This window comes from Apium graveolens, chromosome 11, assembly GCF_009905375.1.
Source record: "Apium graveolens cultivar Ventura chromosome 11, ASM990537v1, whole genome shotgun sequence".
Taxonomy (NCBI): domain Eukaryota; kingdom Viridiplantae; phylum Streptophyta; class Magnoliopsida; order Apiales; family Apiaceae; genus Apium; species Apium graveolens.
The window spans coordinates 199514125-199586213 of NC_133657.1; the positions used below are offsets into that span (position 1 = coordinate 199514125).

Sequence of the window (72089 nt, forward strand, 5' to 3'; positions counted from 1 at the left end):
CTCGGATTGATTATACCCTTAGTTGTTACACGAGTATAAAGTTAGTATCTCGAATCGAGTTAATTACCGGAGTCTTGATAATTAATAAATTATTATACGATAAGATATTATCAACAAGTTAATATGATAATATATTATCAACAAGAAATTATTTATTTGATTTATAAATTAAAAAAATAATTATAATCTCATTGTTGCACATGAGTATAAAGTTATTATATTGTAATCAGCTAATTACCCAAGTCTTAAAATAATTTTATCCTGTATAAATATTGAATTATATAGGTTTAGTCACCCAAAATAAAGAAAGAAGTATGTAACTCAATAATTGATGTTATCAAAATATAATCAAATGAGCCTCCAGCTTAGTTGGTTGAAGTCACATGTTTGTTATAAGTGTGTCATGGTTCAATTCTCCACGCCAACAATATTTTTTCATATTAATTCAAATACGAGAGCAAAATAATAATTTCGAATTAAATGTTTCCCCACGAAAGCAAAAAGTTATTTATTTATTGTATCAATTTAAAAAATAATTTATTTAATGTACCAATTTAAAAAAATAATTATAATACCGATGTTACACATGAATATAAAATTATTATATTGTAATTAACTAATTATCCAGTCTTAACTCAATAGTTAAAGTTAGCAAAATATAAACAAAAGAGTCTCTAGCTCATTTGGTTGATATCATATGTTTGTTATAAGTATGTCATTGGGTTCAATTCTCCATTTCAACAACATTTTTCCATACTTATTCAAGTACGAGGGCAAATTAGTAATTTCGAATTAAATATTTCCCCAAAAAAGTAATGTTGCAGTATTATATATATAACTAGCATAATAACCGTGCGAGACACGGGTCATTTTCTAGAGTTTTTATTTATTTATTGTTTTATTATTTGTAAATGTTTTATAATGTCTAACGTATATCAAATACAAGTTGATTGTTTATCAATGTGTATTGTTTTCATAGAAGACATAACAAATTACACAATATTTCTAATATAGCTCATTAAGCAAAATATATACTCTCTCTGTCCCTCTCATTTCTTTATATTTCTTTTTCAATGTTCGACACGCATTTTAAGGCTTCTATATACCATAGTTGCATAACTTATTTTTAAGATTTTCTTTTTCTGAATAAAAATTAAATATTTAAAGTTTAATTCGGAAAAAGAAAATTTTGAAAATAAGTTATGAAACTATACTATATCTAAGCCTTAAAATGCGTGCCGAGTAGTTGAAAAGAAATGTAAAGAAATGAGGGGGACGGAGGGAGTATATTCTTGTTTGTGTTATATAATTTGTATTTAATGTATAAATATAAACAGGATAATTAGTGTACGTTTAAAACAAAATGATTAAACTTAATTTGTACAATGTCGTTACTATATTTACAAAGAAAAAGTTAAAAATTAACGTATATGTTGAATACAGAGTTGACCAAAAATTTTGAATTTTATTTAAATACTATTGTAATTGTCTATATTATTATTGAGTTCGCTACTAACCTACAATTAACTTACTCAATTTAAAAAAATAAAAAATGCATAAGTCAAGTCAGAATGACTTGCAATAATTTATATATGATATTCACATTATCACTGACAAACCATCCAAGGGTTGGCTCAGTTGGTTAAAAATGGGATAACTATTCTCTCCTGAGTCATAGTCTATCGCTTAAATGTACCCAGTGCGCACCCGAATGGTAGCGGCTGCGGATTACCTACGATAAAAAACAAACTATATCTATTTTTACGCAACCGAGTATCAATCATGGTTGTAACATAAAATTAAATTATAAATTGTAAAGACTTATTATTGATATTCATGATTTTTTTTTCAAGAATTCGAAGGAGAAATTGTAATTATATCGTTATTTAAACCGTTTTTAAGTTTCTTTCATTAAGACTCTAATATTTCATCATATACTAATTTTATAACATTGTATACTATTCTCCTAAAATTAAATATTTTTCAATTCGATAAACTTTTATAAATATCAATTGAACTGGTTAATTCCTTCAAATTATTGAACAATATATATTTTTTTCTTTAAATAGTGTAAAATGCATTGAATCAAATGCTACAATATAGTATATATATAATTTTTATTTGAATAATTTAAAATATTAAAATAATTCAAAATATTTGTACAATATTATCTTGATCAATGCATATTGCTTATCAAAAAGAATTCTTCTTAAAAATCTAGTTTTTTAAAGTGAAAAATGAAAAATAAATCGATTTAATATATCGTCGTAGTTTTAACAAATATCGTGAGATCTCATATAAAATTTTGAATATTTTTAAAATCGGTTGAACTCCCAAAAATAATAATGTGCTGCCATTTAAGTTAGTAATTTTAATACAAATAATCAATTGACTTGATCCTATAAAGACCTTAACCACATTAATATGTATTAACATAAGATTTTAAAAATTAATTCACATTATTGGTAAGATATTCTCGTCGAGCTTGTAATTTAAATATACTAAACGTAGAATGTGACGATGTTTTTCGGCCGAGTCATGTAGTCAAATTTCGGGTATTTTTTTAACAATAGGCCAAGTTATGACTTTAAATTCAAAATAAACTAAAATGCATTGACTTATTATAATTCTAACTTATCTAAATATGCAATACCGATATAGATTATTTATATATATAAGCAATTCTATTTTCAATATTTTTAAAAAAAATTATATATGTACATTTTAATTACTTTTTATAATAAAAAATATGTTAAAAATATATGCGATATATTTTCAAACTAAAAAATGATCAATAAATAAGATAATAATCCATTTATGTACTATGCTTAACTTTATATTTGAAATTCATTTTTTTTTTATCGTAGGTAACCCGCAGCCGCTACCCTTTGGGTGCGCACTAGGTAAACCCTACGGGCTCACGCAATAGCCTGCAAACCACGTGAACCAAGGTAAACCGCATTTAAGCGACATGCTCTGACTCAAGAGGCATAATCATAAATTCTCCTCCCGTGGGATTCGAAACTGTGACCAAGAGGATTGTTTTCCTCCTTTAACCAGTTGAGCCAACCCTTGCGGGCTTTGAAATTCATTTTTTAAAAATTAGCTGTTCAAATATTCAAGTAATTATCTTCTTTTTTTTGCGGAATTCAAGTAACTACCTTTAAAGTTAAATAAAATATTTTTATTTAGCACACTTACATATTATGTGTATGATAAAAAACACATATGACAACATGGTGTAGTGGTATGAGGTTGTTTAGGTGAAAAAAATATCTTGAGTTCGATTCTTACATTAAAAACGACTTTTTAATCTCATGAATATTAACCCCGTCATCAATTGTCATTTTTTTATACAAAATTCTGTACATCTAGCGCTACTCTTTAATTAAGTACAATTAATTACGGGAAAAAACAAAATTAATTTACTTTCTTCCTTTTAAAAAAGGCGTTTATGACATAATCAACACTAATTTCAATGATAAATAATTTTAAAGCATTTTTATTGGTAACATTCTTTTGCATACAGGGAGGTCCCTCATATTTATGATTTGAATATTAATATATTTTTGAAATTCATGAAATTTCATAATAAAAAAAACCGTTTTAAAAAAAATCTTGGACACAGGTTAAAACACATGAAACAAAGACAAATGCTTCCTTCTTTGTAGACAAAGACCAATCAATAGTGTCATATGATCCCCTGTAAAAATGTTAACATATATATTTTCATTATTATAATAATTTCGAGAATGTTTTTTATTAATATTTACTTGTTAATATAAAGTCATATTAATATAAATCCTCGTATTTGATAACAAGTCATGTTATAATAAAAAATTACTTTTATCTTTTATCTCCATACTTTGTCATGATATTGAGAGTTGTGTTTCGATCTGTAATAATTTAATGGAGATTATATCGTTGTGCCTAACAGAAGTTGGGTTTAAAATATGTATTTCTATTATTATTTTTCTCATCATTTTCTCCAAATCATTTTTTGGATAGTTTTGAGTTTCAATTATGATTACTGTTTTTTTCGAATTGGTTCAATTTCTATAGGGTAAATAAAATTGATTTTGGTTGAGATTTTTTTCGCTGGTTTTGGTCATTACTCTCGTACACACTTTGTCTCTATTTGATGATATTGGATTATTGGTTCATTAATAATATTATTTATTTTTCATTTCTTTCCCACTTATCTTCCTTTTCGTTTCTCGTGTTAATGATGGGGTAGCCCTCGTGTAATAACCCGACTTTTCCTAACATTAACTCTAAATCAAAATCTAAAATAAAACAAATTCTTTATTATAAAAATCAAATATTACACAAAATTTAAAGGAGTGGTCAACTTATATATCATAATCGTATAACCGGAGACGTAGCTCCACAATACAATAATCAATATCTAATACATAGCAAACTTCATCCTAATCATCACAATAATTCTTAAACAATAATTTGTATCAAATCACGTAGCACGAAATTTACAAGTTCATAATCACATTCTTTCTAAATTTTCACAACGAATGAATATGAAATATTAGAAAATAGAGCCGAGTAACAAATTGGCTTAGCATAATTCAAATATTTAGCTTTTCTTTATAGTGTATATATATCTCATCAAATAAGTCTTTATATCATTTATGAAGATTACTCACACTACAATAAATCAGGCCATTTATGACGGTTTTTTTGAACTGGAATCGTCGTAATTGAGGCATTTATGATGGAAAAAATTCGTCGTTTTTGTTCGAGTAGTAAGTTCAATTTTTTGTCACAAAATAAAATTGCGTCGGAAGTTAGGAAGGAGGGGCCCACATTCTCAATAAAATAACAAATCTATTTATGACGAAATATTTCGTCGTAAGTTATCGACATACGACGAATAATAATGTCGTATGTTAGTTACTTACGACGGAGGAAACGTCGTATGTTTTCTTGTGAGACCCACCATTGATAAAATAAAACATAAATTTACGACGCAACTATACGTCATAAATTAGTAACTTACGACGGAATACTATCGTAAGTTTGTATTTCTAGAATAGCCAAATTCTGATTTTTCAGTTTTCAGCCATTTTTCGCTTCCAATTTAAATTCTATACGATGCTAAACAAAAAAACAATCAAAACTAGGGGAAGAACTCATATCAAAACATTAAAATATATATTACAATATGCTCAAATGACTACATGGATAACAAATCATACATTCCCACACAACACGGGACAAACAAAAAGATTTGTACAAATGCACCCTAGCAAGAAATGACAATAAATTCAAAACTAAATAGATATATATTAGTGATATCGCCAAAATTTCATATCATATATTTTTATTTGGTTTGCCATTTTAACAGTCAAACATGAGTTTGACTATTACATCTAACTAGTGTTTAATCCTGAATTGGTATTTCGATTATTTTAAAAATATTTTTCAACGATCCAACCGTATGAATGTAAATAGATATATATTAGTGATATCACCAAAATTTCATATCAAAATAATTTTATTTGTTTTGCCGTTTTAACAGTCAAACATGAGTTTTACTAGTACATCTAACTAGTGTTTAATCGTGAAATGGTGTTTCGAATATTTTAAAAATATTTTTCAACAATCCAACCGTATGGATATTAATAGATATATATATTAGTGATATCACCAAAATTTCATATCAAAATAATTTTATTTGGTTTGCCATTTTAATAGTCAAGTATGAGTTTGACTATTACATCTAACTAGTGTTTAATCCTGAATTGGTGTTTCGATTATTTTAAAAATATTTTTCAACGATCCAATCGTATGAATGTATATATATATATATATATATTATTGATATCGCCAAAATTTCATATCAAAATAATTTGATTTGCCATTTTAACAGTCAAACATGAGTGTAACTAGTATTTAATTTTTTTCTGAAATTTCTACAATGTCACTCAAACAAATAAATGTTGATATTAATATGGTTGGATCATGAAATAATATTTTTATTAAAAATTGAAAATATCAAAAATTATGTGTGCTAATTTACGACGGAATCCGTCATAAATTATTGGCTGCCAAAAATTTGAGAAAAGTCAAATTTACTACCAAAATTTTGGGGAAAAAGTTGAATTTCCCTCTTTGATAACTTACGAAGAATTCCAATTTCCGTCGTAATTTGGACGATCCAATCTTTTCCGTCACATATATTTCGTCGTAAATTTAGGCAAAATATTTTTTTATTTATTTTCAAGTTAAAATTTTAATAAAAATAATTAAATTATGACGAAATATCCAAATCGTCGGAAATTCAAATGATTTTCAATTTTTTTAATCGTATCGTGCAGAATTTTATTATTAAAATATTAAAATTGTGACGGTTTTGGGTTTCGTCGTAAATAATTACGGCGTTTTACTTTTTTCCGTCGTAAGGCGCACACTTTTTTCCGTAGCGTCATATATATTTATTAATTTGAAATACTTACTCTAATTGATATTCAAACATATATTATATCTATTATTCTAATTATATATTAAAATATAAAAAATAATAAATAATAAATAAGGTTAATTAAATTGATAATACATGGCTATTTAGATGGCTCAATGGAAACTTGATCGATAAACAACACGGATTTCAAATATTAAGCTTTTCTTTATGGTGTATATATATCTCATTAAATAAGTCTTTATATCATTTATGAAGATTACTCATATATATTTATTAATTTGAAATACCTCATATCACATAGTTGCTCTAATTGATATTCAAACATATATTATATCTAATATTCTTATTATATATAAGAGTATAAAAAGAAATAATAAATAAGATTAATTAGCTAAATTAAGCGTGTACCAAAAAACAGGTAACATACCAAAACTTCAATATTTTGTCTATTATAATACACTATAGTATATATAATAGTAATACGTCTAATAATTATTTTTAGAAAATTAAAGTATTAATTTGATTAAATGAAAATAAAAAGAAAATATTAATTTTTAGGTTAAAAAGCTAATTACTATGTCATTATACATTATAATTAAAAATGTTATAATTTTGTGTATGCCATGACCTAGATATTGATCAACCTAAACTTTGTACCAGTCGTCAGATTTGAGATGGGGTTGGTAGACTACATCTACCGGATAGGGAGATGATAAATATAGCCACACAATACAACAATTAATGTATATATCAATGGGGTTAGCTGGTAAGGAGCAAGTATGCATGTTCTTTGAAATTGTTTCATTACAAATGTCGTCATCAATTTTAAAATCAGACTGCAGACCCATCCCTAGTGCAAAGCTTATCTGGTTCTCCTTCACAGATTATTTCTTAGAGCAAGTCCAACAGTGTGCTAGTAGTTTCCTTATAAATATTATAAAATAATAACTCTTAGGAAGTTAGGACATTATTTTATATTTCAACTCCAACAATGATCTCTAAATTCATCCCTTATTATTATTATAATAATAAATTTGAAAAGTATGAACGAAAAGTAGAAGAAAGAGAGAGAAAAGAGTAGAAGAAAGAGTGAGAAATAAATATTCTATTAATAAAAATGATATAAGGGATGACTAGTTGTTCCTTAAAGATAAGGTATGAATGTGATGTATTAGTGATTTAAGGAACCACTAAGAGACTGTTGGAGTGTCAATTTAAGCCAAATTCCTTATATTTGAACTTAAGAGCCCATTTAAGGGAGCTACTGGACTTGCTCTTATGGCACAAAAAAGAAGGGGTATCTTATCTCTTATCATTGTGAGCTGCTGCAGTAATTGGTATGCAAGGCATGCCATTCACTATATAAGAGAGGGTGATATGATGAGCTTAAGCATCCCAACCTCAAACATTCCTACATTTATCTAAATATATAGGCAAGTGAGATAGAAGAAATGGCGAGCCAAATAGCTTCTGATGTATCTTTGGCAAAAGAAGAGATCAGCAGTGAAGTAAATGCTGCTGTATCTTTGGCAAATGAGGAGATAAGCAGTGAAGTTTCTGCTGCTGTATCTTTGGCAAATGAGGAGATAAGCAATGAAGTTTCTGCTGCTGTATCGTTGACACGGTTTATTTTGCTGAGGAATGCGCATAGCCCTATGTTATTGGGAATTGTAAAGGGAGATCCAACCTACCTGAAGAATTATGTCAAGTTTAATACGCCAACTGTAGGGATGTTGGAGGCAAGGTTTGAAGTCCATAAATCAACAACAGAAAATATGGTTCACATAAGAAGTTGTTACAACAACAGGTACCTGACGTTGGAAGATGATGAAGACTTTGTTGTTGCCAAGGCTGAAAATACCGAGGAAGACCAATCCAAGCGGTCATGTACGCTGTTCTATCCTACAAGGTCAACTGATAGTAGCAACCGACTTTTCAATGCACATCTTGGAAAAAGATTGTGCTTCTGGAGATCCGATAATGTCAATCGAGGACTCTTAACGGCATCACTCAGAGCAGATCAACCAGCTGGGGACTACGAGGATGTTTTTACATTCATCGATTGGGAGTCACTGGTGATACTTCCAAGATATGTGGCTTTCCATAATTCTAAATATCTCAAGGGCGCAAAATTGGGTGATCTTAATTATTACCTTCAGTTCAGCCAAGAATACGTGACCTCCGCTCCAAATGATGTAGGGAATGAGATCATCCAGACTGCTGACCGTTATATCCACATTCGTAACATGTACTGGAACAAACACTGGGCCAGTCGCGGACAAGCTGCCGGAGAAGCGATTAAGGCTGATTCAAATACGCTAAATAACTTGACTTTATTTGAGGCAGTGAACTTAGGCGACGATACCATTGGTCTGAAGAACGTAGCAGAAAACAAATTCTGCAAATCGTTATCATTTGGTAATTTTCTTGTTGCCGATATGGCCTCAATCAATGCGGAAGGCACGTTCAAGGTCAGAGAACTTGTCAAAGAAAGGAGGATAACTAATTACGATTTCCACCTCGACAATGCAAGAATTTATAATGAGACCATCCAAGAAATGGACACCAACATTTACATCAACAACACCAGTACTCCAGAGAAGCATATGTTCAACCTCGAAATTAAAGAGGTAAATACCACTACATGGAGCAATAGTATATCTTTGAAGTTCAGTTATACTTCTTCTGTTAGTGTGGGCATCCCAGGTATCGCGGAAGGTACAGTAACAATCGGGGCTGAGGTTTCCGATAATTATACGTGGGGAGCAACTCAGACAAAGGAAACTAAAACAACCAAAGGCTACGAGAAGGAAGTACTACCAGGGACAAGGGTGGTGATGCGAGTTATTTCAACCCGTGGTCTTTGTGATGTTCCCTTTTCTTACACTCTGCGTGATGTCCTTTATACCGGGGACACAATTGTCAAAGTGGTGGACGACGGCATTTTTACTGGTGGAAATAACTATTTTTACGAGGTTCAGAGCAGCGAGGGACCAGCGAATCCGAATCCAGCTGATAACATAAACGCTGAGCCAGAATGGAAGACGATTGGTAAACTGTCAGAGTCATGGGAGCTGATTCCTGTCGAATGAGAGTGGCAATTACAAGCATTGTTGATTTCAAGGACTGCTAGTAAACACGCATTGTCGACTCCAAGTCTAATTACTGTTTTGTTATGCATTCTAGGTAGCTAATAAATGGGCAGGTGTGAGAGACTCTGTCTCAGAGAGCGGTGGAGATAGTTACTATTTCCACTGGTATGTTCCATTTTCAGTGTTTTGCTGTGTCACCATGGTAATGTAATGCATGTATAACGGCAAGTCTGTTCATTTTCAGTTGTTTGCTTTTGCATTTCACATTAAAAAAAACTATCAAGTTCCTCGTAATATTATTTTTGTAATTGTTCTTCTTAATTATATCCGACTAACAACAACAATCTCCGGTTAAACAACGCATAATTTTCTGCAGGAGAGGTAGTCGCACGTAATGACAAACAATACAAGAAAAAAGGCTAAAAACGACCAACTATAAATTCCACCAATAACGATGGTTTTTAAGGTCAAACTCACTTGACTAAAACCAAGTATAAAAGCGATCGATATCGGTGGAATTTGTGAGCAGTTGCTTTTATTCAGTGAAACTTATAGGAGGTACCTTTTAGTCGGTGATTTTTATCAACAAAAGCAACCGCTAGTTTTTGGCGGTTGATTTTAAGATTTTAGGACTAGGCGGAAAACTGCCGACAAAATGATGTCTGAAATTAGAAAACAAAAGTGACTATCCGGTCGCTTTTAAATTAATTACAAAAAAAAATACTAAATATGAATACAACTGCCATTTTAATAAAAGCAACCGCTAATGGTTTGAACATATAAAAGCAACCGTGTTTGGTGGATTTAATAAAAACGACCGCTGGTGATGGAATTTAGTCTCCAAAAATTAACAGCTCATGCCTTATCCTCCCCTCTTCGTTTTGTCCACACCTTCGTCACTCCCATCTCCACTTACTTTTCTTCTAATTTTCTACCAATTTTTTTCCATTTCAAGCTCAAATTCAAGTAAATACCATTTTTTAACTACTTATACTTTGATTATCATAATTTTGTTTATTTTATTTTCTCGCATACATGTAATTTTAATTGATATAATTAAAATGAAATATTAAATTTTAATTGTTAGTAATATAAATGTAGTGTTCAAAATATGAAGTAGTTTAATATATTTGTTAACTTTCTCCGCTTGATAGAAAAATAACTTGAATTAAATCATTGAAATAATTTTAAAAGATACAATCATTATTGTTCATTTATTTTCACTATATATCTTGTACACATAGTGAGTTATTTAGGTATATTTTTGTTATTTAGTAATAGATTATTAATTATACTATTTATATATCTTGTAGATGATATCAGATTGTATTTGGATGAATCGTCGATTTGATGCAAGGAAAAATATAACGGAAAAGTACAAAATTGGTGTTGATAATTTCATTAAATTTTCCGTTACAAATACGGATGATTCAAAGCGGGGAACAAGATGTCCATGTAATAAATGTGAAAATTTTAATATAAAAAATATCGATGATATGATATTACATTTATATCGACATGGAATCATGCCCACATATACAATATGGTATTTTCATGAGAAGAGTGTTAGATCACGGGTTGATATTGGAACGAGTTCTATGATTATTGATAACACGCATGATGATTTTTATGATGCACGTGAAATACTTGGAGATTTTGCCGATGCAAATAATAATTTTGAAAAAATGCATGAAGAACCGAATGCAACATCAAAAAGTTTTTATAGGATGCTTGACGGTGCTTCTGAACCACTTTATCCTAATTGTACCAGTTTCATAACTTTATCATTTATGAGTAAGCTACTTAAGTTCAAATGAACATAAACGCTGAGCCATAATGGAAGACGATTGAAAAACTGTCAGAGTCATGGGAGCTGATTCCTGTCGAATGAAAGTGGCAATTACAAGCGTTGTTGATTTCAAGGAACTGCTAGTACACACACATTGTCGACTCCAAGTCTAATTACTATTTTGTTATGAATTCTAGGTAGCTAATAAATGGGCAGGTGTGAGAGACTCTGTCTCAGAGAGCAGTGAAGATAGTTACTTTAACAACTCAACTAATAAAATTTAAATAAATCTGAACTTTTTAAATAGAACTCCATTAAAAAACTGATTAAACTTTACGACTTCTCAAAAATCCAATAAACTTACAATTCTTTAAATAAAATACAACTAAATTACAACCACACCAACAAACTTTAAAGAAAATCTAAGAAAATACAAAACTCCTCAAAATTTTAGAACTCGCACTCTTTCCCTTAAACAACCCACCTAAAAGAGAGAGTACCTGTCGGAGGAAAACAAAGAGAACAAAGGACCGGCAGTGAGCGAAAGGCTCATATACGGATATCAACAACGTATAAGATGAATAAAAAAAGATCAACATGATGTCAATATGAATATAAACCAAATAACGATACAAGGAGTGATGCCAAGGCAAAGGAGATATGATGTAGTCATACTTAAATTCACATTATGAACACACATATATATACTAATCAAAATTACCTACTCTTCCAAAACATATTCTTACAACTTACAAATAAAACTAAAACTGATTACTCTTACAAATAGTCTTACACTTACAAATAATTCAAATAACTTACTTACGAACATGGGAGACGATCTTACACTTACAGGATGTCCTACATTTTCGGATTTTCAGAAATACGTAGTCATCAAAACATACAGGGACTTGCAAAGCACAAAGCAAATGCTACCCAATATCTTACAGGGGCTTGCACGACATTAAGCGCAATACTACCCAAAATCTTATAGGGGCTTGCACGAAATTAAGCACAATACTACCCAAAATCTTACAGGGGCTTGCACGACAATAAGCACTATGCTACCCAAATATCAAACATCACCTAAATCATATACAAATATATCAAAAATATCCTTAATACACACTAATCCAATATCACAAACTAAATATCGTACAAAACGGCTAATTATGATAAAATTGAATCTGATCAGTTATGAAGAATGCCAATTTACTCAATGAAGATGATTTTATCCGAAAAAGTACAAAACATGAAAAACGTAGGAAATCCCGAGACCTTTCCAGAATGGTAAGGCTCGTTAAAAAAGAACAAATAACGAATTTAGAAAGCAACTAATTGTGGATTGCAGAACAAATTCAGCCCCTGATTACAGAAGTATTATGATATTTGAGACATCGAAATCATAGAATATGATAACAGAATGTGAACAAAAAAGGCAGATATCGAAAAGAGCTTTTCAAAATGGTATTGCTCATCATATTTGAACAAATTTCCAATTTAATATGAATTTTAGAAGCACAACAAATAAACCTGGATCAAACAATCAGATTAAACAAAAGGTAGATTTTGGCATACTTACAAGCAGAATTTCAGAAAACTTAAAGAACGAGAAACGAAGATAATCAAATTATCTTTCCAACGAGTATTCCGATGAAGAACGAATCAAATATGAATTTAACAATAAATCAGATATGCAATACAATACATACAAAATTGGATCAATGATACGAAGACAAAGATGATAGCAAAGAATCCATACCTCTAAAGCTAAGTAATCAAGAATGCTACCAACAGATTCAGAATCCTCAAATCACAATAACCCTAATTCCTTAATTTCCAAATCCATACTCTCCAATAATTTTTATTTTCCAACTCTTTCTCCATATCTTCTTTCCTTGAACTCTCTTATTTTTTCTCCCTCTCTTTCTCTCCTCTCTTTCTTTCTCTCCTGTCTTCTCTGATAAAATTAACGCAAGCATTTTCATTTATAAACCCTAACCCTTTCTTTTGTTTTCTCTTTTCTTTTTCTAAAACCTTCTCTCTTTTTATCCTCTTCTTTTACAAGCCTCACTCTTTTTTTCTTTTTTTCATTCTCTTCTTTTAAAATCCTCACCTTTTTATTAAAATAATACTCTTAAATCAAAGTTCTTATTAATTTAAATATTCACTTAAAAAATATCGGGATGTTATATTTACTATTTCCACTAGTATATCCCATTTTCAGTTTTTTGATGTGTCACCATGGTAACGCATGTATAACGGCATCAAGTCTGTTCATTTTCAGTTGTTTGCTTTTTCATTTCACATTAATAAAAACTACCAAGTTCCTCATAATATTGTTTTTGTAATTGTTCTTCTTAATTATATCCAACTAACAACAAAAATTCCCAGTTAAAGAACACATAATTTTCTGCAGGGGAGGTAGTCGCACGTAATGACAAACACTACAACAAAAAAGGCTAAAAGCGACCAACTTTAAATTCCACCAATAACGGTGGTTTTTAAGGTCAAACACAGTTGGCTAAAAACCAAGTATAAAAGCGATCGATATCGGTGAAATTTGTGAGTAGTCGCTTTTATTCAAAGGAATTTATAGGCGGTGATTTTTATCAACAAAAGCAACCGCCAGTTTTTGGCGGTCGATTTTAAAGTTTTAGGACTAGGCGGGAAAACTGCCGCCAAAATGAAGTCTGAAATTAGAAAACAAAAGTGACCATCCGGCCTCTTTTAAATTAATTACCAAAAAAATATAAATACGAATACAACTGCCATTTTAATAAAAGCAACCGCTAATGGTTGAATATATAAAAGCAACCGTGTTTGGAGGATTTTATAAAATCGACCGCTGGTGATGGAATTTAATCTCCAAAAAATTAACAGCTCATGCCTTATCCTATCCTCTTCGTTTTTGTCCATACTTTCCTCACTCCCATCTCCACTTACTTTCATTCTAATTTTCTACCATTTTTCTTCCATTTCAAGCTAAAATTCAAGTCAAGTAAATACCATTTCTTAACTACTTATACATTGATTATCATGATTGTTGTTTATTTTTTTCTCACATACATGTAATATTAATTGATATAATTTAAATGAAATATTAAATTTTAATTGTTAGTAATTTAAATGTAGTGTTCAAAATATGAAGTAGTTTAATATATTTGTTAACTTTCTCCGCTTGATAGAAAAATACCTTGAATTAAATCATTGAAATAATTTTAAAAAATACAATGATTATTGTTCATTTGTTTTCACTAAATATCTTGTACACATAGTGAATTATTTAGGTATGTTTTTGTTAATTAGTAATAGATTATTAATTATACTATTTATACATCTTATAGATGACATCAGGTCGTAGTTTGATGAATCGTCGATTTGATGCAAGGAAAAATATAACGGAAGAGTATAAAATTGATGTTGATGATTTCATTAAATTTGCCTTTACAAATACAGATGATTCAAAGGGGAGAACAAGATGTCCATGTAATGAATGTGAAAATTTTTACATAAAAAATTCCGATGATGTGATATTACATTTATATCGACATGGAATCATGCCCGCATATACAACAAATAGTGTTAGATCGCGGGTTGATATTGGAACGAGTTCTATAAATATTGATAATACGCATGATGATTTTTATGATGCACGTGAAATATTGGAGATTTTACCGAGGCAAATAATAATTTTGAAAATATGGATGAAGAACCGAATGCAACATCAAAAAAAATTTATAGGATGCTTGACAGTGCTTCTGAACCACTTTATCCTAATTGTACACGTTTCACAACATTATTATTCGTGAGTAAGCTACTTAAGTTCAAACACAGACATGGTTGTAGTAATAAGAGATTTGATGGGCTACTTGAACTTATTAGATCGGTGTTTCCAGAAGATCACAAGTTTCCCTGGAGATATTATTACGTGAAAAAGTTAGTAAGTGGGTCGAGTATGGGATATGAAAAAATTGATATTTGCGTGAATGATTGCATGTTATTTTTCATCTTCTGTTTTCATTGTTAATTAGTTGTGATTCTTTGAGAAGTGACTAATGATATTTAGTTGCCTTTGGATTTTAAATTAAAAGCTCATATCTGGGTCTTTCAGACATGCTCATTTCAATCTAAAAGTTTTGCTGAATTATATCCGACATCTTAATCAAGTTTTTCATTGCATATTACTTTGAATATTAATGATTCGGAATTTTATCCAATTCCAAGGCATACCATATGTTCATGTTCTAATTAATTAAGAGATTCATTGTTCTCCATATAAATATTTATTTTTAATTTTATTGAAAATCTTATATAAATTTTTAGATTCTGAAGTTCATGTGATTATTGGATAGCGTTTACTATTTTTAATTTATAAGAAGTGAATTTGCATATCATCATCATTAACGATGGAGTTGTGTGCATCTTGAAACAGAAATATGAATTCTGGTATTCTTAGATAATTACTTAACATCATGTTATTCTTTGTTTATGTAGGCTGGTACGCCAGAAATGGTTCTAGGGGAGCATACCAGGCTTTTACTGAAGATGGACGACAAGTAGGACCTTGACCCGAATCTGTTTTACTGTCCTCTGTATTAGTAGTATTTAGTTAAACATTCAGTCACTCACTTTTGGTACTTGGTGCTTTTAAGCAAACTATGGATCATCTATCTTAAACTTGATGTAATATTTTGGTATTTGTGTGAGAGTTTCTAACAAATGTGTACGGAATGAATGTAATTAAGTTTTGACGAACAATTATCTTAGTTTTGTTTAAGCTTGTTCCCCATTTCTTGTGTTTAACATATGTTATTAAATCTGATTTGCTTTTAAGAATTCTAGAATATTAAGAGTAAATGGCTAGGCTCCTGGCCATTTTTGTTATAATATTTGACCGTATAAAAGCCACCGACTTCACCAACTTTAATCTACAAGCCGGAAGTTTAAATTGCAATAAAAATCAAGAGAGCGAGGTTCAAATTTATACCAAAATGTTGAAGGGAAAAACTATAAAGTTGACTTGGAATAAAAGCAACCGCAAACGTGATCATTTTTATATAATTTCACCGCTGAAAACAATTTCAATCAGCTTAAAAGCCACCGAAGGGGAGCGGTCGATTTTAAAGTAAAATCCACCATTTTCGTTCATTTATAGCTAAAAGCAACCAATTTTTAACCGGTGACTTTTAGCTTTTTTTTCTTGTAGTGAAATGACCACTCATATTATTAAAATCTTGTTGTAAAAACGGATTTCATTCGAGAGTTCGGGAATTATATTCCAGACCTCCCGTATGTCTTCTGTTCCTTGTATGAATAAGTCATATGTTAATTATAGAGTACATAACTTCAATAAAAAAAGTCAAATCTTCATTAAGAATAGCTAAAATTTCTAAAAGAAATAAAAATTGTATTACTAGAAAGATCGGGAGTAAAGAAAATCATACTCAAATGAATCAGAGAAGGACCACTTAGAATGCACAAGAAGCATTAACTCAAAACTGGAGATAGTCTAATCTTGTTTAGCCATGACCATTAGTGAACATACAGTTACCGTGGTGATAAAGCAAAGCAACCTTGCTTGATTTCAACCTTGTTGGTCAAGTTTCCCGTCTCAGGAGACATTGCAGCCTACCATAGTTTTACTCCCTCGGTCCCAGCCATTTCTTTACACTTTCGAGGAGACATTGGAGCCTAGTGTACTTTATATAAAGTGGTAAGAGCAATTAAGCTTGAATTTTCTACTACATATGGAGGATGTGCATTTAGAAGGTCACATCCACAAAAAAATTCATATTTTACACTTGGAAAGAGATTTCAAATTCATCAAGAAGGTCGTAGAGATATCACTTGTTGTTGATCAGCTGAGCCTAGAAGCAATTCTCAATGACATTTCTGATGAAAAGGAACTTTGCTTTTGCATCTTACCCAGTCTTCTACTTCAAATATACTTAAATATTGGTGGAAACTTTAGAAGGTTAGCATCCATCAAATGGATTGTTAGTTTCCTCTAATTAGCTTATTTGCGTGCAAATATTATTGATGTTTTTGCACTCATACTCACTGTCAGCAAGCAATGTTTGTATGTCAAATATTGCAATGCCTATGAAAGCTTTACGAAAAATCAACCGCCATCTCCGCAGAGAAGAAATCGGAAATGAAACGATCTTGTTATTTTCTGGGCTCCTTTTTTACTAATATACCTGGGTGGTCTATTTTAGGAGTTATCCCACATAATTTGTGGGAGGGGCAGTTTTCTAGAATATAAGCAACCAGATAACTTCATTAGTATGAGGTTTTTTGGGATGTGCCCAATACAAAATGGTGTGGGCTCAGTCCAAAGCGGACAATATCATACTGGTATGGAGTTAGGCCTGCTTAGCAAACTTAACAACTGGTATCAGAGCTTCGGATTGTAACGGTCCAAAAATAATCTTAGACGGGCACACAGAATGGACCTAGGAGGAGGCAGATGGGCTCAAGAAAAAGGAAGGTGGACCTTCCAATATGGACCTATAGGGAGTCAGAAAGCCAAAAGGATCGCATTATGGAAATAGTTGGAGCAGATCATACAATCAAGTGGCAGATTCGGCAGGTGTCGAGCCCGATGTGTGAAAGGAAGATTGTTAGGAGTTGCCTCACATTATTTGAGGGAGGGGCAGATTGCTAGAATCTAATAAGCCAGATAACTCCATTAGTATGAGGCCCTTTAGGATGTGCCCAAAAATAAACCCGTGCGGGCTCGGCCCAAAGCGGACAATATCATACTAATGTAGAGTTAGGACTGCTTAGCAAAACCCAACAAATGGTATCAGAGTGAGGTTATAAATGGTCCATAACAATCTCATATGGGATCCAGAAGTGACCTAAGAAGTGGCAGATGGGCTTACCTCAAGATGGGCTTAAGGCGAGGCAGGCGGCCTTCCAGCCTTCGAGTATAGGCCTGTGGGAGGCAGATAGCTAGATAAATTTCCAGTATGAGACTGAAGAAGGAGGAATCGACAAGTGTCGAGCCCGATATGCGAAAGATGATATTGTAAGCCAAAAGGATTCAAGTATCGGTCCTGAGCGGACAATATCATCCTATGTGGAGTTAAGACTGCTTAGCAATCCCAATAAGTGATATCAGAGTTTCAAGTTATAAACTGTCTATAACAATCTTAGATGGGCTCCAGAAGTGACCTAAGAAGAGGCAGATCTGCTTGCCCCAGGATGGCTTAAGGGGGAGGCAGACGGCCTTCCAGTATAGGCCTAGGGGAGGCAGATAGCCAGATGAATTTCCAGTATGGGACTAAAGGAGGCAGAGTTGACAAGTATCGAGCCAGATGTGTGAAAGAGGATATTGTAAGCCAACAAGATTCAAGTATCGGTCTAGAGCGGACAATATCATACTAATATGGAGGATATTGCTTAGCAAGCCCAACAGTCCAGACACCATCACTGCCTTTGCACCCGAGGACAATGAACTGTGGCTCAAACATTTAATTTATCTGGTTTCACAGTGCGTTGCTGTTACGTATATCTTCTACGAGTCTCTACAATTGGATAACAAATTACTAGCTCCAACGCTACTCATTTTTTGTGAAATTATCAATTGTGTCGAGCGTACAGTTGCTCTGTATTATGGAAGTGCAAAGAGCTTCCGCAATTCCATGCTTTTGAAATCTGATTTGGATGCCAATATTACAAAGAAAGAGCCCAAACTTCTGCTCATAAAAAATGGAAATATTTTATCCCATTTACAAGCATTGCAGATTTGCAATATGCTTTTGTGTACTTTACGGTGTTCAAAAAAACTTGTTGTGGATCTTATTCTCGGCATCCATGAACGGAACCAGAGCTGGTTATTTTTCCTTGAAACATCTTGTGAAACGGCTTTCATGTTAGTAGAGATAGAGTTGAATTACCTTGATGATGTTCTTCTCACTAAACTCCCTGTGCTGCATCAGAAGCTCGACTACTCCGGTCGAAGTATATCGTTCCTTGCAGTTGTTGTTGCATTAAAGTTCTTTTTTATGACTGGACAGTTCTAAATCTCAGACCTTTGTCTAGTCCAAACCCAAAAGGAAACTTCTGCACATATAATTTTCTTAATTTCTTACTGTTTATTATTAAGACTAGGAGTAGATTCCTATATTGGTTCTTACGATTTGTTGGACTTAAAAATATTCGTCAGGGGTCAAAATTTACTGATAGCAGGTGTGCCAATTCTTTGTCGATATTCAATTTGATATCTTATTAAGCACAAAGTCATTCAAAAAGGATAGAAAAATTTTATAGTTATTTTGGCCTTCTCATTTCTAAATAGGACCTGGTATGTAAAACCATAATAAGTCTCCCGTAATATTACTTGTTTCATTTTTAATGAACTGAAAATAAAAACCGAGATGGCTGTCAATTTAGCCATTGCTAAAGTAATATATTCTTCCAAAGGAGAGTGAGTACTAGAAAATAAAGGCCAAAGTACTTTTATTCCTTTTATTGCTAATTATAACTATTATGATATCATTCTTCTGTGGCACATTGTTACCGAATTCTTCTATAGTGACAGCCAAGATCAACTGACTGATAAAGAACAATGTGATACTGCAAAGAAGCTATCAGACTACATGCTCTATCTTATGGTCATGAAACCTGATATGATGTCGGGGATTTCTGGCATTGAAAAATAAAGTTCCGAGATACTTGCACTGAGGTTGGTGAATTACTTGGCACTAATTTACCAGAACTAAAGAAGAAAAATCCTGGCAAGGAAGAAACGAAAGCATTATAAAGAAAGAGTTGTAAAATAATTCTCAGCATCATCAGAGAAATTGAACAGACTGCTGTACCTAGGGATAGAAGTATACTTTTCACTGCATATGTATTGGCCAAATATCTAAATTTATTAACATCAGATAAAAAATAGTTGATTATTAGCAAATTATTGATAGAACTTCTATCATATGCAGCAAGTCATATCAAGTCAAGTGCTCATACCGAACAGCTAAGCAGAGGGGTGAGCTTATAACTCTTGTTTGGTTACTGATGGCTCATTTTGGCTTGGGAGATCGGTACGAGATTAACCCAGTAAGGCAAGCATAATTATTTGTTAAGTAAAAGTTGGTCATCTGTCAAATTAACATGATGTGATTCTACAAGTTATGATGTTTTCTATATGTGTATTGTTTTAATCAAGTTTCAATAATTCTTAATCTTCCATTATATTGAAATTTCATTCTTGAATTTTGAAACCTGACCACTTATTGTATTTGCTGGTTTTAGTACTATTTGAATTTTCATTCACATGCATTAGTCAAGGAATGATACAAATTATTTTGATTTCAGTCATTTTAGTTAGCAATTGAGACATGTATGGGGTTCCCGGGCTTGAACTTGTGTGGTGATCATGTAGGACTCCTACTTCATTTTAAACATTTCAGGGTCTTGTAATATGCAGCAGCAACAACAATAGTCGTTAGTTATTCTGTCCGTCTCATCCATTTGTCTTAATTTTTCTTTATTCAAGTGTCTCGTTTAATTGTTAATTGCTTGTTCACTTCACCTATTTTCCAGAAAAAATTTCTAAGAAAACTAGAAAAACATAAATTATGTTCAAGTTCTAAATTTTCTGGAATGAAAAGTGGAACCCCAGAAAACATGGTTTTTTAAATTATAACTTAGAAAACTCTAGAAAACATTTTGATGTTTTCTGAATCTAGAAGTTCTCTTAAAGACACACTTTCGACCCTTGACGAATACATTACACTCATTTTTATTCTTATATGTGCTTATACATGTAAAGTCATTAATTATGTATACATGTATAATAAAAACAAACCAGAAAGTATATATATAAACTGACATATACATGATAAACACATGTTTGCCATGATAAATGACTAGAGAGCTAGAAGCAAAGATGACGCAGCACAATGACAAGAATAAGATACAATAATATAATTATGTTAAAAAAACAAGAAAAATGATTATAAACCCTCGGGAGATTGAATCGCATCACAATATCTACCCCAAGCCATCCCCAAATGATACATCATCAAGATTCAGAGAAAATTTTATTATAATCAAAGTCTAACTTCATAAGAAATTGATACAGGGATATATATAAGCTATTTACAGACCCAAACAACTGGGTAAAATAATAGTTCAGCTCCAAACTACTTATTAAGGTTCTACCTGTAGCTACTAAGAAATAGATAATACAAATTTAAGTGCACAATTATAATAACACTACTGATAATAACTTTCCCAACTGTTAAGTCAAGATTAAACTGAAACTGATCCCTATCGACTCTTCCTAACTAAGAAAAGTTTGGCTCTATCAAACTGAATTGTGTGTAATGCTCAAAAAGGTTAGGAGCAAGAGGCTGAAACTCTGTAGCACTAATCCATGTACGCTCATCATCTGACATATTACTCAAGTGAACTAAGTACTGTCGAAAACCACCACACCGTGTTGGCATAAATCTCTCATCTAGAACATCAACAGGCACATCTACTGTTGGTCGTACCGAAATATAAGAGGGTGTGGGTGGTACAAGTAGTGGGGGATTAGATATAGGCTGACTGGGGCTAGAAGGAATAGGAACACTAACAGGTGAAGAAGGTGAAGGAATATCAGAGGTTCCCTGAAAATGAGTAAGATCTTCTACATTAAATACAAGGCCAATAGTCATATCATTAGGAAGATCTAACTCATAAGCATTAGTACAACCCTCTTTCGAATTCGAAATGGACCCATCCTCTTAGCATAAACTTTCTTCCAAGCACCAGGAGGTAGCCTCTCTATGCGATGTCGTAGCATAACATGATCACCTCCATTATACTTTCGAAACATGTGATGAACATCTGCAGCAGACTTATTATTTTCATTGCTTAAGTTAATTTTCTGTCGTTCCTCACCATGCAACTTATGAATGTCATGTGCAAACGACTCTGCATACTCTCTAGATCTATATACAGGGGGAAGGAGAACCAAATCTATGGGTTTCCAAGGCTGACGACCAATTGCAAGCCTGAAAAGGACTGACTCCTGTAGAGCTATTAACAGAGCTATTATACGTAAACTCGGATGTAGGTAAAACCCTATCCCATGAAGACACATGTTCACCTACAAGACACCTAATTAAATCACCTAGACTCCTATTAACGACCTCAGTTTGTCCATAGGTCTAGGAATGATAGGTTGTAGAGAACTTAAGACTAGTACCAAATAATTTCCATAGAGTCCTCCAGAAATAACTAACTTAACATCTATGTCAGATGCTATACTCAAGGGAATATCATGTACCCTCACTATCTCACTAAAGAAGATCGAGGAAATATAAGCAGCATTGTCAGTCTTGTTGCACGGAATAAAATGAGCCATCTTAGTGAAATGATCCACTACAACAAAGACTGAATCATGAGTCTTGGGCAACCCTAACATAAAGTCCATTCTAACATATTTCCAAGGAACATGGGCAACTGCAAGAGGAGGTGTATAAACTCGTACTTTATTTCATATCCTTGGCCGCTTGGCAAGTACGACACTCTGCGACTATACGAGCAACATCCCTCTTTAAACTAGGCCAAATGAACCTATCCTCAACAATAACAATGGTCTTATCTCGACCAAAGTGGCCAGCTAAACCTCCAACATGTAACTCTCTCACGAGATACTCTCTCAAAGATGTATAAGGAATATACAAATGGATCTCGCGATATAAGTATCCATCATGAATACAATAATCCTTGGAAGGTGGTGAACTAGGATCCGGTAAGCTAGCATAAATCTGTCCAAAATCGTGACACGAAGGATAGTTACGAGATACTCTCAAAGATGTATTAGGAATACACAAATGGATCTCGCGAAATAAGTTTCCATCGTGCTTGGAAGGTGGTGAACTAGGATCCTATAAGCTACCATAAATCTGTCCAAAATTGTGACACGAAGGATAGTCCTGAATCATATATGTGAACCCTACGACCTCGACACTCATAGTGTTAAAAATAAGGGTCACTATACTAAATGCGTCAACAACTTTGTTCTCGATACTTTTGCAATGTCTAAGTACAAAGGTGTACTCCTTAACAAACTCAAACCACTTGGCGTGTCTATGATTTAACTTTTTCTGGGAGATATATTGAAGCACCTGGTGATCAGAATAAAGAACAAACTCCTTGGGCAAAAGATAATGTCGTTAATACCTAAGCGCTTGAACTACAACATAAAACTTTCTATCATAGATGGTAGGGCTGTCAATGGATCAAATCTGGATCGGATCAGCCTTGATCCCTATCCTGATCTATTTAATTTTACCGGATTCGGATCCGGACCAGATTTTTGTCGGATTTTTTATAACCCGATCCATATCCGGATCCATTAGGATCACAGATCACGAACCGAAGCTCCGATCCGTTAAAATAGCAAATTTAGCAGAACCCAAGTATTTGTACATAATCCTAGAACAGTGACCTAAAATACAAAACATAATCCTAGAACAGTGACCTAAAATACAAGTGTTAAGAGTGAAATATCCAAGTACAATTATGGTAATTTATATGGTGGACATGAGCGAACAAGACCCAAAACCACTCCACCTATAGGATGGCTACCTTCTTCTTGGCGTCATTAAGCTTTTCACTGAAAAAGCTATAGAATAGCCACCTTGACTTAACACTCCACCTATTCCACTCCCACAACATCACATGTGACCTCAAACACTTTACCAAAATCCGGTAAAACGTGGACTGGAGCATGGACCAACCTCTCTTTAATCTCAGCAAAGGCTTTCACAGCCGATTTAGACCACACAAACTCCCATTTCTTCATACTATCAGTGATGGGAGCCATGATGGTACTGAAACCCCTAATGAACCGCCTATAGAATGTAGCTAATCCATGAAAATTTAACACGACATAATGACAACAATAAGATAACAATAATAAAATTATGATAAAGGAACAAGAACGGTGATTATAAATCCTCGGGAGATTGAACCGCAAGATAATCTCTACCCCAATCCATCCCCAAATTGATACATCATCAATATTCAAAGAAACGTTTTATTATAATCAAAGTCTAACTTCATAAGAAGCTGATACAAGAATATATATATATATATATATATATATATATATATGCTGTTTACAGACCTAAACAGCTGGGTAAAATAATAGTTCATCTCCCAACTACTTATTAAAGGTTCTAGCTATAACTACTAAGGAACTAGATAATACAAAGTCAAGTACACAATTGAAATAACACTAGTGATAATAACTTTCCCAACTGTTAAGTCAAGATTATACTTAAACAGGATACACACTACTACTAATCCCTATCAAAAGATAAATGCTTACTTCTTTGTAGACAAAGCCAATCATCAGTGTCAGATAGTTCACTGTAAAAGGAAAATGGCATATGATACTTTGATTTGTCTTTTTCTTTTCTCATAATATGGTCCTAATTTGTCCTTAATTTTATGAACATGATCATGATTGTGAAATATCAATGAATCTTCCATATCAATCCCCGTAACTGTTGGTTTAATTTAAAACATGGTTTACTTATATCATACAGGTGTCATCCTAGTTTGTAGGAATAAAAGACTATCTCGTACTGGTAGTTTCAGTTGTTTAGGAAAATAGGTGTAGCTGCAAGTTTTTAGGAGATGAAGTACTTATCTTAACATGTATTCAGTTTCCTTATATTCTGCTTTTGCTTATTGTAATCAATATCTCTTGTTTTAATAACAAAATACATTGCTATATCTCTCTGTCATTCATATACAAACTGGTATATAAACCCAGTATGTGTGCGTGAGTTGTGTAATCTGTTTAGATATTAACACGTGGTATCAGAGCCTCAAAGGGTGTATGCCAAAGTATATGCCCAAGGGTGCAACATCCATAGAAACGATATCCAAAACAAAGACGATGGAGACAGTTAAGAGAAAAGAGAACTCAATGGGACTGAATTACCCAATATTGACAAAGACCAACTACACTGCATGGTCCATGAAGATGAAAGTGTTCATACAAGCTCATGGCGTGTGGAAGGCTGTTGAACCAGCAAACGAGAAAGACAAGATTGTGGAGAAGACTGACAAAACAGCACTGGTAGCAATTTACCAGGGTATCACAGAGGATATGTTGCTATCAATAGCCGAAAAAGAAACATCCAAGGAAGCTTGGGAAATAGTGAAGAAGATGTGTCTGAGAGTAGATCGGGTGAAGAGAGCTAGGGTCCAAACACTGAAGGCTGAGTTTGAGTCCTTAAATATGAAGGACACGGAATTGATTGACGATTTTAGTATAAAACTTAATGGATTGGTGACACATATTCGTACGTTGGGGGAGAATATAGCAGAAGCATATGTTGTAAAGAAGCTACTCAGGGCTGTACCACCAAAGTTTCTGCAAATCACTTCTACCATTGAGCAGTTTGGAGATCTTGAGTCGATGACTGTTGAAGAAACAGTGGGGTCGCTTAAAGCACATGAAGAAAGACTCAAAGGACAGACAGAAAGTAGTGGGGGACAACTGTTGTTAACTGAGGAGGAATGGAGAAAGAGAGAGAATAGTAACGGGAAATTATTATTTACAAAAGAAGAATGGATGAAAAGGTCAGGAAAGGGAGGAACTGAGATTTCTTCAGGTCAAAAAAGCCAGAGCAGCCGTTGGGGACGTGATCGAAGCAAAGTCAGATGCTTCAACTGCAGTCTTATGGGACACTATACGGCCGAATGTCGTAAACCACGTCGTGATAAGGGGGAAAGAGATCGAGAACAAAAGATTGAAGCTAATCTACACATAACACAAGATGAAGAACTGGCTCTGTTATTTACAGAATGCAAGCCAGAAGAAATAAAGAAACAGTTATTGCTGAATGAAAAGGAACTGACACCAAAGCTGAGGAAAGGTAGTGATGGAAGGGTCGAGTCGAATATATGGTATCTTGATAATGGGGCTAGCAATCACATGACTGGTTATCGAGGAAAATTCAAGAATTTGGACGAAGGAGTAACAGGCCAGGTCAGATTTGGCGATGGATCTACTGTTGACATCAAAGGAAAAGGCACAGTTGGATTTATTTGTAAAAATGGAGAGGAATTGATGTTCAATGAGGTATATTATATTCCTGATCTTTGCAATAATATTATATCTCTTGGACAACTTTCAGAAACAGGAAAGGAAATAGTAATGAAAGGCGAGTTCATGTGGATTTATGATGAACTAAAGAGATTGATTATGAAGGTGAAAAGGTCGGGAAACCGACTGTACAAAATAATTCTAGAAACCAGTGTTCTTTCATGTATGATGTCAAAGGTGGAGGAATCGACTTGGCTTTGGCACACCAGATTTGGTCATGTCAATTTCCAGACCATGATGGTGATGTCCAAAGATAATATGGTTTACGGACTACCAAAGTTTGGGAAGCCTAAAGAAGTATGTGTTGGGTGTTTGATGTCAAAGCAAACACGGAAACCATTCCCTCAGCAATCTGTTTTTCACGCCAAACAAGCTCTGGAATTAATTCATGGTGATTTGTGTGGGTCAATCTCACCCAGTAGGCTTGGAAAGGAAAGAAGCCAAATGTGACACATATTCGTGTGTTTGGTTGTGTTGTATACATGAAGCTGCCCAGAGTGCACACCACTAAACTCGATAATCGAAGTCAGAAAATGGTACATCTTGGAATTGAACCTGGAACTAAGGCTTATAGGCTGGTTGATCCATTGACTGGGAAAATCTCAGTAAGTCGAGATGTAATCTTCGAGGAGCATAAAGGTTGGGAATGGAATGAAATGCAACGTCAAGAGGTGTCTGTTAACCAGGATATATTCACTATTCCAGCCACTCATTCGGTTAGTGAGAATGAAGATGTCACAGAGAATGAGGATATCACAGTGGTGGAGCCTGCCACACCAACACATAACTCCGGGGGAACCTCTATACCGAACTCGACGCCTGAATCTGCTGAAGGAATGAGTAGTCATACTGATATGCATGATGAAAGTACAGAGCCTAGGAAGTTTAGAATATTTAATGATGTTTATGCTGAGACAGAACAAATGGTACTAGAGGACGAGTTGTTATTTGTTGGCATTAATGAACTAACAAATTTTAAACAAGCGATTATGGAACCAGCATGGAAGCAGGCAATGGAGGTTGAAATCGAAGCTATAAGGAAGAATAATACTTGGAAGTTAACAGAACTACCATCTGGGCATAGAGAAGTGGGATTAAAATGGGTGTTTAAATTGAAGAGAGACAAGAATGGTGAAGTTATCAAGCATAAGGTGAGACTCGTGGCAAAGGGTTATGTACAAAAACAAGGCGTAGATTTTGATGAAGTGTTTGCCCCCGTTGCTCGGTTAGAAACAGTACGATTGTTGTTGGCTTTAGCGGCTAAAGATGGCTGGGAGGTACACCATTTGGACGTAAAGTCGGCCTTTTTGAATGGGGAACTACAAGAGACAGTATTTGTTTCACAGCCGGAAGGTTTTATCGAAGAAGGAAAAGAGCAGTTGATATATAGACTTATTAAGGCGCTGTATGGGCTGCGTCAGGCACCACGTGCGTGGTATGCGAGGTTGAACAAGTATCTCTTAAGCCTGGGTTTTAGTAAATGCCCATATGAGCATGCCGTTTATACAAAACAAGGAGGAGATGAAGCTTGGTCGTTGGTGTTTATGTAGATGATCTGTTAATAACGGGAACTAGTGTCTCAGGTATCAAGAACTTTAAAAAGCAAATGGCAGATGAGTTCGAGATGAGTGACCTAGGCAAGCTATCATATTACTTGGGCATCGAGGTAAGTCAACTGGAGGGAAGAATTGAACTCAAATAGACAGCGTATGCAACGAAATTACTTGAGAAAGCTGGAATGTCTGACTGCAAACCAGTTAAGTATCCCGTGGAGACAAAGATTCAGATTGACAAGGATGAGAAGGGGAAGGCTGTGAATCCCACCCAATTCAAAAGCATAGTAGGTGGGCTTAGATATTTGGTGCATACACGTCCTGATATAGCATACGATGTTGGTATAGTCAGTAGATACATGGAACGCCCTACTACATTGCACCAAACGACTGTGAAGCGAATCCTGAGGTATATAAAAGGGACGTTGGATCTTGGGTTAATCTATTCGAGAGGAGCTGGTAACTATATTCTATCTGGTTTTTCGGACAGCGACCTAGCTGGGAACGTGGAGGATCGTAGGAGTACAGGAAGGATGGCATTCTACTTAGATGAGAGCCTCATAACCTGGGTATCACAGAAGCAAAGATGCGTGACTTTGTCTTCGTGTGAAGCAGAGTTCATGGCGGCAACTGTTGCAGCTTGTCAAGGTGTATGGCTAAGAAACTTATTGAGTCAAATAACTGGGCGCAAGTTTGGTCCTGTGATTATATATATGGACAATAAATCTGCGATAGACTTGGCGAAAAACCCTGTTTTTCATGGAAGGAGTAAACACATAGACATCCGTTTTCACTTTATCCGCGAATGTGTTGAACGAAAGGAAATTGTTGTCAGGTACGTGAACACTGAGGAGTAACGCGCAGATGTGCTGACAAAGGGAATGAGTACTGTTAAGTTTGAAAAAATGCGTGCTTTGCTGGGCGTCAGGAGCTTACAGAAACATGTTTCAAATTAAGGGGGAATATGTTGGTTTAATTTAAAATATGGTTTACTTATATCATGCAGGTGTCATCCTAGTTTGTAGGAATAAAAGACTATCTCGTACTAGTAGTTTCAGTTGTTTAGAAAGATAGGTGTAGTTGCAAGTTTTTAGGAGATGAAGTAGTTATCTTACCATGTATTCAGTTTCCTTATATTCTGCTTTTGCTTATTGTAATCAATATCTCTTGTTTTAATAACAAAAGACATTGCTCTATCTCTCTGTCATTCATATACAAACTGGTATATAAACCCAGTATGTGTGCGTGAGTTGTGTAATCTGTTTAGATATTAACAGTAACGTCAGATGGTAGTTCAACAATCATGCCTATGCTTGTTGATCTGGAACAATGTCCGTCACCTACCCACAGTTCATAAAATTTGGATAAGAGTTGAACTCTGATCTTCTTGGTCCTTAATTTATGAGGAAGTTAAATGTGTGATGTTGGACTAGGAAACTTCTGTTATGTTTGTACTTTTGGAGACAGGAATGTATATTTTTGCATCAGGTCACTTGATTTTTAGTTTTACTTTCAACTAATTGTGTTTAAACAGATTCTTATGATCTACTTGTTCCTGACCATGAGTTAAAATCCCTGTAACAATCTTCATATGAGAAATAAGTGCAAGATTGCAGACAAGCCTGCATCACCAATACTAGTTTGTTCATTTGTCTTTCTAATTAGGTTTCTGTTAACTATACTTTTATGAAAGTTGGTATATAAAATTAATTTTTTTTGTAGTATATATATATATAAATTGTAACATATCCATAATGTTTTTTGTTCATTGTTAATACTTTCATCATTTGAAGTGAAGATATTTCAAATTTTCATTCTTAACCACCTACTTTCATTCCGTTTAACAACTGGAGAACACAATTATGAGTATAAGTGAAACAATTTACTTACCCTTCAGTTGATTTCCTCTTTTTTTAAAACTCCTGGACACAGGTTAGAAAAACACATACATGATAAACACATGTTGGCAGGATTATTGATAGGAGAATACATATAACCTCCCTAGAGGCGAAGAGCCGAAGACAAATGCTTACTTCTTTGTAGAAAAAAGACCAATCAATCAACGTACACTGTCAGATGATTCACTGTAAAAAGAAAATGGCATATGATACTTCGATAAAATTTAGCAATCTATTCTGGTTTGGATAACAAGATTGGTACATAACAACACTTTATTCCTATTTAACCATGCAATGTACAACTCCCACATACATACACATTTAGCAATTTTCATTCTCTTACAAGAATGGCAAGAAGTAACAATGTGATAGGAACCATAAATTCTGTAGCCCTACTCCTCTCTATTCCGGTGTTTATTTCTGGTCTATGGCTAGCAGCTGAGACTAACAATGCTGGTTTTAAGATCTCGCAAATGCCATTAATCATATTAGGAATTTTGATTTTCGTAGTAGCCCTTTCCGGTGTCGTCGGAGGCCTTAGAGGAATCCAAGCACTGGTTGTATTCTATTACTTTGCTATGATCATAGTTATAATGTTACTAACAAGCTTAGTGGTTTTTTTCTGCATATCTACAGCTGTATTCTCTAGGTATGCCGGGCAACACAGTCCCGATATCTCGTTTTACCCAAAGTTATTTCGTGGTGTTCCAGCCTTTGAGCATGATATAAGAGATTGTCTTGGGTCTCAAAGTATTTGTGCCGACTTGAATAAGACTTACCACACGGCTAAAGATTTCTCAAGTGCACGTCTCACAACTGTTCAGGTACACTATTCTCTGTTTCAAAATTGCGTTTCGTTTCGGTTATATTTGAATGAATAGTTTGAAACATTTTAAGATGTTAATAAATAACTTATTTACATTACTAGGCACAAAAAATTGTGTTTGAAACCAAATTATAAATCAAATATATAAAGCTGTGTGGGCGGAAGAATGGTCAGTGAAACCAAATTTGGCGGTATGATATCTTTATTTAAAGGTGATTTCCATCATCCATAAATAGTAGATAAATTATTAAAAATACTAACCTTTTTTAAAGTTTTTTTCAATTTATTCTCTTCTGAACTTTTTTTATAAAATTATGGAATTAATCAAATCAAAGAGATATGCAACTAGTTGTATCGAGTTTCTTTTTTGTTGCATTTGAGTTGTATGGGATTGCATTTAGTTGTAAAAACTCGTCGAAATTTGCATCTAATTGATACGAGTCGCAAAAAACAGCTTTTTTCACAAAAATAATAATTGAAAAGTAGTATTTTTGCATATAGAAAGGTATTTTTGCATTTTTTTTTTTTAAAAAAATGACAGTATTTTTGCAAAAATGTTTTTGAACTTTGGTATTTTTCAAAAAAACCCAAAATAGTATATTTATTTTAATGTTAATATCATTAAGATTTATATTAGTATCTTTAATTGAAAAAAAATATTATATTCCCTATTGTATAAAATACTTGTTATATATATATATATATTATTCTTAGCACCCCCGAGAACGCTCTTATATAGAGAACCGTTATTTAAAGAATATATAATATATAATTTATTTTATTTTTTATTATATATAGTTACAAATTTTAATTACCAAGTTAAAAGCGAAATTACATAATTCTTTTATTTAAAAAATTATTGGAATTTAATGAAAAAATTTAAACTGATTTTATAGTAGAATCACAGTAAAATAACACTTATTTAAAATTATTCCACACCGTATAACCAATTTTAAATTATGATTTTTCAAATTTTAATTAATAATTTTTCATTTTATTCAAATATAATTATTATTCTAGACTAGTACTGAATTTTATATTTTTTAAAACAAAATTTTACAATTTACGCTAATATTCTATATAATATAACTAAGTGTTCTTCAGGATTCTCCCCATAACAAGCAGTAAAAGGCTTGTAGTAAATCTTTTCTCTGACCTACTACTGAGTTACGATAATATATGTTCATATCACAAATGTATACTTATCTATACCATCTTATAATAATAGGAATTGGGTATAATTTGGTATACATTTTTTTGGTTGGTTTGGTTATCCCTTTTTATAAGCATCGGATCTTTTTAATCAAGTAATCACGACCATTAGATTGAAATACTAAAAGAATATACTTATTCAACTAAACTACGACCACATGTTATTCTATTATTTTTATTATAAATTTATAATTATTATATATTTATATAAATATTTTAAAATTATAAATAACCGGAAAAATAAGAAATTCAAAATGAAATTTTAATATTTTAAGCTAGTCCTTTTTAATTCAACATTAATCATTTTTCGGAACCACTGCTTATATTGAGGTCTGTTAATCAACCTTATGGATAAGGTTGATTCCATGAAGAACTTAAAGCACTTAATGACAATCACAGGTAAAAAAAAAAGAGAATTTACCAAAAATACTAATTTTTCTAAGTTTTTTTGCGATTTTACTATATTCTGATTTTTTTTGCAAAAATACGGAATAAACCAAAATCAATCAGATATGCAACTAGTAGAATAAAGTTTTTTTGGTTGATTTGAGTTTGCATGTATCTGCAGAAACTCGTCAAAAGTTGCATGATTCTGGTTGCCAAAAAACCGTATTTTTGCAAAAAAAAATTGAAAATAGTATATTTGAAAATTAAAACGTATTTTGCAAAATTTTAAAAAAATGACAATATTTTTACAAAAATATTTTTAGACTTGGGTATTTTTCAAAAAAGTCCTAAAAAAATTAATTAGGTCTAAATGAGTCTACAAGACAAAGTAAAACTCTGATACTTCACTTGAACATTCCAAAACTCATTTAGTACAAAACGAGTTCACACTACAACATGGAATCGATTTTGAGAAGACTTTTTCCGAAAAAAGGTTAAAAATAACAATTTTTTGGTGCAAATGGCTGAAAATATCCATTCTGGAAGTGGATGGCTGAAAATACCGTTTTGAATACGCATTTCTCATTTGGTATCGTGTTTTGTACTAGATACGCATTTGTCAAATGGGTATCCAATTTATTATTTTTTTTTATTTTTTTTAAGATACGCATTTGGCAAATGCGTATCTCAATGGTAATACCCAAACTACAAATGTGTATCTTTAGTAATTTTCTTAAATACCCAATTCTCAAATGCGTATTGCACTTACCCAATTACGAAATGCGTATCCAAAACGGTATTTTCAGCCATATGTTTTGAAATTGGGTATTTTCAGCCATTACACCCAAAAATGGGTATTTTTAAACATCACCCACTTTTTCCTGTCGTCAATTTGAGTTATGATCGTTTTTTAATAGCACTTGTGGAAAATTGTAATTGGCCGATCTTTTAGTTAGACCTTAATAACACCACTCCGTGACGGTTTTAGGCCAACTCTAACAGTTTTAATCCAAAAATTTAAATTTTTATCATATTCAAATATTAATCCAAATTTCTGAATAACTCCAATAGTGTGTTACAAATATTTGATCCAAATTAATTTTTACATATAAAAATATATAAACATTATATTAAGCAATTTTATCTTAAATTTATCGTTTAATCATTATTAATAATTTATATAACATTTCATTAATTAATTAAATAAAAAAAATAATACACATAAAAATATTAAAATTGTGCACTTAATTCACGAAAAACACATTTATTGCAATAATTAACATACAAAATATCATTAATACACACTAATTTTCCAAAGGATCTCAAAATAATATGAACATCCACAGACAATATTTTGATTATCTCGGAGGAAACATAAATAGTTTGTCCGACTAAATCAAAATTTTATGTTTTCTAGTATCGTCAAAAGTCATTTTGTGTGTAGTAATTTCTTTTATGCATTTTATGTACTTTTTTATTTTATGCAATGTACTTCTATTTAAATTTAAATGAAATTATGTTTTCTCATTATTTTTTAAAAATAAATTTTGTTAAAATATTAATTATATTATGTTATTAATTATACAATTAAAAAATTAAAAATCAATTTAAAATCTCATAAACTACAAATAATAAAATCATTATTTTATATTAAACCAAATTTGGATCAGTGAACAGTAGTGATCCAAATTTGGATCAGTACTGTTCACTGATCCAAATTTAGATCACCGTTTGGACCACTATTGGAGGATAATTTGGGATAATCTGCCCCAAATTTGGATATTTGGATCATCGTCGGAGATGCCAGGAAGTCTCGTAAGGTTAACCAAGTTTGTCGATTACTTAAATCGTTAAATGATTTAAAATAGGGCTGATTTAAAAAATTAGTCGGATAATTATTATCTCTCGGCTACACCCATTATTTTGAGTCAATATATACAAAAGCCTCGAGCATCATATTTTGATTCTTTATACTATAATAAGTATTAAGAGTAAATAACAGGAGTGTCTGTAGTATACATGCATTTTCGAAAAGTTGGCTGAATTTTCAAATTCACGTAAACGTGGCTGAATTTCATTCCCGACTTTTAAAAACGTGTATGTCGTCAAATAATCCTAACGGTTCTGACGGAGTGGAGGGTAAAATTGGATTTTTATATTTATAATAATTATTTTTTATATATTATAATTATCATCATCTTCGTCATACATTTTCTCTACTTTCCTTATTCTTTCTCCATTGTCATCTTCTACAACACCGAAAATCAAAACCCTCAGTTGAGCTAAACTAAATCAAAATATCACAAACTAGATAATCAAATCAACCCGCAGATACACAACACAAAACAATCCTTAACATCAATTCCATTTAAATAATTAAATGGGCGACTTCTTTGAAATCGGAATCACGGAATCGATCCAAAACTCGATTATACTTAACACATATTCATAATCAAGACCTTAAATACCGGTATACGAATTTAAATCGTCAAAAAAGCAGAGTTTTATCTGGAAAATTAAGAAAAAGAGCGGCGGTGCCTTTCTGGCAACCTCCAAATCGATTACTAAAAATCAACTTATGAAATACACCCACAGAACTACAATCAGCTCTCTATGGTACACTTTACTCTCGCCCATTTAATTAAGAATTAAACCCAACAAAAACACAACTTCTAAATCACAGTTTCTCATCAAAACCTACCAAAAATTTTAATATTTTTCATAAAAAACCACTCTAAATGGCAAAAACAAAGGCTTTAAAAATTGGAAGCACAACATGAACATAATTATATCAATCTCTCCCCTTCTCCGTCTCCAATCAGTAACCACCACCATCGTTGCCATTGTCGCCACGGCCGGTGGTGACCTCTACCGAGACCCGCCTTTCTCCCCAGTTCACAAATTACATAAACTTTCAATTCTCCCCCCTTATTTCACAAGGATATACCTAAATTCAGTGTTTGGGATTGATTTAGGAAATAGAAATGATTTTACCGTGTCTTTCTTATATGTTTAAGCTTTTAACCTAAGTAGAGGTGTATTTTATCTAAATACCCCTCCAATTTAAATATTTTAATTAAGTTAACAGAGCAAATTTAACGGAGTTGACGGTAGACACAATTTTGAAAGGCGGAAAAAAAATTCAACCATCTTTTGTTAATTTGAAAATTCGATCAATATTTTTAAAATGCGTGTATACTTTAGCCACGTCCCTGCTCAACTATTAATGATGTTATATAGCTCATATCGTTAGTTAAGAAGTACTTGAACTGCTGATATTTTCACACTCTAAGCATTCTCCAATTTTGACTGGGCCTACAGTCTTAAACCATGAAATTTATCATTGGCTATATCATGCTTTTTGGTAACTCTTTCTAAAAGCAACCCGTCATTTCAAATTCTTATTTGAAGAACTTGGTGTTACAAAGCTTATACCAATTACCCTTTATTACGACAATCAGTTTGCATTATACATTACCAAAAATCCAGTTTTTTACGACTGAACTAAACACATCGATCACGAGATTCACTTTACTCGTGACAAATTCTTAAATGATATATTATATCTATCATATTACCTGCTCTACAACAACTAGCTAACATTCTTACCAATTTCTTCATTTCTCCACAGTTTAAAGAACTCTATTATCAAAATTGGGTATGTCTCAGCCTTCCTCTCGTATTGGTATAAGGATCAAACCTACAAAGGGGCGGTGTTAATAAAGTAGGATGTACGCCATTTTAGCCTCTCTCGTGAAAGTTGAGCCACATGCCATTTTCTTGAGCTCATATTGGGTAGCCATCTGCCTCCTTCTAGATCCATTCTAGGAGCCCTTCTGAAATTTTTTTGGACCGTTATAACCCAGCTCTGATATCACTTGTTGGTCTTTCTGAGCAGACCTAACTCCAAATTAGTATAATATTGTCCGCTATAAGCTGAGCCCGCACGGATTTGTTTTTGGACACCTCCCAAAATGACTCATGCCAGTTTGAGTTATCTGGCTGCTTATATTCTAACAAAATGCCCCTCACACAAACAATGTAAATAATGTGGGACGACTCCCAACACTCTGGACTAACCGTAATAGTTATGATTTATATTATATTAGTATTTGTTTTGCTTATTTTCTTTTACATATTATATAATTACATAATTTTGCAAACTTTTATGTAATGAACTGTGCATAATGAAAGTATTACAATGTTTGATCTATTGCATAATGTATTTATCTCTCACTTAAAAATTATTATAAAAATAATAATTTTATTGATTACTTAATTTCAGTTAGTTATTGGTGAAGAGATTACTTTCGCAGATTTGGAAAACTAACTTCCAAATGTTATACTATATACAATAGTTTTTTGAGAAATGATCAAAAATACTAACTTTTCTAAGTTTTTTTGCAATTTTACTATTTTATGATTTTTTTTTGCAAAACTACGGAAATAACTAAAATCAAGTTGATATGCAACTGGTTGAATCGAGTTTTTTTTGTTACATTTGAGGTTGCATGAGGTTTTAGAAACTCGTCGAAAGTTGCATCAAATTGATTTCAATTGCAAAAAACCGTATTTTTTCAAAAAAATTGAAAATAGTATTTTTACAAATAAAAAAGTATTTTTGCAATTTTTTTAAAAACTGATAGTATTTTTGTAAAAATATTTTTAAATTTGAGTACTTTTCAAAAAATCCTTAGTTTTTTTCTTCACATAAAGCTCATTCAAAAACAATTATGTAAAGTAGATTTCAGCCGAAAAAACATTTTTACATGTTCGTCAACTATCAAGGAACACTATAATAAAATGGTCATTTCATTCCGTTCAAATCTTTTTAGTAAAAATTGATTGAATTGAGTTCCTCTTTTCTATTGAAGTAGAAAATGATAGGAAATGATGCATGTGGGATGCAAAATGTTGCCACTGAAGCACCAAATCCTATCGATGCTCGATAAGACAATTTGGACGTCCACGTCATTGGTCCCATAAATTTTTAAAGAAAATAAACATTACTTCATCCGTCCCAATTTATCTGTCTTGTTTACTTTTTAAGGTGAAATTGACCCAATTTTAACCAAAAATTTCACATAATGGATTATCGAAAATATTTATAAAAGTTATAGCATTAGAAGGTTGTTTATTGTACTTTAATATGTATTTTTCAGTTTTTCAAAATAATGAAAAAATAAGTTTTTATTTACAGTTAAAGTTCAGTCAATTTGACTATCAAAAATCAAATAAGACAGATAAATTGGGACGGAGGGAGTATTGTTCTGATTCAAATATTTTCAACCAACTTTCAGTATGAATCCAACTACACCAATATTAGTAGGTTCATTTGTAAAATGATCCCAACACTCTAGATCATCAACCCCGAAAATGATGTCAGTTTTCGAGACTTATTTTCCGTTGATTATTATGAGGATTATCTCTAATGGTGCCCGTAAAAGCACCTTTATCTTTCTTTGAAAGTTGAAATTATTAAAAATTATTTCTAGACTATTGTCTTTATATTTTTATCTTCATTTTTTTAGTAAATACAATTAACTTTATCTTTAATTATAAAAGAAATAATAATAAAAAACACATACATTCTTGGAAGATGGAAAAAAAAATCTTTAATAGTATTTACATGGTTTTTAAGTGGTTATATTTAATTCAATAATTCAAGTGTATGTGTGACTGTATGTATGTGTTTATTTACAGTTACATTTAAAGTAAACCTTAAAGACATAGTTATAGTTAAATTTTCATCTATAATATATTTGTATGTCACCTTTTATTTAATTTACAGTCAGGATGTTGTACACCACCAAGGCAATGTAATTTTACATTTGTGAACCCAACATATTGGAAAGATTACAACTCGCAAATAAGCTACGGGGATTATGATTGTTACCGATGGAACAATGACCAAGAAAAATTGTGCTACGATTGCCACTCTTGCAGAGTTGGATTAGTAATTTATGTCATTTCAAAATATTCAACGGCGAACATAATCCTGATTATTACTCTTGTAGCCTTAATTATTGTTTATTTATTGGGATGTTTTGCGCTGAAAAATGCTAAACTTGAAGACCTTTTTCACTAATGCAAAAGAGGTCACACTTCATCAACACGTGACTACGTTTTTAGCTTCTTTATTGATTTACATGGTCATTTTTAATTATAAACAGAGAAGATACGTCGTAATGTATTTCGGTGAGTTGTTCATTAATTTGTATTGTGTCATTTTTACGAAATTGTAAGTTGCTTATATAGTAAAAAGGAGATGATCTACGTTAATTTAGACCGAAAGGGGTCTATTTTAACAATGATGAAAATATTTATACAATTTAATAATATAGGAAAAAATTAGGAAACTATTTAGGGGGTGTTTGGTTCAACAAATCTGAGTATGAGGTATGGGGTTGAAATGCATAAAACCCATACTATGTGTTTGGTTAAAAAAATTTTGTTTTAAAACACATTCCTGAAACCATGAGGTATGGGGTGTAGAAACCCATGTGAATAGGTGGGTAGGAGCTAAATCAAATTTTGGGTATGATTTTCATAATTTTCTCTAGTCTTTCTTTTTAACTAAAGTATAATTCCTTTTTTAGCTCTAGTTTTAATATTGATGAATAAAAAATGTGAATGTATATTTTATTTTCTTAAATACTACGTAAAAATATTTTTAAACTCATATTTTAATAAGAAAAATTATCAAAAATACTAGCTTTTTTTATTTATTTCTTTTTGCGATTTTACTATCTTCTAATTTTTTTGGCAAAAATATAGAATCAACCAAAATCAAGCAGAAATACAATTTGTTGAATCACGTTTTTTTGTTGCATTTGAGGTTACGTGGAGTAACATAAATTTGTTGAAAATTGCATCTAATTGAATCAAGTTGCATTAAACAGTATTTTCATAAAAAATTTGGAAAATAGCATTTTTTTAAATAAAAAGGTATTTTTGCAATTTTTTTTTAAAATTATAGTATATTTGTAAAAATATCTTTAGCCTTAGGTATTTTTCAAAAAAATTATATTTTTAGCCTTATTAATTATGATTGTCAAGTGATCGTGTATAATTTTAGATTTTAATATTAAAATAATGAATTAACAAAAAATAATAATTAAATGTCTTTTGATTCTTGATATATCTCATCCTATTTTGAACCAAACAGGTGATATCAAGTATCAAGTTCCAAACTCATACCAGTTTAACCCGATTTCTGATTCCAACCCGATACCACCGAACAAACCAAACGACCCCTGATGGAGTTTCAGAAGGGTATTAAACAAGAATTTTTTACTTGAGTACGTTTTTACCCAGGAAAGTATTCACTCTATTTAAGAATTCCTATAATTCCTCTTCCATCCAACAATTATTTATATATATATATAGGCCTTTACTCCGTAAACAACCATCTTATATGGAGAACCGTGGAGAACCATTGTTTTTATCATAGAATCTCATCATAAATTGTAAATTTTTATTGTAAAAAATATAAAATTCGATGCTAATCTAGAATATAAATATAATAAAAAAATTTAACAATTAAAATTTGATAAAATTACTTGATTTTAAATTTGATTCTACAGTGGAATAATTTTTAATAAGTGTGATTCTATTGTGATTCTGCTATAGAACCAATTTAAACTTTTTCAATGATTTTTTAAATAAAAAATTGTGTAACTTCGATTTTTAACTTGATAATTAAAATTTTTAACTATATATTATGAAAAATAAAATAAATTATATATTTTATATTTTTTAAATAATGGTTCTCCACGATTCTGTACATAAAATGATACTCCATGGAGTGCTACACTATATATATATATATATATATATATATATATATATATATATATATATATATATATATATATATAGCGAGTTGTTCAAATGAGAACCCTCATTTTTATAAGAACTGAGATCTAATCTCAGCCACAAATTTTTATTCCTAAATTAAGAGGGGTGTATTCTATTCAACTTTGCATTCAAAAAAACTTTTAAAATATGATGGTATTCAATAGCAATTGAAAAAAATCTTTTAAAATCTGGGTTATTTAATTCGATTTTAAAAAGTCCATTAAAATCTGGTGGTATTCAATTTACATTTTATAAAATCCATCAAAATCTGGTGGTATTCAAAAGTCCTTGATTTTTTTTGTATTTTATAAAATTGTAGATTTTGATGGATTTGCTAGTGTATTTTATATTTTCAGAAATCTTAGCAAAATCCAAGAGATTTTGATGAATTTGTAGAAATCATTAATCAAATCAGCAAGACTCTACGAGATTTATTCAACAACCCCGCTAAAATTAGCGTACAATTAAAATCAGCCAAAATCAGCAACAATCATTCAAAATGAATGGATTGTTATAAATCCTCTAAAATCTGAATTGAATACACCCCTTAAATCGTAACCATCCATTATATATATATATATTAAATTTATTTACTCACCCCTCTTAATTTATTATCTCTCTCTCTCTCATACAACATACAGTTAAACCTCGATTAAGTAATATCCGATAAAGTAATAACCTCGCTTAAGTAATAATTTTCATCGGTCCCAACTTGGGCCAATGTTGTAAAGTAATATTCTCGCTAAAAGCATAAGATAATAAAAAATTCGAAAGTCATTAAGGGCCCAAGTAATATGTAAAGTAATAATTCCATAATTATATATATATATATATAATGTATATGATTACAAAATTTAATTCTTATTAAAATATGAATCTATTGTAGCTTGTTTCTTCTTTCCACCAAAGCCAAAATTAATCTCGTCCTTGACTTTATGTAAAGCAAAAATAACTCCTGGTATGTTTTGCTCGTGTTGTAACAAGTAATTGTTCAAAGTGGTGAGTGCTTGAAATGCTTCCTTTGATGACACGCTTGGGATGACATTGCTATCGTAGGGTTCAGGATCAGTCCCTTCATCAGTGCTCATTACCGACTCAATGATTTCTTCATCCGTAGGTGATTCCATAACCGCATCATTCTCGTTTGGATAGTTTAAGAGATGCTCGACATCCATCACATTCCTATATCGTAAATTAAAGATAACTTCATTTAATCCTTCGACACCTTCATTTATTTCTCCAAGTTCTTGTTCATCATTTTCTTCTGAACGAATCTTGCAATGCCGAAAACAATTTGCAATTGTGGTTGTTTTCACATCAATATTCCAAGCCATGTTAGTAAAACTAATAGCATTCAAGATATTAACTTTTTCAGGATTTGTTGCATTAACTTCAAGACTTTGCAACATGCTAGAATATAGACGACGCCGATAGTGAACTTTAAATGCTCGAATAATTCCAGCATCGCATGGTTGAATCTTAGATGTTGTGTTAGGAGGTAGAAAGAACAACTCTGTATTTCTCAAGCCTTCAACTATTTTTGGATGAGCAGGACAATTGTCAACAATCAAAAGTACCTTCCTGCCATTCATTTTACTATCAAACCAAGTAACAAATTCTTGAAAAAGCAAGCCAGTCATCCAAGCCTTCTTGTTAAAACGATACACACAATTAAGATTGTTTATATTCACATTTTTAAAGCACCTAGGATTGGCGTACTTACCAATGATCCAAAGTGGAACTTTGTCAGACCCATCACCGTTGCAACACACAACTACAGTGATTCTCTCTTTATCTTTTTTGCGGCCCTCTAGCTGTTTGGTAGCTAGTGAATGGTCAGCTTCAAGTCGATAGAATAATCCCGTTTCATCCATGTTATAAATATCTTTCAACTGAAATTGATCCAATTTTGATCGGATGCCTGGCAATGCATTTTCAATGTTCTCCATCATCACTGAACCACTTTCACCAAAACGCCGATAAGATTTGATTCCATATCTTTCCTTGAAACGTTCTAACCATCCACTGGAAAAGCTAAAATCGGAATTACTTTCCCCATACATTTTCTTCATTAGCTCCTTTCCTTTTTCTTGAATGATTTCTCCAGACATATTAACTTTATCTTGCCTTTGAAGAAACCACTCAAACAAAACTTTCTCTAACTCTGGATATTTTGCTGATTTGTGTTTTTTGACATCACTTTGTTTCCTCTCGTCGGACAAGTATTCCGAGGCTCTCTTGAGTGTGTTTGATATAGTTGATTGACTGATATCTAAGTCATATTTTTGATGTACCCATGCTTGTAAATCTTTCTGGCTTACACCTGGATTCTCCTTTTTATATTCACAAATAGCACTCCTTATCTTATCTGTGATTGCTGATTTTTTCACTCCTTTTAGATGATGCGAAGACATTGGTGTATACTGTAAAACAAAGTTGATATTGTATGTGTCTGTAGTGTACCATTCTATCATTTTATATAGTTAATCACAAAGTCTTATCATTAATATTATGGTGTCTCTTCATGTATTTTTATTTAAGAATTACAATAAATATTAGATGGTTGAGTTTCAATACAACGTACACAACACATGTTACCTTTATGTACTGATCTGGTGCAATTTTAATATGCATGCATCTAGTTTTTGGATATAAGTAATCATAATAAAAGTAATTTTAGATCAAATACATTGCATGTGATTAATTCTAGTTTTTATACGTACATTATATATTATACTGTACCACGTAAACATAAAAATTCGATAAAGTAATAAAATATTACTTTATCGATAAAGTAATAAAATATTATTATATCGATAAAGTAATAAATTCGGTAAAGTAATATTTTTTCCCGGTCCCAAGGGTATTACTTTAAAGAGGTTTAACTGTATACAGACACCCATCCTAATCATCCCCGCCACCTCTATCTTTCCCTATGACTCTATACAACCCAGCGCCTAGTTGTTTGATGCCGGAATCTGCAGTACCATAACGAGCCGAATTATGTTCAACTTTTTATTGATTTTCTGGCGATTGACATATATTTAGCTTCAGCGAATTTAGTTCCATTTTTTATCGATCGATGAAAATTGATAAATCTACTTTAGCTTTCGGGGAGTTCATTTCTGGCTTCTATCCCTGATATTTTCTTTTATAAAATTTGGTGTTTTTCTCAATTTTTATTATTTAGATTCAATTCCCGATGATTTTGAGTTGTAGTAGTTAAATATCGTGGATTTGTATGATGTATAGTTTTATAATTGAATCAGGTGATTATTGTTACGATTTTGGTGATCGTAGTTGATAAATTGAGCTGGTGGGCTGAAATAGTGGCTGAATGTGGTGATTTTTATTTTCTTGTGGTGATTTTTTCAGTTTTCGGTAATGATTTTTGCTTTTCCGGTGGTGACTTTTGATTTGACGATGGTGATTTTCTGGTTGTCAACGGAGGTGGCGGTGGTCGCCGGAGGTGGTGATGGCCGGAAATGGTGGTCGTCGAAGGTGGTGGTTGTTGAACCAAAAATAAGATAGTGAAGTATTAAAAATAATAAATGAATGGAGAGAGATGAATAAGATATATTTAAATGAGTGGATATAATTAAATCTCATATCTCAAAACAGTGGGTTTCTTATTGGAGTAAGACCCTCTCTCTCTATATATATACATGTAGTTGGGCTTACTAAGCAAGCTCGAACTCTACATTAGTATGATATTGTCTGCTTTGGTCCGAGCCCACACAGGTTTATTTTTGGGTCATTCCCAAAAGGTCACATACTAATGGAGTTATTCCGCTTTGGGTCGAGCCCGCACAGGTTTATTTTTGGGTCACTCCCAAAAGGCCACATACTAATGGAGTTATTTGGCTTCTTATATTCTAGCAATCTTCCCTCCCACGAACAATGTGTGACGACTCCCAACAATCTCCCCCTTCATGCATCAGGCTCGACACCTGCCGAATCTTCCTCTTTCAGTGTGATCAGACTCCCCCTTGACCCATTGTAGCGACTGGGATTTTTGCGAGGTATTTATATGAATAAAGTATGGTTCTTATGCTGCTACATGAAATTATATGAATAAAATAAAAGGATAAATGATTTTTGTGATTTATGTATAATTTCTGTGAAATAGTAATAAGGAAAGGACAAAGTCTCGTTTCAGTTTGATGAGTTAGCTAAGGGTTTAAGCTGTGATTGTCGGGCCGTCAAAAAGAACGAGACCCGTTATTCAAAAGAGGGATCTAATGAGAAGGATTCAGATAATAGAGAATGAGTATTATGATAAGTTATGGTAAATGTGGGGACCTCTGTGTGCATCTGTGATTTAAGTGATAATGGAAAAGTATTATGTTATTTAATATCGAGTAATTGTTACTCGCGTAATCAACAGTTAAAAATGGAATTGTAGTTAAGGCGTATAAATATAATTTTTGGTGACTAACGTTACGTGAATACGTGTAATTTGTAATTACGTGAATGAATTCGTGAATTCGTGAGCATTTTCAATGTTTAATAAGATTTATTTGGATTAAGTAAGGGTTTAATGATCCTTATTTATTTTATATAAAATTATAGAAATGTGATCAAGGTGCGAGATTTTTTTATTGTCTTTAATATAGTCCAAGGGACTTTTTAAAAATAGAAATTGGATTTATGTTGATGTTTTGATGTTTCAAAATGATTTTATGTAATTCATTTCCATTATTTTGGGATTATATTGTAAAATCCGTAATAAATAATCTGTTTACTCAAAAATTTATTTTAAAATATGGGAGAAGAGATAATTTCATGATCTTTGTTTTAAAAATGGGATTTATAATATTTTCTATAATTATAAAGATGTTTTATAATTTATAAAAGAGTTTATGAGGAGTATTAGAGAAAAGAAATTAGAATAAGGAAAGTGGATTTTGCAAATAACCAAAATGCCCCTGTCAATTGTGGCTATATAAAGCCACTTCCTCTCTCTCTCTCTCTCTCTCTCTCTCTCTCTCTCTCTCTCTCTCTCTCTCTCTCTCTCTCTCTCTCTCTCTCTCTCTCTCTCTCTCTCTCTCTCTCTCTCTCTCTCTCTCTCTTCTTTCTCCACCCGACCACTCTTTCTTTATTCTTCCTTCTTTTTCTTTCTTTCCTTTCTCTCTCTCGGCTTTTCTGTCTCTCGGTACAAACTCTCTCTCTCTCTCTCTCTCTCTCTCTCTCTCTCTCTCTCTCTCTCTCTCTCTCTCTCTCTCTCTCTCTCTCTCTCTCTCGTTTCCTTCCAAATCCTCCAATAAAACTCAATATTATCCTAAGATTTCAGTTCCTTGTATTCTAAATATGCATATACATACTTGCATGTGTGTGTTGTGTGTGTGTTGTTCGGTTTATATCAAGAACTATTCGGTTCTTAAGTTTTAATTAGTTTTTGAGTTTGATTTTTTTCAAGGAAGTGATGAAATGATGTGCATGTTAGTTATCTTGTGTTATTGATGGAGAATCAGTGGTTTTTGGTTGGATACCCTCGAGTGAGAGCACCACCGAGAAGCCACCGCCACCGGCGATGAACTCCGGTGAGTCGGTGGTGAGCTATGATGCCTTGATGAGCTCTAACAATTGAAAATGATTAGTTCGATAGATGCATGTCGTGTTTTTGAAAGAAACCGAATGCTAATTTGGTTTAAAAAGAATTAGGTTGAATTATTTTTTAAGATGGATGATCATTTATGTTTAGATTCTAATTAAGTGTTTAAATGGATTATAAAGTTGATTTGAGTTAGTTTTTAGGTTAAATGTCACATGCATGTCAAGATTGAGATTTGCATGTAACTAATTTAGGCTTAAAAGGATTAAAAAGATTGGTTGTAATCTATAATAATGGATTAGTATGTTTAAGATGAGTTTGGTTATTGATTTTGAGTTTTCAAAGGATTTTTTGTTCGAAATTTTGATCGTGGGGTTCGGTTTTTTTGAAAAATGGTTCGAATAGGTGGTTTTTTGGCTTGGGTTAAAGTTTGTATATGATTCTTGAACTTGCATATTGATTGTTGTAATTGATTGATGATTTTTGGACTTGCATGTTGATTTTGTTACTTGCATGTCATTATTTTGATTGAAGATTTGGATGAGTCATAGCTTAAGCGAAGTATTGATTTGAATAACTTGATTAAATCGAAGTGATTTGTGATATAGGTTAAGATAGGTTTGGTTTCTATATAAAAAGCATACATGTTTGGCATTATTGAATGCATGTGGATTAATCAAAAGAGTTGATTTGTTATACTCTATTTTTTATTCGAATTTTGATAAAAAAAAGAAAGGGGAATAGTATTTTTTGTATAATATTCAAGTCGATGATTATTTGCTAAATGATAAGTATAGTTACGATATTAAGAGTATAAGAGTATATCATTATTATGTGTTATGTGATTATACTCGAGTGTATAAGCTAAAATGTTTATTGCGAATGGTGTAGACATTAGACGATTTGAGAAACGTCGGGAATCGATCAAGTATCTAATTATGAATCTGTTTGTATTGTAGATTCAGATAGAAGAGACATTCAGGCTAGTTATGGGAAGGATATTTTAGGTGGCAATAGCTCAGGTTCAATTAAGCAGGAAAGCTATTTAAGGCAAGTAACTCTGCCTTCTCTTATAAGTTGATTACAGAATGATTATTGTTGATGCCATAATAGAGTAAAGAGGCTTGTGAACCTTGCTATTGATTCTTATGAAACCCTGTTATCGTTTCTTGCAATAAACCTGTTATCAATCCTTAAAGGATGTTTGAAGGATAGGTGTTACATATTGAATTCTCAATGATCAGAAGAAGCCCAGGATCTGGTTGTTCGGGTGTCATCAGTATTTGATGTGTCATCAGGATTTGACACATCATCAGCATTTGGATGTCATCAGTATTTGAAGATAATCAGCTTAGAAGATTTGTTCTATTCTTTGTATTGTGGAGTAGATATCTTTTACGTCTGAGTTATAGGACTTTATCTATTCAGTTGAAGATATGTATCAGTTTCAGTTAGTTTTTTAATAATGCATATCTTAGATTGTTTAATTGTATCTGTGTAGTATATAAACACAGTTTAGGTCATCACATAGTATATCGATCTCGAGTATCATTCGACCTAGTAGCTCTCAAGAACATCAGCATTTCTTGAGAGAGTTTTGTAACAGTTTTTATCAGAAATATAAAAAGTTGTTATATTTTATTACTTGTTCGAAACATTTATACAATTGTATCCAACCCCCCCTTAAACAATTGTATCTTTACTGGGAAACAATTGGTATCAGAGCTCACTGATAAACTTACAATCAGAAACGATCTAAACATGTCTCTGAACAAGTATGAAAGTATTAAAATTCCCATTCTGAAAAAGACTGAATATCCTACATGGAAGGTGAAGATGCTCATGCATCTCGAAGCTACAGATCCAGATTATCTCGACGTGATTAATGATGGACCCTACATGCCAACAAAACTGGTGTCTGCAACTCCTACTGTTGCTGAACACTATCAGCTAAAGGAGAAGAGTGAGTGGACACCAGAAGAGAAAGTAGTTGTGCTGAAAGATGCAAAGGTAAGAAACATTTTGCATAACAGTCTTGATTTTGTGATGTCAAACAGGGTTATAGCCTACAAGACTGTCAAAGAGATCTGGGATGCTCTTGAAACTCAATGTCAAGGAACCATGGCCATCAAGAAGAACAGAAGGGCTGTTCTGATTCAAGAATATGAACACTTTGAGGCCAGGCCTGATGAAAGTCTCACTGACATCTATGACAAATTTCTGACCCTGCTCAACAATCTGTCTTTGGTGGGAAAGGTGTATGATCAAGAGGATTCAAACACCAAGTTTATGAGAGCCTTGAGTGAAGAATGGGAGTCTCGGACTTCAATCATATGACATCAGTATGATTTGGAAATAATTACTCTGGATGAAGTCTATGGCATGCTGAGAACTCATGATTTGGAAGTCCAGCAAAGAAAAGAGAGGAAAAGCAGCAAAGGGAAATCAGTTGCTTTGAAATTAAATGGTAAAGCTTTAAAAAAATAGTCTGTTGGAGTTGTAAGAAAGAAGAACAATTTTCCAGAATCAGATATCGATGATTCATCATCAAATCCTGATGATGATACTGATTCTGAAACTGATGAGAACATGACATATTCTGATGTCATGCAAATGGATGCATTGTTGGTTAAGGGCTTCAGGAGCAACATTTACAAAACTTATAAATGAACTTGGTATGGTTAGTTGGGACAAATAAATTCATTTCAATTCATATTTGATTAAATCCTGATGTATATTGATCAAATCATGATATGTCCTAAATGCTGTTTTAGATATTAAGCCAGGAATATTTAATGTATTTTATTATATGCATGATAAATTAAGTAAATTTATTTGCTAATTGTGCATGTATGAATAAATATATCATTATCATCATTACAAGTCAGTCTAGGGAGACGCGCCTTAACAAGACATCTTTTGGATAATTCATTAAGTTAACTCTTCAGTTAATTATTAATCAAATCCCTGGTCTCTTGATATTCCTTCTCTCTCTCTCTCTCTCTCTCTCTCTCTCTCTCTCTCTCTATCGGTTATTTAAATGGCCACTCATCCTTCAGTCAAATCACATCTTCTCAAACTCAAACACATCTTTTCATTTTCATTTCTCCCAAACAATGGGAACTCCAGCTGGTTCTACTGCTATGGCACAAATATTGTGACAATTTTTTGAAATGAAATCCCAACTCCATATCCCATCAACGACATTCCACACGACATCTGGATTCAACTTCTAGACGTCATCAAAAATGATCTTCTATTTTTCCAAAGAGAATTTCGCCTATACACACTTCAACAGCAGGAGAAAATTATTGGGCTTGCTGTTCTCTTTGTTAAAAATAGGAAGAAGCATTGAACATCCTTCATCTGTTTCTCTTCACCATCAGCTTTGTGAGGATCTTCTTAGACTAGGACTATCTTGTAACTTCTTTTGCATGTAATTCATAAATTTCATGAAATGTACTCTTCTGATATATTAATGAAATTTCTTTTGATTGCAAGATTTAGTCTATGCTTATTTCGCTATGTATGCATGTGAATGTTCTAATTGAAGCTTGTTAATCTTTACATCATCCACTTAAAATGTATATCTTGATGATTGTTTTGATTAAAATTGTGGTTTGCTAATAATTTGTGATGCTTTGACAAACAACTGTTAAATTCGAATAGACATATCCTGAGTTTGTCAACTCCTGACAGAAAAGAGGTCTCAAATACTGACGACGGGTCAACATGTTCTAATTCAGATTATTATTAATAATTAATTTCTGAGTAGTTTTATTGCTGCAATTAAATGTTTCACTTAATTAATGGTTAATGGTGGATTATCTGATAAACAAATTTCTACAATTGTGTCTTGACATATCTGTATGTATTATGTCCTTACTTCCGCAATTTACTCCACCATCAAATTCTATTACTCAGTAATTGTTACCCGTCCGAAGTCAAATTCACTAAATTACCTTCTTCATATGAATGTGTTATACATACTCTAGAGTAGTAAAGTTATATAACCAGAAGAAATTCTGTGACATAATTCATCATACACATAGTTTCATTGTGCATATCTCACTTATACTCTCTCTCACAAGCTATACACATCATGACACCGTCTGAAGTTTCACCACTCTTCAGCCAAACCACAATCATACATGGAAATACATTTGGCACTAATAATTACTTAGCTCTGCTTACACATCAGCAGCTACCATCATCTTTTCATGATATTCAGGATTTTCTACTTCAATGTCCAATTGGGTATGCTCTTACGAATCTTGTCAAGGTGTCATACAGGGCTGTCATGCAGGTATGGAATACAGCTTTGGTTAATTCAACAAACACTGGTTTTTCCTTTGAGTATAAGGGCCAAAGATATGAAGTTGATGCTGATATTCTGCTTCAAGCCTTGAGATTGCCTGCCCTTGATGGTGCTCCTAATACTCATACCACTGAGCAGTTGTTTGATATGCTAAGGACTTTAGGCTATCAAGGAGAAATCACAACCATTGGAAAACTGGCAAGGACTAAACTGAAAAGAGAATGGAACTTTTTCTTTGATTACATCAGCAGGTGTTTCTTGAACAAAACAACAAATTTTGATGCTCTTCCATCCACTTCTCTGAAAATTGGATACTCTTTTCTTCACTCTGGTAATTTTGATTATGGTAATACAATACTATAATTCATAATTTCTAGGAGAGCAGATGCTTCAGGAGTGATAGGGTATACTAGATTTCTACAACTGATATTCAATTTTTTATGCCCTAATGTTATTTTTGATGATGATGAATTACTTCATGTTTTTCAAATTTCTAAAAAAGCTATCACTGATCATATTAAAAGGGATGAAAAGAATAAATTTTAAGGACCTCCCTTTCTGCCTAGAGAGGTCAGGCAATTTCTGTCAAGAGATAGACCTAATCCTACACAAGTGCCTACAAATCCTGATGCTGGCACCTCTGTCACAGTTCCTGATGCTGAGAATCAAGAAGCCACCCATCTTGTTTCTAACCCAAGCATTTCTTCTTCCAAACAGCAAACACACCCAGCTTCTAAATTAGCTCCTCTGCTATCTCTCAAAAGACATCAGTTGTAACAAAGAAAAGGTTGTTTAAGAAATCTGTCACATCTGGACAGAAAGCTAAAGAAGCCTCACTGAGTGAGAGTGAGAAGAAAGATGACTGTTTTCCAGTCAGGAAAAGAAGACTGATCATACAAAATGATTCTGACTCAGATGATCAGATGCCAATAGGGTCTTTGTCAAAAATCAAGAAATTCATTGATCAACATCCTGATGACCTTGTTGACACTACTAGAACCAAGGAGCCAACTACTGATTCTAGTGCTCTGCTCGACAAGCTTCCAGTAATTGAAGCAACTGCTGAACTCAAGACAACTGCAAATAGCCAGTTGAAAAGAAAAAGTGAAGAAGTAGTTGGATACATCAGAAAGAAGAAAAAGACTCAGCCTCTTGCCAAGGATGTCAGTACACAAGAACCTAAGTCTCAAAGGGATTTAGCACCTGCAACACATCCAATCACACTGTTAGTCGCTAAATACGCGCTAATAATATACGCAATTATACGCGTTCGCAAGTAATATGGAATTCTTTCTAGTTTATTCCCACAGAGACTGGCTTTGGATAACTAATTAATTTATGCACTTAAGCAACAACGTATGGTTATTATTTAATGCTAAGACGATAACAAATTGAGGTTATTTATAACTAAGAATTAGACTAACAATTATAGCTACGAGAATAAGATTGACTGAATTAATATATATGACAAACATGGGATTCTAACTTCATTAAATACTTCATTCAATAGCCTTATTGTTCTTAACCTTAGCATGCAATGGTGATGACACTAATCAGATAACACGAAACTGATAACCGCCAACTTTCGTTGCACGATTACCATACTACCAGACATCCACAAAAGAGATAGAAGCTGAATAGACACCAATTATATTGAGACCCTATATGTCTATAGAATTTGACAATATAACGGTTTAAGCACAAGTCATCTATCTTGATTACATAGGGCAAGTAAGATGGTTAAAATTATCTACGAATCATGCATAACAATACATGAACCTATGCTAGCATGGCAAGTTTTAAATCCTTAAATTCACTTTCGCTTCATTAAGAATTAACACACTATCTTATAAGTTCGCGACGCTCATAAGACGAATACGCACAACCAATACTAGGCTATCATACAATCACCACATACTAAGGCATCAAAACAATTTAACTAAAGAAATCCATAAATAAATCCGCTAGAGCCCCACGATAACGATTAGCCCATGATCGGACTCATCATCAACGTGGGTTCCGATGAAAGCATGATATAACAAACGTAGTCTTTATAACGAATAAATAAACCAAGTATGAAACAAGAGTAAGGTTCATAAAATAAGAAAACTAGCATCCAAGTTACAACTTAAAACAAAGATTCACAAGTAAAAACAAGATCTTCTTCGTCTTCGTTGAATTCTGTTAAACGGTCTTCTTACGGCTCTCCTTGCTATGTCTCTAGCTTGATATGTCTCTTGCTTGATATATCTCTTGTTTAATATATTATTAAAAACAACCTAAAGTGCTTATATAGCAGCCCCATGCAGTGTAGAATTCTTTCTCTCAGAAACCAAGTAGAAACAGGATTCTGCCATCCTGACACGGCGCGGCCGCGCGCTGGATTTCTGTACTTTGGGCGCGGCCGCGTGCTTGATCAGCGCAGGCGCGCTGGGCTTCTGCCAGAAATCAACTTCTTCATTTTTCTTGCAGATTTGAGCTGGCTTCAACGAGCTTTTATTCCAACACCACCTTGACATCAAATTAGCACCAAAACAATGCTAATTCACCTGATTACCTAAATAATACATGAAATGTAAAAACACTTGAAAACACATTAAAACACTTAACAACTTGAGTACAAATGCATCAATTCAAAGCTTATTAGAGCATTATAAAGTGTCATAAATGCCATTCAACATACCCCCAAAATTGAATCGATGTTTATCCTCAGGCATAAACAAACTCAAAGAACAAGAAAATAAAAATGCATGAATGCAACTACATGAATGCAATGATCCCCATAGAATAACTAAACCAATCAACAAGCAACACCTCAGCAAATGCAGTTACTCGCATAAAGTTCAGTTAAACCACACAAATCAAATTACAAACTAGAGATGTGCGTGTGTGCAACTGCTTACATATATAATATCGTAACTAGATCAACAATCATGACTCACTACTCACCAAGACAATCGCAAGTTTATATACAGAATAAAAGCTAGACTCAAAATAACTTATAACACTTCAATTCTTATATCGGAGTATTATATGGAATCATGCTTTTATTCAAAACAACACAAACACACATATGCTTATTTGATCGTGCAATGAGTGAGGTCCACAAAAGACTTATACAATAGTACCTATGTAGCGAGCGTTAGGTTAGTGGATCCCAGATTATACAAGCTGTTAGGAATATATGTGCATTAGTTTGATGATATGTTTAACAAAACACTTAAGTAGAAATTCAGTGTCTGTAGCCTCAACGGATAAGACCACTTTGGCTATCCGTTGATGGTGTAGCTTTACTTAGAAATAAGTCTAGTGTTGTAGCATATTTCAGTCTCTGTATTTAAGATGTAATTCTTAGAAGTTGAGAGAAACTATGAGTCATGTTGACTACTAGAAGATATGCAGATAGGAAGGCCAATTGTAAATATTTCATGCCTTGTAATTTTGTATAAATGAAGTGGTATCAACGGATGACTTAAAGACCTTCAACGGATGAGAAGCTAAGCTTCAACGGATGTCTCTAAAGCTTCAACGGATAACATCCTTCAACGGATGAGAAGCTAAGCTTCAACGGATGTCTCTAAAGCTTCAACGGATAACATCCTTCAACGGATGAGAGCATCAATGGATGAAAGCTTCAACGGATAACATCCTTCAACCGATGAGTGTATCAACGGATGAAAGCTTCAACGGATGTTCTGATTAACCGTTGATAAGTGGTAGTTGTACCTACAAACAGAGGCACGTGGGTGAACAGAGATAACTGAAATGTGGAAGCCTAATTTCAGGAACATCAGAAAAAGCAGCCGTTCTACTCTAGTATAAAGAGACATTAAGTCAACAAAGTACTGGAGTGAACTGGAGAAGAAACAAGTGGAGATCTTACTTTATTATTTTATTATATCATTGTCTTCACTTGTAAACTTGGTAATATATAAACCAAGTAGTAGCTAGTAATTAGATAAGAATTTTTCCAGAGCTGTTTAGAAAAATCTTGAGAGAAAAATTATCTAGTTTGTACTAGGATGCAGCTGTGATCAAATTCTTAGATCACAGAATTTCTGAAATACCATCTCTGGTGGAACAACAAATCCACCAGAAAAGTTTTTAAAGGTTTATTGTGTTCTTTACATTTGTGGTTGAATACATATCTGTCTGTATCAGCTTAAAGCAATTCACACACTTGTTCATCTTGAACACACAGTCTTTATAAACTGCTCAAAACTTGAAAAAGTTTTGAGATTTACATTCAACCCCCCTTCTGTAAATCTCATTGTTAGTTCACTAGAAATAACAATTGGTATCAGAGCAGGCTCTTGACAAACAAAGAGTTTAAAGATCTTGGAAACTAACAAAGATGAGTAAGAAGGATATTGGAGTAAAGATCCCAGTTCTTGACAAAGACAGTTATCACCATTGGAAGGTGAAAATGCACCTTCATCTACTCTCCCAAGATGAAGGTTATGTAAACTGCATTGAGAATGGTCCTCACATTCCCCAAAAAGTAGCCACAGTTGCTACGGCCACAATTGCTGTTGGTCAATCCATTCCAAAACCTAGAGCAGAATGGACAATGGAAGACACAGAAGAAGTCCACAAGGATAAGAAGGCTATGAACATTTTGTTTAATGGTCTTGACAAGGATATGTTTGATAATGTGATAAATTGCTCAACTGCCAAAGAGGTTTGGGACACAGTTCAGCTGCTGTGTGAAGGTACAGAACAAGTAAAAGAGAACAAGATGCAGCTTCTCATTCAACAGTATGAGTATTTTCATTTTGAAGAAAATGAATCTTTAAATGACACATTTAACAGATTCCAAAAGCTGTTGAATGGATTGAAGCTGTATGGTAGAGTGTACCAAGTGAAGGATTCAAATCTTAAATTCTTAAGATCCTTGCCAAAGGAATGGAAACCCATGACTGTCTCCTTAAGAAACTCTCAGGATTATAAGGACTTCACTCTTGAAAGATTATATGGAATCTTGAAGACTTATGAACTAGAGTTGGAACAGGATGAGGTATTGGAGAAGGGGAGAAAGAAAGGAAGTTCAGTTGCATTGGTAGCTGAAAATGAGAGGGAATGCAGACAAGAAACTGTGAGATCTACATCAAACTCCAAAGATGGTACAAGATATCAGGAATCAAGCAAAGGAAAAGAGCAAGTTGCTGAGAATGAAGACAACTCCAGTCAAGATGACTCTGATAGTGTTGATGAGCATCTTGCATTTCTGTCCAGGAGATTTGCAAAGATGAAGTTTAAGAAAAACACTAGAGCCACTAAACCTCATAAGAACATGGTGGACAAATCAAAGTTCAAGTGTTTCAATTGTGGTATAAGTGGACACTTTGCAAGTGAGTGCAGAAAGCCAACTTCTGAAAAGAAGAAATTTGACCAAGTAGATTACAAGAAGAAATATTTTGATCTGCTCAAGCAAAAGGAAAGGGCTTTCATTACTCAAGAAAAAGATTGGGCAGCTGATGGAGAGGAAGAGAATGAAGATGTGGAGTATGTCAACTTAGCTCTCATGGCTGATTCTGAGGAAAATGAAGTTAGTTCATCAAGCAATCAGGTAACAACTCAGGTAATCACTACTGATGTAACACAGCTTACTAAAGAAGAGTGCAATGATGCTTTTAATGACATGTCTACTGAATTGTATCATTTGCGTGTGTCTCTTAAATCTCTTGCTAAAGAAAATAGTAGGATTAAAGAGAACAATCTGTTTTTAAGTAATAGAAATGCTATGTTAGAAGATAAGTTGATTGACCTAGAGAAAACCAAGCTGCATTGTATATCTGTTGAGAATGAACTAGCTGAATCTATTAAGAAAGTAGAAATACTTTCTAATCAATTAGAGAGAGAGCAAGAGGTGATTAAAGCCTGGAAAACATCTAGGGATGTTAGTGCTCAAATTGCCAAGGTCCAAGGAATTGAATCATTCTGTGAAACTGCCTGGGATAAAAACAAAAAGAAACTGGAATTAATTGATGGGCTGTCAACGGATGTGGAATCAACGGATGATGAAGGTTATCCGTTGAAGGAAGAAAATGAGCATCCGTTGAAGGTTCCTCAATTAAGACAGGCAGATGTTTCTAATAGTGAAAATCTAAAGAAACTCAACAAAAAGTTTGGTTCAACTTCCAAGAACTTTGTTAAAGAAGAAGCAAGCACATCCAAAGATGTCAGTAAGGTGAATATAGGGCACATGACCTTAGAACAGTTAAATAATAGGCTCAAGATGGTTGAGGATAAAAAGGAAACTAAAAGAAAATCTAACAGAAATGGGAAGGTAGGTGTTAACAAACATAACAATTCCACACCTGATAGGTATGCTCCTAGAAAAAGCTGTGTGCATTGTAGTAGTGTTAATCATCTATCTGCTAATTGCAAATCTATTAAGAAAACCCCCATAACTGTACCCTCTTCCATGCCTAACATGTCTGCATCACCTCTACATGCTATGCCTACTATGTCTCAACAGAATCCTTATGCACATTTTGCAAACATGCCATATTTTAACAATCCTTATCTTGCTGCATTTAGTATGCCTCAAATGCCATACAATATGCCTATGTGGAATAACATGTATGCACAATCCATGCCTTATCATATTCCAAATGTGCTAAATGATTCTGTGACTAACCCTACACCTCAACCAACTACATCCAAGACCAAGGTTGACTCAAAGTTACCTAAGTCTAGAGATGCAGGAGGAATGAAGTCTAGGAGAAAGGCTAACAAGAATGGACCCAAGGAAACTTGGGTACCAAAATCAAATTGATTGATTTTATGGTGTGCAGGGAAATAGAAGAAATCTATGGTACTTGGACAATGGCTGTTCAAGACACATGACAGGAGATTTCTCCCTGCTCACAGAGTTTAAGGAAAGAGCTGGCCCTAGCACAACCTTTGGAGATGACAGCAAAGGGTTTACTATGGGATATGGCTTGATTTCAACAAGGAATGTCATCATTGATGAAGTTGCATTAGTTGATGGTCTCAAACATAACTTACTGAGCATCAGTCAACTATGTGATAAAGGGAATACAGTTTCCTTCAATTCTGAAGCCTGTGTTGTCACTAGTAAGAAAGACAACAAAGTGGTTCTAATTGGAGTTAGAAAAGGAAATGTGTACATAGCTGACTTCAACTCTACAGATGCAGAATCTATTACTTGTCTCTTCAGCAAGGCAAGTACAGTTGAAAGTTGGCTATGGCACAAGAAGCTATCCCATTTGAATTTCAAGACAATGAATGATCTAGTCAAAAAGGACTTAGTAAGAGGAATTCCTCTTGTTGAATTCTCAAGGGATGGTCTGTGTGATGCTTGTCAGAAAGGCAAACAAAGGAAAGCATCATTCAAGAAGAAGCTTGAAACAACAATTGATGAACCATTACAGCTGCTACATATGGATTTGTTTGGACCAGTCAATGTATTGTCAATTGCAAGAAAAAGATATTGCTTAGTGATTGTAGATGATTTCTCAAAGTTTTCATGGGTCTATTTTCTTGGATCAAAGGATGAAGCAAGTGAAATCATTATCAATCACATCAGGCAAATCAATAATCATCCTGACTTGAAGGTTAGGAATATCAGGAGTGACAATGGAACTGAGTTCAAGAATTTATCAATGAGGCTGTTCTGTGAAGAAAATGGAATCATGCATGAGTTCTCAGCTCCAAGAACACCTCAGCAAAATGGGGTAGTTGAAAGAAAGAACAGATCTTTAATTGAGGCTACCAGAACAATGCTTGAAGAATCAAAGTTACCAACATATTTCTGGGCTGAAGCTGTTAATTGTGCCTGTTTCACTCAAAATATCTCTTTGATCAATCAAGCTAAAGGCATGACTCCTTATCAGTTGTTCAAGAGAAGAAAACCAACTCTAAACTTTCTTCATGTCTTTGGATGTAAATGCTTTATACTAAGGAATCAATCTGACCATAAAGGGAAGTTTGATGCAAAGGCTGATGAAGGGATATTTGTTGGTTATTCAGCTGGAAAATCTTATAGGGTCTACAATCTAAGAACCAACATTGTTATGGAATCTGTGCATGTTGTGTTTGATGACAAAAAGATTGATGGACTAACAGATGAGGGACAATATGAGAGACTCAAATTTGACAACATTGAGATATATTGTGATGATAGTGAAGAGGAGATTGATGGAGATGACACTTCAAAAGGGATTCAAAACATGCCCTTGGATAATGCACAAAATACTGCATCCGTTGATAGAGGCAATGCAGTATCCGTTGAAAGACATAGTGCATCATCCGTTGAAGTACAAAATGAAACATCCGTTGATCATATCTCATCAACGGATAATCGATTTACATCATCAGTTGATAGAACTCCAAGTACCCTGCAAAGGACCAACAACTCAGGGGGAGTTTCAACTAGTCAACACTCTGTCTCACATCATGACAATACTGAGGCCACCTCATCTAGAGCTCATCTTCCACTTCAAAGGAAATGGACCAAGAATCATCCCTTTGAACTGATCATTGGTGATGCATCATCTAAAGTGCAAACAAGAAGAGCTACTCAAGATGAATGTATGTATAGTAGTTTTCTATCTCAGGAGGAACCTAAGAAAGTGGAAGAAGCCTTATTGGATCCAGATTGGATATTAGCTATGCAGGAAGAGCTAAACCAATTTGAGAGAAACCAAGTTTGGAAGCTAGTACCCAAACCAAAGAACAAGAGTCCTATTGACACAAAATGGGTATTCAGAAACAAGATGGATGAAAATGGCATTATCATAAGGAATAAAGCCAGATTGGTTGCTAAAGGCTATTCTCAGCAAGAGGGAATAGATTTTGATGAGACATATGCTCCTGTTGCAAGACTTGAAGCCATCAGAATTTTTCTAGCCTATGCAGCCCATGCCAATTTCAAAGTCTATCAAATGGATGTCAAGAGTGCATTTCTAAATGGGAAATTAGAGGAAGAAGTCTATGTAAGTCAACCTCCAGGATTTGAAGATCCAAATTTTCCAGACTATGTGTATTATCTGTTGAAAGCACTCTATGGACTGAAGCAAGCACCTAGAGCCTGGTATGAAACCTTATCAAAATTTCTTTTGGAGAATCACTTCACTAGAGGTACTGTTGATAAGACTCTCTTCTTTAGAAATGTTAATGGCTCTAGTATAATTGTTCAAATTTATGTAGATGACATAATATTTGGTTCTAAAGATGATAAACTTTGTAAAAAGTTTGCTAAGCTAATGCAAAGTAATTATGAAATGAGCCTTATGGGAGAACTAACCTATTTTCTTGGTTTACAAATTAAACAAGTTAGTAATGGAATTTTCATTAGTCAAACTAAATATATTCATGATCTTTTAAAGAAGTTTGACTTAATGGAATGTTCATCTGCAAAAACTCCCATGGCCACTGCCACCAAACTTGAATTAAATAAGACTGAAAGGTCTGTGGACATTACAAGTTATAGAGGCATGATTGGTTCACTTTTATATTTAACTGCTAGCAGACCAGATATAATGTTTGCTACATGTCTGTGTGCTAGATTTCAAGCTGATCCTAGGGAGTCTCACTTAATAGCTATCAAAAGGATTTTCAGATATCTCAAGGGTACACAAAATTTAGGTATTTGGTATCCTAGAGAATCTGGCTTTGATCTAATTGGTTATTCAGATGCAGACTATGCAGGTTGCAAAATAGACAGGAAAAGTACAACAGGCTCCTGCCAATTCCTGGGAAACAAGCTTGTATCATGGTTTAGCAAAAAGCAAAATTCAGTCTCTACTTCTACAGCTGAGGCTGAATATATTGCTGCTGGAAGTTGCTGCTCTCAAGTGTTATGGATGAGAAATCAACTCCTTGACTATGGACTTCATGTTGATAAAATTCCTATCTTTTGTGACAACACAAGTGCCATAGCCATAACAGAGAATCCTGTACAGCACTCAAGAACCAAGCACATTGATATCAAGTACCACTTCATTAGGGAGCATGTCATGAATGGTACAGTGGAACTACATTTTGTTCCAAGTGAACAACAAATTGCTGATATATTTACCAAGCCACTTGATGAATCAACATTCACAAGATTGGTAAGTGAGCTAGGTATGCTTAATTACTCTTAAAATTCATGTCTTTATTGCAATTTGATTTGAAGCCTGAAATGTATTAGCCACTAGAACAAATTTGACTTCTAACACAGATTATTCCATCAACGGATGTTCCCTATCCGTTGAAAGTCAAAATTGTTCTGTCAACGGATGTTCATTATCCGTTGAAAGACAAATATAGTTCTGGAATTTTTATCCGTCAATGGATAAAGCTGAAGTGCTTTTCAACGGATAATAGTTTACCTTATCCGTTGAAATGTCACATCAGTCGTTTCAGGTGTTTCACAGCCGTTGATTCTTTTACTCAACCGTTGATACAAATATACAGTGTTGTATATATGTGTATTTACGGTAGTTTTCAGAATTTCTACAGTTTTATTTATTCCTGAACGGCTATCACTTACTTAAAAGTATCTTTTAATAATATTATTTACGTTTTAATTCAAGAAAGTATATAAGCCCAATTGAATTCTTATTCTCACTTTACGCTTTCTTGCAATTATCATTCTCTCTCTCTTATTTCTCAAGTTCTTCTCTGCAACCTCTACTCACAACAATGGCACCAGCAGTCAAAATTATGTCTCAAACAGGATTTGTTTATGAAAAGAATAATTTCATAGTCTTGGTTGAAAAGAATGAAGCCCATTCTGATTATCACAAGATGATGGACTTCATCAAGAACTGCAAACTGAGCTATGCAATGTTGGAAGCCCCAACCATCTACTGTGAGGTGGTAGAGGAAATTTGGACAACTGCAGAGTTTAACTCCACAGATATGACTATTGCCTTCTCTCTCAAAGGTAAGGACTATTGCATTAATTGTGATGATATACAATCTTGCTTTAAGTTGCCTGAGAATAATGCCATGACACCACACACTGATAAAGATGTCTCTGCAATGCTAGATTCCATAGGCTATGCTTTTGATTCTGCTAGTTTAGGTAGTATTAGAAGGAAAGGACTTAGGAAAGAATGAAGTTTTCTTGGAGATGCCTTTATCAAGGTTTTCTCTGGGAAAATTAGTAATTTTGATGCCATAACTTCATCTCTAGTTAATATGCTCTATATGCTTGTTTCTGATAGGTATTTTAATTTTAGCAACTGTGTTATGCTAGAATTAGGTTCCAGATTAGGTAACAAAGCTAATAGACCACATAACATCTACTTTGCTAGATTCTTTATGTTGTTAGCTAATCATGTTGCTGAAGGTTTGGTTATATCCAATGAGAATAATAAGCTCAAATGCTGGGCACAAGAGAAAAGGGTCCTTGCAGATCTTTTGAGAATGAACCTCAACAGCCAGGTGCCATTGGTATACTTGCCAATTATGAATGCACCACAGGTAAGTGAGGTAAATGTTTCCATAACTCCTACTATTTCCAACCCTATTGTTTCTTTGCCTTCTAGTGTGGCTATGGAACCTATGTCTTTGACCAAACAGGCTCCTACCAAAGCCACCAAAACTAAAATTTCCAAAGTCAAGTCAAAGAAGCCTACCTCTGTTGTCTCTCAAAAGACAACAGTTGTAACAACTGCCAAAAACCCTGAAGGGAGTGAACAGGGAGTGAGTGGTGAGGGGAGGGGTGAACATCAAAAAGCCCCCCAGGATAAGGTGGGAGAGGTGAGTGGTACCCAAGCTAGCCAAGCCACAGTTTCTCAAAAAGCTGTGGTGGTTGAAAAGGTATCTAGCACATCCCTAGTTGCATCCTCCCAAAAGGATGTTACTATTGAAAATAGTTCCCAACCAGGAACACAGAACAAACGAGGGAGGGACACTGAAGCCAAACACTCACCAACAAAAGCTTTTATTAGAAGAAAGAAGGCTAGAACCCAATCTTCTACACAGGGTGCACACACTGCACAGATACATCCATCTGTATCTATGCCTTCTCAAACTCAGTTTGATGTGGCTCCAATAAATGTGGAGTCACAGCCCCATTCTCTTACAATAATAACACATCAATCACCAAACACTTCATCACCATCTCTGGATGTGGATATGTTATTCCCATCAATTCCTGATTCTCCCTCTTTATAACTCAGGGAGGAGCCCCACTCAAATACAGGTGATCATCATCTCTTAGATGATTTGTTGGATCACCCGCAAATTCTTTCAGATATAATTGAAGGATCTGTGTCACCACATCTCAAATCAATCTACACAGATTCAACAGTTATATCACTTTCAATTTCAACTTCTTTTCCTTCTTCAACGGATATCACTCATCCGTTGACAAGTGGTTGCTTTTCAACGGATAAGCTTAACAGCAGTTATCCGTTGATAACATCAGTTTCACCTTCAACGGATATTCCACATCCGTTGATAGTCTCTACACACATAACTGAATCAATTCCAAGTGTAGAAGACATGAATACTGTGCAATCACTCTTAGGATTGAGGGAAGGGAGTGAAAATTTGAGTGAGAGGCTGGGTTGCTCCCAGGCAAAAGGAGAGATTGAGAGCTCAAAAATGCATGCTATTTCTTCCAGCATGGCAAAAGTAAGTGAGAGGAGTACCACCTTAGTAGGTGAAGGTGAGGGAGTGAGTTGTGTGAGCCAGGGGGAGCCCCTGATGCAAGAAAATAGAGAAAAAGAGAGAAAGGCAGGTACAGTAGGTATAAGGGTGGAACCATCCATTGCTAGTGAGTCAATGATTGTGGATGATGCTGAAAAGGAAAGACAATTTCAGCAACATTACAAAGCTGTAATTGATAACATTTCCTTGGATGCTGACACTTTTACTCATCCTGTGTCAGCCTATCAAATGTTGGCTGCTCAGGGCAATGAGGAGGCAGACAAGACACTACATCTAGTACACACAACAGAATCTCTTCAAAGGGATAAAGCTGCTATTAACAAGATGCCTTCTACAGCTGGTGAGCCATCTGAGGAATTTGGAGTAAATTCTGATGATGATGACTCTGTTTCTTTTGATGGAAGTATGAACTTAGGGGGAGATGAAGGCCCTAGTTCAATTCCAAATCTACCTGAATGGGCTTTGACAAAGGAGTATAGATCAGGGGAATTCAATGTCTCCTTAGTCAAACAAATCAACACTATTCAACAGGCCATTCAGAACACTTCACATGCAAGTATCAAGGCTATCCTTCAAGCTCACCTGGACTCACTGCATCTCATGAAGTTGCAGCAAGTAAAGCAGAATCTGAGTATGGATGATCTCAGGAAGGATATTGCTGACTTGAAATCCTACAGTTCTGAAAAATTGGATTCAGTCATGCCCTATGGTACATTGCAGGACTTGGTTTCGAGATTGAAAAAGGAATCAGTTACTGAGAAAAGGCTGGCCAAGTTGGAAGACAGAGTTCAAGTTATTGAAGATTCTGTGGCCACCATTCTTCACAACCAACAATCTCAAACCAGTCTCCTAATGCAGCTGGCAAAAGCACAAGGCTTGACCCCTCTCCTTGATGATAACAAAAAGGGGGAGAGTAAAAGGGAAGGGGAAGGAGAGCCATCTACAAAAATCAAAATATCTAAAGTGCTAGTTCCTGCCATCACTACTTCTCCAATCATTCAAATTAAAGGAAAGCCTGATGGAATTGATTTAATCCAACTGGCAACAGCTGAAATTCAAGTACAAGAGCAAAGGAGGAGAATTGATGAAAGGGTGCAACAGTTGTTTGGCTCTACACAAAATAAATCAAGATCTGTGAAATATAGCACAAAGATTGAACCAATCAACATGGAGCTCAAGCCAGTAGGGAGACATAAGGATGGAGAAGCTTCTTCCAAAGAACTACAAGCTATAATTCTCAAGCCCAATAAAAGATCCAATAAGGACTCTACAAAGAATCCTTTAAAAGAAGTGGACTTTCCTCCTCCAAAAGCTGATGAGAACAAGCTTTTAGGTAGGAGTATTGCTTATCTCAAAGAGACCATGGATGAGGCTGTAAGGAGAAATAGGGCTATTATCTCTAGAGAGGGAAAGAGCATATGTGTGATGCAAGGACATCCCAAATTCTCAATAGCCAAGAAGGAAGAAGTCAAGCAACTAATGGCTGACAAAAGAGCACAAGCAAAGCTTGAATAACAGCTAAAGTCAGTCAAGTTGAAGAAGAAAAAGGAATTGAAGTCAGGGGTGAAGACAAGATTGCAGACCTAGATGAGGTTTTTGGAAGTATATTTGGTGAGAATATGGAAGAAAGAGAGGAATGGCAGAAGGGAAACAGAAGAAAGGCCAAGGCACATAGAAGGAGTGAAGATAATACTGAAATAACCAAATCTATATCTAAACCACTACCTTCCATACCTGAACCTCTTGTTGCTAATCCCACTATAAACATCCATGGTGAACCAATCATTCCAAAAGAGGAACCTATTGATTGGGACACCATCAAATTGCCTACCTTTCTAACCACTCTTCCACTACCAAAGAAACAGAAAAGAAAACCCAAATCTACACCTCCCATAACCTCTAAGAAATTCACTCAAAAACAACAACCTAACCCTAAGCCACCCATTTCTAAAGATGATTATGTTCACATCTGTGACATAAAAGAAACTTCAGACATTAATCTCTATCTGGATGAGCTAGAGGAAGTAAGGGGAATAGCTGCCTACAGACAGCTACCAGAGAGATTGGTGTTCAGATACAAGGGAGCTGGGGAAAGAACATGGCCTCTCTACAGGATTCTGAATGAAGGCTACTCTACCTTGGTCAGAGTCTTTTCAGCCATACAGAAGGATTCTGGCTTTACCAGAACTGCCAAGACTGAAATTCTCAACAAGATTGCCAACATAAGGAAGACTTGGAGGGAACCCAATGCTTTGCCCAGAACCTTACTCATTCAAGAAAGGGGAACTAAAATTCACAAATCACCTCATTGGTTGATGGAATTTAGAGATGACAAAGGAGTCAGAAGATTTTTCAGACTTGAAGACCAACTCAAGATTGCCAGCAATGAAACTCTCAAGGAAATGCAATCTAAGTTGGATATCAGTGTTGAAGATGAAGCTGAATTCTTCAGACAACTCCAACTCCAAATTGAGGAAAATGACAAAGGGCTAGGAAAGAAAACCAGGGAACAAAGAAGAAAATAATGATTTGCTCAGGCTAGAGGAGCACCCTTGGAAATACTGTAAATCTTCAATTACCTCCTAGTACATACACTTTTGCAGCACTTTTGAATTTCTGCTTAGTTTCATTTCATATATCTGTTAAGTGTTTTGTTATCATTAACCCTGAATTTATGCCTACAATTCTTATAGACATAAATAGGGGGAGATTGTTAGGAATATATGTGCATTAGTTTGATGATATGTTTAACAAAACACTTAAGTAGAAATTCAGTGTCTGTAGCCTCAACGGATAAGACCACTTTGGCTATCCGTTGATGGTGTAGCTTTACTTAGAAATAAGTCTAGTATTGTAGCATATTTCAGTCTCTGTATTTAAGATGTAATTCTTAGAAGTTGAGAGAAACTATGAGTCATGTTGACTACTAGAAGATATGCAGATAGGAAGGCCAATTGTAAATATTTCATGCCTTGTAATTTTGTATAAATGAAGTGGTATCAACGGATGACTTAAAGACCTTCAACGGATGAGAAGCCAAGCTTCAACGGATGTCTCTAAAGCTTCAACGGATAACATCCTTCAACGGATGAGAAGCTAAGCTTCAACGGATGTCTCTAAAGCTTCAACGGATAACATCCTTCAACGGATGAGAGCATCAATGGATGAAAGCTTCAACGGATAACATCCTTCAACGGATGAGTGTATCAACGGATGAAAGCTTCAACGGATGTTCTGATTAACCGTTGATAAGTGGTAGTTGTACCTACAAACAGAGGCACGTGGGTGAACAGAGATAACTGAAATATGGAAGCCTAATTTCAGGAACATCAGAAAAAGCAGCCGTTCTACTCTAGTATAAAGAGACATTAAGTCAACAAAGTACTGGAGTGAACTGGAGAAGAAACAAGTGGAGATCTTACTTTATTATTTTATTATATCATTGTCTTCACTTGTAAACTTGGTAATATATAAACCAAGTAGTAGCTAGTAATTAGATAAGAATTTTTCCAGAGCTGTTTAGAAAAATCTTGAGAGAAAAATTATCTAGTTTGTACTAGGATGCAGCTGTGATCAAATTCTTAGATCACAGAATTTCTGAAATACCATCTCTGGTGGAACAACAAATCCACCAGAACAGTTTTTAAAGGTTTATTGTGTTCTTTACATTTGTGGTTGAATATATATCTGTCTGTATCAGCTTAAAGCAATTCACACACTTGTTCATCTTGAACACACAGTCTTTATAAACTGCTCAAAACTTGAAAAAGTTTTGAGATTTACATTCAACCCCCCTTCTGTAAATCTCATTGTTAGTTCACTAGAAATAACACAAGCCTTAGGTCCCCTAAGAACCTAATAACTCGAGTACTAAAGAGCCCACTCGTGATTAATTATACATAACACTTATTCTTTTTTTCTCTTTTTTTTATAACAAATATCTGAATGAGTGCGTTTCGCTCCATCTCATTCAACCCTAGACTACTCATAAAAATATGAGCCGGCTACTAGCCATTTGACACCTAGCCATATAACTAGCAATGAAATCCAACTTTCTCCAATTTTTAAATATCCATGTCTTTTATTATTAAGAGAATATCCTAAATTCTAAATATAAATAAGCGATTAAACCTCGACAAATTAACAAACCATGATCATGATCTAGCACTCTAGAAACCTATAAGACTCAGTGAAATACAATTGTCTCTAGCATCCAAATCAATTCGATAAGACTCAACATCACTAAATACGACATCACTACACTAACATCAATATCACCAATTAATCGGAAAATATCATCTAAGGGATCATGTTATAATGCAAATGTTTGAAACTACATGAAGAAAGTATCATAAAACTACCAAAAATAATAAAATAAACAACTACATGGTAAAATATGCAAACTAAATGTACTAATCTATCATGAATATGCAACTAAATGTGGCTCACACAAAACATATTCCTTCAACTACTACCCCCAAACTTAAAATATTCACTGTCCTTAGTGAAGGTAATAGTAAGGAATTCAGGTTTACCTACTGCGAATCAGAATCCTCACCCTCAACGGGTGGAGTGTCAGGAGGCGGATACATGGAGTCCTCCCCAAATACTGGCCACCGGATGTCAACTCCGGTAGCTCTAAATGCAGTCCCAAGTGCCTGGGTGAGATCATGTACAAACCGACTATGGATGTCGTGCATCGCATCCATCCTCCTCACTATACTGCGTCGAACTCAAACCAGCTCCCATATCTGCCCCTGTTCCCTCCTGCTCCTGCTCCTGTTACGATGGACCAGCCTCCTCTCCATACTGAGCTCTCCAAGCTGCTCGACGGGCATGCTGAGAACCTCCTGCAGTAGCAGCCTCCATGGGCCTACCACCTGATAGATGATCATAAGAGTACCCAAGCCCCTTAGGATCGGGCTTGCCGCCATACCACTCAACCTTGATGTGCAGAGTAGAACTATCAATAGGAGCACTGGAAAGCTACAGCTGCTCATATGTTGGCTAATGAACACCAAACGCCATGCATAACTTCGTCACAACGGACGCATACGGAATAGCCCATGTAGTACCTCCTCTCAAGAATCTCAGAATCCCTTGATAAATCACCATCCCCAAATCAATGTAATCACCTTGAACAATACCTAATAGCAGATGAGCACGCTCCACAGTAATCTCATGCACATGCGAAGATGGCATGATGTTAGCACAAATAAACGAGTTCCAAGCCCGTGCAAACCTGTTCATGCACGACGCAGGGAACGTGGAGTAATCAGTAGTGCCCCTCTTGAACTTCCAGTGAGTCTCAGGCACACACAGAGTTGCAACAATCAGATCAAAGTTAAAGTCCTCAGGAGTCTTATCATTCCAAGTGTCATGACCAGTGTGGCGCCCTCCAAACCCGGGTCAGAAGTTTGGGGTCCATAACACATATACAATATATAAACCTGTATATGAAATATTATTTGCAATGACCCTGCTTTACATAACCACGGATCGCAACAGGTTCAAGTATGAAAACAAGCCACAACCTTAACTTTTATTACAATGTACCAAATCCCAACTAATTTAACTTACAACTGATAATGAGATTACTCTTACAATCTTACTATCTCACTATTGTGATAAGCTCCTGCTAGCTCGATCCAACATAATCTGGAATCCTAGCTCGCACTTTGGACTGAAGAACTTCACTATCATCCATATCCTTTTTAACTGTAAAATATATAAAAAGATTCGCAAGAGTGAGCTAACTAGCTCAGCAAGTCATATTATCAATAACTGAGGTTAAACAATGATCAAACGAGATGATTCAAAGGAATCAAGTTTCTTGTTAAACAACTAATAGAATTGGATATTCATTTTAAGTTTTTAAAACCAAGGTTAGGCTGCTGATCAGTCACGCACTAACCCCGAGCAAAGCACACAACACTGCTCTAACTACTGGATCCAAGGCACACATTGGCCTAACTTGACCATCGATATGGTCTGACCATGAATCTGGTCCACATAAAGAAAATTATCCAATTCTAAAGCAGTTCAATATGATAAACAATATAATTCATAAAACCGGATCATAATCAATAACAATAAAACATTTGTATAAGAGCATGGTGAAAATTCATGGGTACCAAAAGGGTATGTTAAAGTATATAAAAGAAGTGGCCTCCAGCCTGTAGGATAATCGGGTATTAGATAAATAATGTTTTTACAAGGTTTTAGTACTTTGATGTCACAAGGTATGGTTGAGTATAAAAGTTTCTGTATGTGTAAACAATTCTGTTCCAGTATTTGGGATATGATGGATATATATTTGTGGAGCGGCATTATGTTTGTGTGGTTTAGTATATGGTAAATCAACAAGAAATGGTTCACAAAGAATAAGGCTTACGGCTCAAAGATCAAATGATGTGACTCAGGTTCAAGGCTAAAGGATTCAAAGTACTTTCAACATAAAACAAAGTTATTTTGAACACTTAACAATATGTTACGAGAAAGTTTAGAAATATTTACATTATATCTTGAAAAATGTTTAGAAGTACTTGCCTTATCATAATCGATTTCAACTTCATTTGTACTTGTCTAATGACTCCATTCAACAATCACTCGTCTGTTTCTCCTATGCCTCGCTTCTATCCTCTGATCACTTGCTGTATTTTCTACATGTCAATTTTATTTTATGATCACCTGCTTCTCTTTCCTACGCCTTGCTTACTCTGCTAGGCATCATAAGTATCTATTAATATTTAACTCATACAATTCTATTCGACATACACTTCTATCTACCCTTCGTTTTACCCAAATCTGATTAAGGATTGAAAGTTACGCTATAAACAAGTAATCACCGAACATATAGACCGACAGTCAACCAACAAGTCACATATAACACATAGCACGTCACATTATTAATGATATATCATTTATAAAGAAGTCTCGGGTCATAAACAGGTTTTCGGGTATTTAAAATGATTTTTAAAACATTTTTCAGAATTAAAACGGGTCGTTGGATCAGTTTCGGAGTAATAAACAAGATTCGGATGGCCAATTCTGGCTTCAAAACAATTTTATAATAAATATCGAGCCTTGAAAACAATTTAAAATAATATTTTAAAGCTCGAAACTATTTTTCGGAATTTTTAAATCATTTATAAATAATTAAATCCAATTAAATAATCAATTAATAAATAATCAAACTAATTAATCAATTAATATCTAAATTAATTGATCAATTAATCAATTAAATATTAATTAAAATTAATTAATTAAGTAATTTAGATTTATTTCAAATTAAAAATAAATTTTAGAATTAAAATAAATGATTTTCGGAATTTTTTGAAAATAAAAATCAATTCTGGAAATGATTTTATAAAACAAATCCAGTTTTTAAAAGATTTTAAAACAGAAATCCAGTTCCTGAAAGTTTCAGAAACTTCTAGGTACTAACTTGCAAATCTGCCAAAAACATTTCTGATTTAGGAACTTTTTAGATCAAAACCGGGTCAAAAATATAAACAAAACGGGTCAACAATCGGGTTGCCAAGAACAACCCAGACCCGCCGGAAATTTTACAGAATCCGGCGAGGTCGGAAAGCTCCGGCGACCCCGATTAATGCTCAAATTGATACGTTCTGGTCTGGTTTTTGCTTGGAATTCATTTACAGCCTTCCCAGAAACACTAATCAAGTAACAATCATCACAAACCATGTCTGGAACACAACCTCCGGCCAAAATCGATATAAACTCCGGCGAAAACTTTAAAAGACAACTCCGTACTTATCAGGAATCATTTGTGATATGTAAATACATGGTTCGATTGCAAATTTGATAAGGAACACAAAGAACCCATCAAGATCGACTGAAAACCCCTAACAAAGATTTCCCCAAATCGAATTGAAAACATTCAAAGTAATATAAACCCTAATTTCTAAATTCCAAGAATCAAACCCAAAATTAAACATGTTATTGAACTCCAAATCAAGAGTATAATATACCAAAATGATCAGGAAAACAAGCTCTACAACATACAATCATCAAATCATACAAATAATCTCTCGAACAAAAATTCATAATTTAAATACCAATAAATTCGAATATAATTAAATAAATAGGAAATCACCTGATGTTTCTGGATTGAAATTGATGGAAGATTTGGATTCTAGATTTCAGTAGCTTCGTTTTGAGTATATGTACGCCAAAATCGGATATCGATAACGCCTTCGAATTTGTGTTTGATTACGAAGAACATAATTATAGTATTTTCTCTGTAAAAACTCTGTAAATACTGTTTGCAAATGATTTCTGATACAAAATAAAATAGGGTAGAGGCTATTTATAATTATGGGAAATTAGTATCCCGTTGGATCATTCCGGATATAAAATGGTACGTTTATTTATAAAAACTGATCCAAACGGTACCAGTTTTTGAGATAATTATCCAAATCAGTACAATTTGTACTGCGGTCTTGGTCTCAGCGCCTGGTTACACGTATTACGAGGTGATAATTGTGAAAATTTAATAAAAAGCTCCCGTTTATCGAAAATACGAGTTTTATTGATTTACCGAAACGAATATTGTATCGAAAATGTTCCGCCGGGACCCGCGCAGGACAAACCGTACGCCGGATCGAAAAAGTCGAAACATGGAAAATGCTCGGAATATTGCAATTAGGTTAGGAAGGAGTTCACGGAAGAATTTCGGGTTCTAAAAACATAAAAACGGATGACGTTGGTTGGTTCCCGTTTTTATAAAATAGATTTTAAATACCCGGAAAAAGATTTTATAAAATCCATATGATTCCTATAAATTCATAAATCAACGTAAAAATAATTAGGAAGATATGACAATTATCTATATTTTATTTGGAACGTATAAAAATTGAAATAATCAATTAATAATATTTTTAAACATCCAAACACATTTAACACTTAACAAATAATTCACAGAATAGATACTGAATACATATAATAATTATATATTAGCAACAATAATTACACGATATATCCCAGATATTACAACCAGGCTTCCTCGCAGGTTGCTCAATCACCCTTCTAATAGCATCGACACTGTACTCGACAGTCATCCCCCTAACCACCGTGAAGCCATTCTTCTCTGCCTTAGCATTGGCATAGAACTCCCGCACAACACTCATGGGCACAGTAGCGGGAGCCTCACAAAAAGGAACTCAGCCCATCTCAAGAATAGGGATTACCTTGTAAACTGCTGTTTTATTTTTTTTCGAATAGGGACACGGCGCGGCCGCGCGCTAGGATAGCGCAGGCGCGCTCACTCTCTGGAAAACCGGCGCGGCCGCGCGCTTGGTTACTGGAAAAATGGCGCGCCCGCGCTGATCTAATTTTTTTGTGTTTTTCTCCTTTCTTCTTGCTTCCTCTAC

General features: G+C 33.9%; 3 protein-coding genes and 1 pseudogene across 3 annotated transcripts; 3 read left to right on the forward strand and 1 right to left on the reverse strand.

Moving 5' to 3' along the window:
* The first annotated feature begins 7786 nt into the window (after positions 1-7786).
* LOC141696889 (uncharacterized) lies at positions 7787-9550 on the forward strand. Its single transcript, XM_074501024.1, has one exon. It carries the CDS (start codon positions 7891-7893, stop codon positions 9529-9531), a length of 1641 nt encoding a protein of 546 aa, XP_074357125.1. The 5' UTR covers positions 7787-7890; the 3' UTR covers positions 9532-9550.
* Positions 9551-19704: 10154 nt separating this feature from the next.
* On the forward strand, positions 19705-20401 carry LOC141696479 (uncharacterized; annotated as a pseudogene).
* A 7787-nt stretch (positions 20402-28188) lies between these two features.
* On the forward strand, positions 28189-29028 carry LOC141696481 (secreted RxLR effector protein 161-like). Its single transcript, XM_074500615.1, has 2 exons — positions 28189-28838; positions 29010-29028. Exons 1-2 carry the CDS (start codon positions 28189-28191, stop codon positions 29026-29028), a joined length of 669 nt encoding a protein of 222 aa, XP_074356716.1.
* A 12012-nt stretch (positions 29029-41040) lies between these two features.
* LOC141696482 (CENP-B homolog protein 2-like) lies at positions 41041-42660 on the reverse strand. The gene has a single exon (XM_074500616.1). It carries the CDS (start codon positions 42658-42660, stop codon positions 41041-41043), a length of 1620 nt encoding a protein of 539 aa, XP_074356717.1.
* Positions 42661-72089: the final 29429 nt, after the last annotated feature.

Coding starts and splice junctions, on each gene's coding strand:
- LOC141696889 (XM_074501024.1), top strand. CDS start 7,891: ATGGCGAGCCAAATAGCTTCTGATGTATCTTTGGCAAAAGAAGAGATC.
- LOC141696481 (XM_074500615.1), top strand. CDS start 28,189: ATGTCTGACTGCAAACCAGTTAAGTATCCCGTGGAGACAAAGATTCAG.
- LOC141696482 (XM_074500616.1), bottom strand. CDS start 42,660: ATGATAGAATGGTACACTACAGACACATACAATATCAACTTTGTTTTA.